General features: G+C 38.7%; 1 protein-coding gene across 1 annotated transcript; it reads right to left on the reverse strand.

Moving 5' to 3' along the window:
- Nucleotides 1–641: 641 nt before the first annotated feature.
- On the reverse strand, nucleotides 642–35,245 carry OSTM1 (osteoclastogenesis associated transmembrane protein 1). Its single transcript, XM_047734231.1, has 6 exons — nucleotides 34,753–35,245; nucleotides 29,160–29,274; nucleotides 17,780–17,877; nucleotides 9,247–9,414; nucleotides 7,094–7,259; nucleotides 642–2,683 (listed from the first exon to the last, which is right to left on the reverse strand). The coding sequence occupies exons 1-6, from the start codon at nucleotides 35,152–35,154 to the stop codon at nucleotides 2,628–2,630; spliced, it is 1,005 nt and encodes a 334-aa protein (XP_047590187.1). The 5' UTR covers nucleotides 35,155–35,245; the 3' UTR covers nucleotides 642–2,627.
- Nucleotides 35,246–72,089: the final 36,844 nt, after the last annotated feature.

Here is a 72,089-nt window from a genome sequence, read left to right on the forward strand (position 1 = left end):
GTGTTACTGATTTAGAGTTACTTTAGGATAGCTGATGCTAGTTCAACCTCTCAAATCCAACAAAAAAACAAATAATCCACAAGCACATTTTTATTTACAACAAAATTATTAGACGGTACTTTTAAGATTTTATTTATTTATTTGACAGACAGAAATCACAAGTAGGCAGAGAAGCAGGCAGAGGGGGAAGCAGGCTCCCTGGTGAGCAGAGAGCCTGATGCAGGGCTCGATCCCAGGACCCTGGGATCATGACCTCAGCTGAAGGCAGAGGCTTTAACCCACTGAGCCACCCAGGCGCCCCTAGATGGTACTTTTAAAGTAGGCACTTAAACTCAATGCCTGAAAAACTGAAATGTGATGTTCAATTACATCTGAAGTTTTAAAAATGCATTTAAAAATCAAATGTGGCTTGGGACGCCTGGGTGGGTCCATCAGTTAAGCATCTGAATCTTGATTTTTTGGCTCAGATCACGATCACGGGGTTGTGAGATCATGCCTTGCATTGGGCTCCATGCTGAGTGTGGAGCCTGCTTAGGATTCTCTCCCTCCTCCCTTCTCTTCCCCTCCCAACCCCCTTGCTCTCTCTCTCTCAAAAAAAAACAAAACAAAAAAACATAAAAAAAAACAAGTATGGCACTGCAGTTTCCTTAAATTACTTCCTTTATTTCAAAGTGTCAAAAAGCTAAAGATAATCTTATGCACACACATAAGCAATGTGTCTCAGAATTTGAAACTATGCAAAGAATTTTTCAGTATCACCTAAAAATGAAGTATCTACACACTTTAGTGTAATGCTTAATACTTACTTTTGAAATCTATTGCTGATGCTACTTCTAAAGACCAATGACTCAACCAGAAAAATAGTAAAGGTTGTTTTTTCTTTTCTAAAGTGCTTATTAGCAACCATATCCAAAAGCAATGGTTTTTAGAAACACATAACATTGAAAGGTGATCAAAGAGTCACTACTTACAGATTCAAATATGCCAGTTTGTAACTCTGCATATGTAAACTGGTTTTATCTGCATTAATGAAAGATTGCTTTCAATGGCCCTCAACTCTATGCTTCAAATCAAGACAGTGCTATTAGTATCAGCAGCATGAACAGTGACAGTGGAATAAACCCCAGCACATTTTAAGTGGATCACAGCAGACTAGAAAACCTGTAACAGCTTCTGGATATGTTATATATCCAAAGATGAGCCTTATTGCTCACTCTGCATATACAGTAAACATGAAAAAAAATTCAAAACTTTCTTACCTCATTATAGAGCAGTTATAGTATACAAAGGGATTAAAATTCTTCTACTATTTAACCTAACTCTTACTTCTATATAGAGCAGACTTCATTCTCTCAACATTTAAAACAAAGCCTATTTCACCAAGCAAGCAAGCAGGAATTAACAAATGAAATACCTAGCACTAAAAACCTGAGGAAAAAAGTTATGCCCAATTCTGAAATGAAGCTTTTTTTAAAGAAAGTTTGATTTAAACATTCCAAAATAGAATTTGCTTTCCAACAGTGAAACATCTGACTTCATTTCCATCATGTCACATTTATCTGTTTAAATAACTTAGAAAAAAGATAAACATCTTATCCTAAATGCTTTCTGTATCAGACTCTCATCTTAACTCATGCCCTCAACATGAACCATGCAACAGTTTTATGGTGAGCGTCCCCTCAGGTCCTTCCCTATCTATTTTCTGAGCCTTAAGTTTTTTTTACCCCTCCTTTCTTTCCCCTCCAAAAATCTTCATATAACCCAAGAGAAACTTGATTTTTTTAAAAAAATCACAACTTAAATATATTGTGATAATGCTACGTTTGATTTATAGTAATAAATTATAAATTGCTAAATAGCTTCATGTAATTCACAATGCAAATCCCTAGTAGAAAAAGAATCCATCTTGCCCTGAATATAATACAGCAGTCCAGTGATTTCAAATTACTTATGAAATAAAGACAAAAATAAGGTGCAAAATACTATTTATAAAAGTTAAGTAAGAAACCAGTTACCATATATCTTTTTACAAAGATTAATGTGCCTTCCTGCTTCTAAAAATTGCTAGGGAGGTTTATAATTAGTGGTTTCAAAAGTAACTTTAAGGAAACTAGAGATTGAGTCACATATTATTTATAATATATATGATATTAAATATATATGTAACAATAATACTGCAATGGTGAATTTAATCTTTGGGCCGGCTACTTTTGGCAAGTATATTTCTTTTTCCAAAGTCTTTGCTATAACTGATTAACTTTTAAATGTTAGTTTTCAAAAACTCTGCTACTTAAGTACTACATTTATAAGGAGATACTAGAAGTCTCAAAGAGTAATAACACGCCTACAAAATAAAATGAAGATTGTTCTTGCACCTTATGTTATTATAACAAATACACTTTAAAATAGATGACATTGCTAGGCCTGGATATTAAAAATACCCAAACCCTTAAAAAGGGGATGGAAAAGGAAAGAAAAATGGAAAATTCTTATTTAAAAATAAATCTGAAGTTCTTGCATTTCTTAGGAACTTGACTTGTCAAAATCAGTTTATCTTCTTTCGGACCAAGCTGTATCTTCCACCATTCATCTATGGAACGTGATGTTAATTCTCCGTTTTGTAGATTTCAGTTTGAATTTTCTTGAATGTTTGCAAAGCTGGTACTGGACTTGAGACGTTTGGCTAGATAAATCAGAAGTATTATATTTTAAGCATAAATTATCCAAACATAATTATTATTTTTGTGTACACTATAGTATTCACTTATTAACTCTATGTTTGATTCAAAATAGATGATTTTCAATAGAAAATGGAATCAATTTTCTAAGAATCAAAGCCTAAGCCTATTTTCTTCTACCAACCTCAAAAAACATAACTTTGCTTGAAGCCATATATGCTTTTGTTAGAAGCAGTACCAAATAAAACAGACATAATTTATATCATCCTGAATATTATAATCTCAAATACATAATGCAGCTAAGAGTACTCTACTTAAAAAACTGGAAGTGCTGGGGCGCCTGGGTGGCTCAGTGGGTTAAAGCCTCTGCCTTCGGCTCAGGTCATGATCCCAGGGTCCTAGGATCGAGCCCCACATTGGGCTTTCTGCTCAGCGGGAAGCCTGTTTCCCCCTCTCTCTCTGCCTGCCTCTCTGCCTACTTGTGATCTCTGTCAAATAAATAAATAAAATCTTTAAAAAAAAAAAACTGGAAGTGCTATAAGGTACAATAATATAATGATATATTTAAAAGTCTAAGTTAGAAATTCAAATCTAGATTTCTCTTAAAATAATTCTATAATGTCAAAAAAACTGTCCAAGTAGAAAAAAATTTAAATGGCTTACGAAGAAAAGTGAGTTGTATTACACACACAGACACACAATTATATATGGCTGTTAATAAAATATATACAATCAATTTTGATTACGATGCCAATGGGACTGAGTCATTAGGGTTAGTAAAGAAAATCATGCTATTTCACTTGGTAATACTCATGCTGATAGTTAAACATCGATGTTTCTCATGTTCCAGAAATGAAAAACAACCGTGCTGGAGTAAAAGTATCTTACATTGCATAAGGAGGAATCTCTCCACTTTTAGAGGTTTTTCAACATGAGAGTAGAGCCTGTGAGTTAGAAGGTCTGCAATGGGACCCAGGCACCTACTTTTTTGTTCTGCTTTAAAGCTCTGCAGACAATTCTGATATGCGCTCAAGGGTGAAAACCAGTGTTTTAGTTTCTATCACAGCCTCTGCTGGTTTTCACTCTGAGCGCAAGATGACAACATAACGTTCGGGACCAGTGTATTGCTTCAGGCTAAACTAAAGGGCAACTGAACCTAAAAAACAGCCCAAGCTAGGAGTCTACTCTTAAGCCTTCTGTGGATTTGGAAGGCAAACTAAATTAAGAGGGCTTTATTTTTATTATTATTATGCTGTTTAAAACCACTAGAAGTCATCTAGCTTCCTATTAAGTACCAAATTTTTTAAACAAACCAGGTGACAATATCAATGAGTGCATAGATCTCCAACTTCCTTGTTTCCTTATTCTCTGATAAATCCCTACATCCTTCAAAATTCTACCCCAGGGGATACTAAAAACAAAACAAAACAAACAAACAAAAAACCAGTTCTACCCAAGAGATCGTCATCTAATGATGAGTTCCAACATCCCAAATGCAGAGTTAGTCTTATTCCAACCACACTGCATGCCTCCGCTACATTTGTTGTAGTAACTGGATTACAGCAGTGTGTTCTTTGAGGGTATATATTGTGCCTTGTTCCTTTTTTTAATCTCTAATTTCTACCATAGGACTTGACAAATGGGGGCATAAAAAATTGTGGCATAAAGAAAAGTAAGTAACAAAGTCCATCAGGTAACAGCATAAGAACTGTTTGCTTACACTAGCATTTTCTTAAATTCATAAATCAATTCATAAACAATGCTTCCAGGAAACATTAATAGGTGTTATGCAAAAGTTCTATTGTCAAGTTTGGGGAATCTAATCTTAGAGCCTTTAATTTATATTCAGGTACATTATAAAGATCATAAAAAGGAATTTCACAGGATTAGCATTTTAAGGAACACACTCTAGGAAATGCTATCATTAGATACAATGTTCTTTTATTCGATGAATTTTTTTTAAGATTTTATTTATTTATTTGACAGAGATCACAAGTAGGCAGAGAGGCAGGCAGAGAGAAAGGAGGAAGCAGGCTCCCTGCTGAGCAGAGAGCCCGACACGGGGCTCTATCCTAGGATGCTGGGATCATGACCTGAGCTGAAGGCAGAGGCTTTAACCCACTGAGCCACCCAGGCGGCCCTCGATGAATATTTTTGGGCACCTACTATAGGCCTGGTACTTTCTAGATGCTGGTGATACAGTGATGAACAAGATAAACAAAATCCTTATTCTGATGGAGCTTACAATTGAGTCAACTGTAAGACATAAACTAAGTAGAAAATAAATGAACAAACAAAAATAAGGTAGAAAATAAATGAGCAAGTTCATTTAAAAAGTGATTAAGTATCATTAAAGAAAGATTATAGATATAGGAGAATTAAAAGAAGGATGTATTCTTATGAGGATCGTAAAAGGTAACTTGAAGTAAGTAATCGCGGACCTAAGATCTGGATGTCAAGGAGTCAGTCAAGGGAAGTAGGGAGGGCCAGTACAAAAGCTTTGGGAAGCAGGCAGTGTGAATGAGTCCGGTGTTTGAGAGGAGCAGAAAGAAGGCCAAGCTACCTACACAGAGCATCATGAGCAAAGAGAGAAGTGGATACAGTGAGTTTAGAAAGTTAGATGGGAAACCAGGTCACACATAGCTTAGAAGTTAAATTTCAATTTTATTCTAGATGCAACAGAAACACATGAAGGGTTTTAAGTGAGAGAAAAGCATAGTATGACTTGTGTTTAAAAAATTACTCTAGCCACTATACGAAGAATGGATTGTAGTGGGTCAAAAAAATGGAAGCAGGGATACCAGTTAGGGGACTCCCGCATGGGTGGTTAAGAGATGGGATGACTTGGGGTAGGGTATTATCATGGAGGTACAGGAAAGATAATTTAAGAAACATTTTTGGAAGTAGGGCTATTGGTATTTGTTGATGGTAGTGAAAAGGTGGGAAAGAGAATATGGGAATAGGGAAATAAAAAAAGAAAATAATTAAGAAATTAAAGATAACAAGGTTTGTGGCTTGTACAAACAGATGGATGATAGTGCTTTAGAAAACAAACATACAAAAACCCTCATACCCTCATATTAAAGACTCTTCCCTCTATTAGCTAGCTTCTCAAGGAAACAAAACATTACAAATTCAGTTAAAACTGATCTGTAAGTAACCTTTTTTTAGTTAGATATATTAGAAGTGAGGTTAAATAAACTATGAAGAACTAAGAAAGGCTAGAAAGAAATTTATTGGGGGGAGGTGCCTGGGTGGCTCAGTCAGTTAAGGATCCCAACTCTTGATTCCAGCTAAGGCTATGATCTCACGATCTCCATGCTCAGTGCAGTCTGCTTGAGGTTCTCTCTCCCTCTGCCCCTCCCCCTGCTCGTGCCCTCTCTCTAAAACAGGTAAAGCTGGAAGGAAGGGAGGAAGAAAGGAAGGAAGGAAGAAAAGAAAGAGTAAGAGAGAAAGAGAAAGAAAGAAAGAAAAAAATATTTATAAGGGAAAGAATTTTTATTTCATAGGTTCCTAGACTAGAATAATTTTTAAGAGAAAAAAAGCCTAACTTTTTTCTACAAAAGGCATTCTCTATTTAAAAAGTTAAAATTACTGGGGCGCCTTGGTGGCTCAGTGGGTTAAAGCCTCTGCCTTTGGCTCAGGTCATGATCTCGGGGTCCTGGGATAGAGCCCCACATCAGGCTCTCTGTTCAGTGGGGAGCCTGCTTCCCTTCCTCTCTCTCTGCCTGCCTCTCTGCCTGCTTGTGATCTCTGTCTAATAAATAAATAAATAATCTTTAAAAAAATAAATAAATAAAAATTAAGATTAAAATTACTAAGGGATAAGCCCATATCTTCATCCTGGTAATAAATAAGAAACCATGACACTTAGAAGCCACTCTTCTTCAGCTAGATGGGATTTTCTAGTTAGTGCTTTTTCTGCTCTGCCCTATTTGATGGGGAGTATGTGTTGATCACATGCTGTATGTCAAGTAATGATCTTGCAACTAGGATTCTAATTTGTTCATAAATCATCTGTGTTTTCACCATAGTTTCTACGTGCCTTTTTAGATGGCTTTCTAGGTGGCTCTGCCATGGCTTCAATGCGCCTAACAGCTGTCTATCTCCCTACTATGGCCATTTCAAGTCTGCAAAACCTTTGTTGCTATTTTTCTGTTGCTGCCAGCTTTATTCCATGCTTTCTCAATTAAAACATCCGAAAGATCCTGTACTGTTGACTTTGATTATCTGTAATTATAAACTTCTTACATATCTCTTCTATTAGTAAGTGTGACTAAAATTTGAAGTAAAAAGCTTTTTTAGCTTAATACAGTTTGAGTTTGCAGAGCATATACATCATTTCTAAAACAGGCCTCAATGTTTAAAATACAAGTGTTAGCTAAATAAATAAACAGTTGTAAAAAGGAACTTACGTAGAATGAGTTTGCGTTTCTTTTGCTCCGAATGAAGAAAGCTACTGAGGTAAAAGACAACAGGTAGAAAGAGAATAAACACAGAAACAGCGATGACAGGCACTGTGTCACTGCAAGGGACTGAACAATTGAAAGTTCGACTCCAAAGTTTTCGGGTAATATTCATCTGGAACAGTAACAAATAAAATTATTTTATTTTACATTTAATTTGTCTTCAATTCATATAATTGTTTTATTAATAACATAACAGGCATCCAGAATTTAAATATATATCCCTAAAAAATCTACTGATAGTTGAAGACAATTTCTTCTGCCAGGGAAGTTCACAGTCATTATGTAAGTTTATATCCATATAGAAATTTCATATTCTAAATTCACAGCACCATCCAAAGAATGCCAACCTTCACAGATCGCAAACAGAGAATCCGTAACAATACGAATATGGTTAGACCATGCTTCATTCATTAAAAAAGACTGAAAAGGGTAATTATGTGAGGTGATGGGTGTGTTAATTAACTCGACTGTGTAAACCCTTTCACAATGTGCATATATCAAATTATCACACTGTACACATTAAATATATTACAATTTTATTTGTCAATTATACCTCAATAAAACTAGGGGGGAAGGCTTACAAAAAACAGAAAACAAAAAACTTTTTTCTTATGTTACATATAATCTCACTAAGCTTGCCACATTATTTTTAGACTGGAAGTAAAAATATCAACTAAATATAGCTGCTCTTCAAGAGATGATTTCTATGAAATGTTTAGCATATTACCCAAGATATTATGAAAGATTCATATGGCAAGCAATTTAAGTACATAATATCTAATGAGTCATGGAAACTGTATTAGATAATATGTTATTTAGCCGCATACAGTAAAAACCGACATTTAGGGTCAGCAATACCTCATTTTCACTGAGCCCATGGTTTCTGTCAAACATGCTAAGTGATATATGGAAACTCTCAAATTTAATGTTGAAAATAAATTTAATAATGTTCTTGCCTGAATTTTGTCTGAGATTCGATTTGCAATTGGTGCTTTGTATGTTTACTGCTAAGTTTTGCTTATTATGAGAAGGATGTTCTAAAACAGGGGGTCATGTTGATGTCCTGTGTAAACCAACTTATGTCAGAGAATCGATAATCATTTTTCTTTATTTTAAAAATTATGAACTAGGCTATTATTCTTAAAACATACATTTAGTGTTTATAGAGAGCCTTTTGGAAGCCAGGTACTAATCCAGACATTAGAGCAGTAAAAAAACCAAAAATCCCCATGATACACCCATTTTAAGTTTGATATTAAGTGCTTTTTACCATCTCGAATATTATTGATGGACTATAGTTCACTCTGAGCTGTTGTTATTCACATTCATCATTCTCAACCATTAAGTTTATCAATTTGGACCTTAAGCTCTCTTTGAGCCAGTAATTTCTCTTTCCTTGGATGCCTCAAAGCTCAGGCACCACAGTCCCATAAAAAGGCAGGAACGCCATCTAGTGGTGCCCCATGTGAAGGCAGCCTACACCATGGAGGAAAAGGCTCTTCTTGCCAAACAATACACATTACTAATGGGCCCACTACATGCTAGGCACTGGGCTAAATACTGAATAGCAAACAAAAAAGGACATGAGGTCCTTGTCCTCATGTGGCTAATTTTTTAGTGAGGGGTGACAGGCTATAAATAAGAAAACAAATTAAAATTTTCCGATGATAATGAAAAATAAAAGCAGTGGGATATAAATGGTTGCAGAAACACAATGATAGCAAACCAAAGACTTCTTTAATCAGCAACAAGCACACAAGAAACTGAAATGTAAACTTATAACACCAATGCCTCTGGCAAATGAAACATATCATCAAACTTGAAAGACCAAAAAAAAAAAAAAAAAAAACGAACAAACAAACAAAAACCCTTGAAAGACCAAATATACCAAATTCTCAACTCATTTATGAAGTACTTGATTAGTGTCCATTTTAGTTTGACAGATCAGGATATTCTAAAATTTTACTACTTATAACCAATAATTCCTAGTTGAAGACAGCATATACAGATTCCAACCTACCTCTAAAGGGGATAATGATACTAAAGGCACAATCAACAATACCGCAAAATACACATCATATCAGAAGTGAATTACTTACTGCATCTTCCACATCAATGCATAAATGTGTTCCAGATTCATCCTTATTCTCAAGTTCATTCATTTTCTGCATTTCGTTGTACAAACTACTCAGAGTTTTGTATGCTTCACGACAGTTTTTGCAAACTTCTGAATAATTCCTTAACTGCTGAAGACTGTGAATGCTCCCCTAAAACATCAAAGGCACATATACATAACATCTCTTTAACATAAGCTATTTGGCCTCCTAGAGTACAAGTACAGGAAAAATATAGCACATTGAAGTACAGAGCTGTGATGCTAGACAGATTAGTAAATCACTGTTGAGCCTCAGTTTTATCATCTATAATATATTGCTACCACTACCTGTATTATAGATCTCAAGGACTAGAGAGACCTGGTATGAAAGGCAAGCATATAGCAAAAACAGGGGCGCCTGGGTGGCACAGTCAGTTAAGCATCGGAATTTTGGCTTTGACTCAGGTCATGATCACAGGGTCCTGGGATCAAGCCTGCAGTGGGCTCCGTGCTCAGTGTGGGGTCTGCTTGAGATTTTCTCTCTCCCTCTTGCCCTCCCACTCATGTTGTCTTTCTTTCTCTCTAAAATAAATAAAATCAGGGGCGCCTGGGTGGCTCAGTGGGTTAAAATAAATAAAATCTAAAAGAAGGAAAGAAGGAAGGAAGGAAGAAAACCACTGTACTAGCCACTGGTAACAGAGAACAACAGCTCAGATGCCAAATTACTAATGCCTAAATACCAAAAATTTCCTAAATCATCTGGTCATTATCTAGCTTACTCTCACAGAATAAATAAAATATGTCCTTGCCTGAGCTGACTTAACACTGAAGTCTGCCTTACTGAAACAGAGGGGACTTTATTAATGGGGAAGGAAAAGGCACCAAAACTACATCCCCACTCCACTCTCTTATCCCAAGGCTTGTAATCCAGGCCTCTCTAGTCAACAAAAAGGGACTAATGCCAAAGAATTATATAACCTAACGTGAAGGTAGTGGATATAACATATAAGATATTATATTACTGAATCTCAACCTTTTCTACTTCCCGAACCGAAATTTGTCTTTTCAAGAACAAGTCTGCTTAACCAGTCAGTTCACATTCCTGCTTTCTCTTCCCCCTTATTCTTTACCTTAGAGCCTAAAGGAAAATGCTGGAATGAAAGAGAAGAAGAAAAATTAAAGGAATTAAACTGATGTAGCCCCCACAATGCTACCCTCACCATGTATCTGACAGAGAAACAGTCTCCTTAGTTTTGCCACAAGAAAAAGCATATGACCTATTTTTCACAGAACCCTGGTGCATTTAACTAAATGTGTTAGGTCAAACATAGAGCACAGAACCTTGAAGGGGGAATGTAATTTAGCCACTGATATGAAAATGTAAAACGCACATACCTTTTGAAGAATAATTTCACTTCTAGGAATCCACCAGACAGTGAAAGTCAGAGAAATACTCCAAGTTATATGGGAAAAAAAGACATGTTTGTAATCGTAAAATACTGAACCAGATAAAAATCTCCATCAACATGGGGACTGACTGAATAAACGATGGCAGAGCCTAACGAAAAAAGCTTTGCAGTGCTTGAAAGGAATGAGGAAGTAGCGTTCTGGGAAGAGGATGACAGAGCCCAGTGCCTTGTGTCCTAACTTCCTTACTGAAGAGATTCAAGAAAAGAAAGGTAAATCCAGGCACTTGAGTAACACCTAAAATAGAAAGAGGTGACATGCAATTCTCCTCACAGGAAGGTTATACTGTAAGACAAGCTACAATTCCTGCCCCAGAGGGACTCACCAGAACCAGTCCCTTGTGAACCTTGATCCTCTGCGCCCACCCACTGTCCTCTAGAGATTCAACAGGTGAGCACAGTAGCCCTAACCTGCCAGCAAATCCATCCACAAAAAACAGTCTTTCCACAGCCACCAAGACAGTACAGGTTTCCAGAGAAGCCATCTACAAACACTTAACTACCCCCAGATGGATCTGGTTTGGAATTTAAACCCACATCCCAGCCCAGTCACCGAGCTTGGAGCCACTGCCACAGCCCACATCACCAGTTTCATTGCTACCCGTGAAAGAGGACTTCGTGTGTGTAAACCTGGCGATTCGCAGACCTGTACCCCTGGGGATAAAAATATATTATATGTTTACAAAAAATAAAATTAAAAAAAAAAAAAAAAGAAAGAAAGAAAGAGGACTTCGTTACTTCCCTTTTGACTCAAACTTTTTAGTAGGGTTTTTCTTTCCCATTGGTCTCTTGACTCAAGTGGAGGACCCTGAGGGCAGAGCATCCCCTAAAGGGAGCCAGCAGTACCCCCTGAAGCTGCAAGAACTGCCCTAGCCTGTAAGACCGCACCCGGAATGATTCCATGACAATGATCCGTTCGACCTTCAAAGACCGCCTGCAGGTACCCGCCCACCTTTGCCCCACATTTTCCTTATATAAACCTGCAAGGAGTTTTGGCAGGCACTTTGGTGACAGTTTTTCAGAGGCTAGCTCAGCCCCCACCCCCCACCCCCGCCCCACTTCCCAGTGTAGGCCTCACGGAAATTCCTTTCTGGTTTCAACACCATCACCATTCATTTCTCTGCCTTTGGATTTAGTCAGCAGTGAGCGGCCAAACCTGGCGTGCTTGGGACCCCCGGAGCCAGGTGCTCTCACACTGCCTCGTCCCAGTGCACCACTGTCTCTTTAGCTGGTTCCCTTACACACGCAAACATACATACACACACACACACACACACACACACACACACACACACACACTACCTTTAATATCCCCAGAATTCAGTCTTTGGGGCTTCTTTATATCATACAGCTTCACTCACTCACATCTAGTCTCACAGCTTTAAATGTCATCTGTACCTGATCTGACGATTCTCAAATCTCTATCTCCAGCTCACGCATCTCCCCTGCACTCCAATTTCATTTATAACACTATTCGATATTTCAACTTAGATACTTAACAGCTATTTCATCTTAACTTGTTCAAGACAGAATCCCAATCCCTTACAACCAGTCTTTCCTGAGGCTCCATCATCCTCTCAGCTACTCAGAGCCAAAAGCCTAGGAGAACCCTGGTTCTTCTTCCTTTTCCATCAGCCTCCACCATTCTCAGGAAACCCAATCTACCAGCAAGTCCTCTTAGATACACTTCCAAAATATATCCTGAACTGATCTACATTTCTGCAACACTGCAGCCAGTACCCCAGTCCACACCATCTCTCTCCTGTGACAGCCTCTTAATTAGGTTTCTTCTTTCCATTCTTGCCTAGGTTCAACTGAGTTTCTCCACAGGGCAGCCAGACTGCTGTATTAACATGCAATTCATATCATGTCACATTCCTGATTTAAATGGCTTCCCATTGTGCTTAAAATTCAATCCATATTTCTTCCTTTGTTCTGCACAGTTCTACATGATTTGGCCTCTGCCTATCTCCCCATATCACATTCACATATGCCCACTGTGCTCCAGCCAAATGGGCCTTCTTCCTATTCCTGGCACATACCAAGCTTATTCTCTTCCCCAAGGCCTTTATCCTTGCTTCTAAGGAAAACATTGTTCCTGTGGCTGACTCTATCTTAAACTTTAGATCATCTCAAAATTCACCTGCTTGGAGAGGTACTCCCTGCCCACCTAATGTAGTACACTACACTCCTTTTCTGAGACTCATTACTCTTAATTACCTCATTTCTTTGTTATTAATCTTACCCCTACTAGGACATAGTTTATAAAAACAGAAATCTTACCTGTCTTGGTTACTGCTCTATCCTCAGTGCCCAAAACACTGCCTCCTGACACATAATCAGTGCCCAATAAATATTTGTTGAAGTGAGTGCATAGAGCCTGCTTGAGGTAACTTTTGAAAGCCAAGCTACAGAAACCAAACTCTACATGGAGAGAGAGAGAGAGAGATTTCTTCCAGCCCTCCCAATCTGGTACAACCATCCTATTACATTACCACATAAGCACATAAGAAAGTAAGATGAGCCTAACAATGGATAGAAAAAGAAAACAAAATAAAATAAATTTTTAAAAAACAAGCAAATAAAATTATTCAAAGGGAAAATAGGTTACTATGCAGGAGAGCCAATGCCTCAATGAAAAAGAATTCATTCAACAAATAGGAGGGAACTTTTATTTATTTTTTTAAAGATTTTATTTATTTATTTATTTGACACAGAGAAAAAGAGAGAGAGCACAAGCAAGGGGAACAGCAGGCAGAGGAAGGAGGAGAGGCAGGCTCCCTGCTCAGCAGGGAGCCCCACTTGGGACTTGATCCCAGGACCCTGGGATCATGACCTGAGACGAAGGCAGCCACTTAACTGACCGAAGCCACCCAGGCGCCTCAGGAGAAAAACTTTTAAAAATTAATTACAACCCAATGTATGAAATAAATGTCCCTGAGCCCATATTGATATAAATAAATAAATGTGGACGAAGTGGCAAATCCTCCTTACAGAAAGATTGCTAAATAATTTAGGTAAATGCTCCCCCCTCCAAGACTTAAAGCTTAATTTCTCCACCCCCATTCCTATTACTTCATAACTTGGTTCCAAAGAATAGAATACGGAAAGAGGAAGAAAAAGGTAACTTTCCATTGAAGAGACCCGCAAGCACTACCCTGTCCAGGTGATGAGGATAACACCGTCAGGGGTAAACCAGGTCATTTTTGTGTATCTCTGACAGGATGTGGTGAGAAGGACACTTCACTTCTGCAGTGCTCTTCCCCAAAACCCACAGTCCCAATGTAACCAGGGGAAAAACATTAGACAAACTCAAATTGAGGGACATTCTATAAAATATTTGACCAGTATTCCTCAAAATTATCAGTCACGAGAAACAGGAAAGACTGAAAAATTGTCACAGATCCCAGGAGGCTTAAGTGGTAATAATGGGAAATAGATATTTGGTCTTTGTCCTGGTTCCTGGCACACAGCTCCTAAAAACCTTTGGAGTATGCAGATAAAAAGAGTGCCTCTCGCCTGGGTGGCTCAGTGGGTTAAGCCTCTGCCTTCGGCTCAGGTCATGATCTCAGGGTCCTGGGATCGAGCCCCGAATCGGGCTCTCCGCTCAGTGGGGAGCCTGCTTCCCCTTCTCTCTCTACTTGTGATCTCTCTCTGTCAACTACATAAATAAAATCTTTAAAAAAAAAAAAAAAAGGGCGCCTGGGTGGCTCAGTGGGTTAAGCCGCTGCCTTCGGCTCAGGTCATGATCTTAGGGTCCTGGGATCGAGTCCCGCATCGGGCTCTCTGCTCAGCAGGGAGCCTGCTTCCCTTCCTCTCTCTCTGCCTGCCTCTCTACCTACTTGTGATCTCTGTCTGTCAAATAAATAAATAAAATCTTTAAAAAAAAAAAAAAGAGAGTGCCTCTGTATGCTAATCAGATGGCTGGTGGCTGGGAGTCCCCTTCAGCTTCGGGATGCAGGCTGTTCACCAGAAAGCATGAATGGAGGTTGGAACTTTCAGCCCTACCTCTGACCTCTAAGGAGGGATGAGGAGCTGGAGACAGAGTTAATCACCAGTTAACCAATCATGCTTACGTAATGAAACCTTCAGGGGTGCCTGGGCAGCTTAGTTGGTTAAGCATCCAGCTTCTGGTCTTGGCTCAGGTCCTGATCTCAGCTCAGGTCCTGATCTCAGGGCACTGGGATCAAGCCCCATATCAGGCTCTGCCCTCAGTGCGGAGTCTCCTTGAGATTCTCTCTCCCTCTCCCTCTGCCCCTCCTGCTTGTGCTCTCTAAAATAAATAAATCTTTAAAAAAATTTTTAAAAACATTTTTAATAATTATTAAGTCACAAAGATATCTCAATAAATTCCAAAATATAGATAGGCTACATTTACTGGTCACAATTTCAATAAAACTTGAGATGTACTAATGCAAATAAAAGAAATCATGTCACTCCTATTAAAAAACAATCTTCCAAAGAATTCTTAAGTCAAAGAACAAATCAAAATTAAAATTAGAAATTTAGAAATAAATGCAATGTAATCCCTTTATATCAGAATCTATTTTCAGAAAGGCCAAAGTTATAAACTTTACAACCTGAAAATTATTTTATTGTTGAGCAAGAAAAGCTGGAACAAAATTAACCAGTCAACTCAAAGAACTAGAAAAAAGACAAAATTAGGGGTGCCTGGGTGGTTCAGTGGGTTAAAGCCTCTGCCTATGGCTCAGGTCATGATCCCAGGGTCCTGGGATCGAGCCCTGCATCGGGCTCTCTGCTCAGCAGAGAGCCTGCTTCCCCCTCTCTCTCTGCCTGCCTCTCTGTCTACTTGTGATCTCTGCCTGTCAAATAAATAAATAAAATCTTAAAAAAAAAAAAAAGACAAAATTAACCGAAAGATTCTAGGAGGAATAAATGCAAAAGAATAAACACATTAAGAGGAAAAAATAAACCACTCAGGACATAATAAATAAAACCAAACACAAGTTTTTGGAAAGATCAATAAAAACAAACGTACCCTTAAACCTAAAGAAAACTCAAGGGAAGAAAGAACTCACAAAAAAATAGCATTTGGAATAAGAAAGGGAATGTAGCTATATATACGATAGAAATTTTAAGGAGTGACCAGTTACTTGTTATCCTGAAATGGATCCTTAAACAGAAAAAGGACATTAGTGGGAAAAGTAGTAAAATCAGAATAAAGTCTGGCATTTAGTTAACAGCTCTGTTCCAATGTTCATTTCTTAGTTTTGACAAATAGACCATGGTACCACAGGCTGACATCTGGGGAAACTGGGTCAGCAATATACAGGAATTCTCTGCGTTACCCATGCAACTTTTCTGTAAATCTAAAATTATTTCAAAATAAAACATTTTAAAAGAAAGTAACCAGTGAAAATCTGTGGCGGGGGAAGAAAAGATGTCATTCACAATGGCACCAAAAGCAATAGAATACCTTGGAATAAGCATTGGAAATGTATAAAACCTATACGAAACTAAATAAATCAGTAAGACTGTGTTAGAGGACATTTAAAAAATAGAGAAAAATGGTGGTTGCTGGGAGCTAGAGGAGGAGGACATGCGGAATCACTGCTTAATGGATACAGAGCCTGAGTTTGAAAAACTTCTGGAGATGGATGCTGGTGATAGTTGCACAATGACATGAATATACTTAATGCCACTGAACTGTAAGTCTTATATTCTATTTTACAGCAATAAAAAGAGAATATACCATATTCCTAAACAGGAAAGCTCAGCTCATAAACATGTCAATTATTTCCAAATGATGGATCTAAGTGTAATGTAATTGTAATAAAATCTTAAAATGATTGATTTTTTTTTAACTTGGTTCTACGATTCATTTCATCAGGAAAAAAGGCTTGGAGCTATGCCTCACATCGTACGCCAAAATATATTTCAGATAGAGAAAAGATGTTTAAATGCAGAAAAACCATTAAATTACTAAAAGAAATCAAAAGAGAGGGTGCCTCTTGGGACCTGCTTATCTAACAGTTCTTCTTATTCTCCGGGAAATTCGTAATCCCGTGTCATCACATTGATTAAAGATGAAATCATATATATCTTATACTAAACATTTTTACATCTATTTGCAGGGATTACTTGCTTGTTAAGCAAATTCCAAATCTAGGATTTTATCAGAGTTCCAATCTCACCCCTCAAAACCACCAGGAAAGTTCCAAGACCATTCAAGGGTCAGAGGTAGAGAAAACAAAAACCAGAAAGAGGTTTCTTTCTTTTTTTTTTTTTAAGATTCTATTTTTTTTTTAATATTTTATTTATTTATTTGACAGAAAGAGATCACAAGTAGGCAGAGAGGCAGGCAGAGAGAGAGGTGGAGGCAGGCTCCCTGCGGAGAAGAGAGCCCGATGCGGGGCTCGATCCCAGGACCCTGGGATCATGACCTGAGCTGAAGGCAGCAGCTTAACCCACTGAGCCACCCAGGCACCCCAAGATTCTATTTTTTTAAGTAATCTCTACAACCAACATGGGGCTTGAATTCACATTCCCGAGATCAAGAGTCACATGCTCTACCGACCTAGCCAGGCACCCCAACGGTAGGTTTCTTAAAGGCTACCTTTTATATTATAATTCAGCTACCTTACTAAGCAGTGCCTTTTAAAACAGGTAAAATACAATCAAGCAAATACTAAGGCAAAGAATTAGTTGCCTGTAGACAGAATCATATACTGCATTACATAATACCTTATTGCATAAACAGAGCCAAGGTAAATTACTGTCAGAACAACATTGTGTTTTTAATTAAACAATCATATGCCTAAGTTACTGTGTTCATACTCAGTATCTCATCGGATCCTCGCTGCGAAATACTTGAAGGTAGGCAGGATAGATTTTACTGTTCCCACCTTACAAATAAGAAAACTAAAGTTTTGATGATTTTCCTAAAGGCCAGTAATATTAAGAACTTAGCAAAAATCCAGGTCCACTTACTCTTCTACATTGTGTGGACAGGTAAATATCAACAGTTAATGCTAAAAAGAAATTGTTGAATTATTCATTAAGCATTTGTACAAGGCAGCGTTTTAATTTCAAGTATCATACAAAAAATACCTGGAGGTTATGCTCAAAGCAGGTCAAGGTTTGATTAAATAGACTGAGGAAGTATTGTGTGCTATTTGATAATTCTTCACTTTTGTTCGTTAAACAATCTGTCAAAAAAACAGAAACGTATGTTAATGTATCTCCAGCAAAAATTATAAAATGTCATTTATCTCTCAAGCAATCATCTTCTGTTTCAAACTATAGTTAATTCTTTATTCAAACAAGCATTGTGTGTTGCACATAAGAGAATTTTTCAGGGTGCCTGGGTGGCTCAGTTGCTTAAGCAACTGCCTTCGGCTCAGGTCATGATCCCGGAATCCCAGGATCCGGTCCCATATCGGGCTTCCACCTCCATGGGGAGTGTGCTTCTCCCTCTGACCTTCTCCTCTCTCATGCTCTCTCTCAAATAAATAAATAAATCATTTTTTTTAAGAAAAGGGAGAATTTTTCAAATACATGAAGCTTAATTACCCCTTTTAGTTTCTAAAAGGTTTTTTTTTAATATCATAACCATTTTCACAAAAACCTTAAAATAATCGCATACTCTCTTTATGAAAACAATACACCAAATAAAATTTAAATTGATTTTTCATATGGGGTAGTCTTTTTTTTTTTTTAAGATTTTATTTTTATTTATTTGACAGAGAGGGAGATCACAAGTAGGCAGAGAGAGGGGGGAAGCAGGCTCCCCGCTGAGCAGAGAGCCTGATGCAGGGCTCGATCCCAGGACCCTGAGATCACAACCTAAGCCGAAGGCAGTGGCCCAACCCACTGAGCCACCCACATGCCCCTCATATGCTGTAGTCTTAATCATGAACATCAGCTATCAAATGCTGACTTAATAATGGTACTCTTAGTGCTGTTTGGGCATCAGACTATTTATCCTACACTAATTTAACCTAAATTCATATGCTTTTTGATCCTTTTTTGTGTCAAATTTAGTAGTTGTGTGTGTCCCTTCCATTTTCACTTCTGTTGCATCTAACCTTTTTTAATTTGCTCTTTTAAATCTATTGAGTTGTGAGACCAGAGAAACAAACTGGTAAGAATCTGGCCTAAAATACTGATAAAGGGGCTTTAAGTAAAGTCTGGAAATAAAACAATTATTTTACATGTTTTTTTAGAATCTGAAATAAATGCTATTCCTCTGCAACTTGATATTCTTGCTTAACATTAGCTCAAGTTCAGTCCTCTTGCTTTCTATTTATCTAGGATGTAGGTGCAAGTGCCTGGCTTCATATCCTGAAACTTGGGGTCAGCCATTTCAGTCTCACTCTTCTGGAGTCCTTGCCCTCCTTACATTCCACATACTCAGAAACATCTCTAATGCTGGACAACCTCCGGGTACTTTCTCTACTCCCAATTCTGTTTGCAGCACACTATTAGAGAAAATTCTAAGGTTATAATTAAGGGACTCAATTCCAATGCTAATCTCAGGGCCACAAAACAATCCTTGTAGATACCCTACCAATTATTCCACAAGGAAGTTCCAAATATTTTCTATGCCTTAGTACCTACTCCACTCTACTCTTTTTTTTTTTTTAAGAGTTTATTTGACAGACAGAGATCACAAGTAGGCAGCGAGGCAGGCAGAGAGAGAGGAAGGGAAGCAGGCTCTCTGCTGAGCAGAGAGCCCGATGAGGGGCTTGATCCCAGGACCCTGGAGTCATGACCTGGGCCGAAGGCAGATGCTTTAACCCACTGAGCCACCCAGGCGCCCCTACTCCACTCTACTCTTGTCCTCAATTTCAACTGATGGCTGTGTATTATACCCACTCAGGGCTGTCTAATATGATCTCTCCCAACTGGGAGTGGAGAGGCAGGATAGGAAGCTCTTACAATTATCTGGGAGAAAGGTGGCAGTGCAAACAGAAAGAATTCAATGGGTAAGAGACAGACAGAGTAGGTAGTGAAAGGTACTAGAATATGGCCCCCTCAAAATATGCATATAGACTATCTGAGAGAGAGAGAGCAAGTGTGGGGATGGGGGGAGGGGACAGAGGTAGAGGAGAGAGTCTCAAGAAGACTCCACGCTGGGCTCAGGACCAGTCTCACGACCCTGACATCATGACCTGGAACAAAATCAAGAGTTGGCTGCTTAAGCGAATGAGCCACCCAGGTGCCCCTGGCGTATCAACCACTGGGAACCAACAGAAGCAGGAAAAAAGCTCTAAATCAGGGAACACCATTATGTTTCCTAAGGTAAATTTACTTTTTTTGAAAGATTTTATTTATTTATTTGACAGAGAGGGATCACAAGTAGGCAGAGAGGCAGGCAGGTGGGGGGGGGGAAGCAGGCTTCCTGCTGAGCAGAGAGCCCGATGCAGGGCTTGATCCCAGAACCCCGAGATCATGACCGGAGCAGAAGGCAAAGAGGCTTACCTCACTGAGCCACCCAGACGCCTCCAAATTTTACATTTATAAAGGAAATTTCCATTTGTAAAGATGTCTCCTCTCACGGTGAAAGGAAGTGGACTCTAACAGCTCTAACCAACAGAAAGGCTCTAACTTAAACCTGCATAACCGACCCGACTAAACAACCCTGGTTTATCCTACTTTTCCTGGGTCACCTTCCCATAACTTGCCTCCTCCACCCAGAAGTCCCAAACCCCTTTTCTTTTGATTGGCCTAAGATGATGGGTAAACCCATCATCCCTTTGGATTACTCCCGTCTGTCACTCCCATCACTGGGACATGTTAATAAACTTGTTTGTTTCTCTCAATCTGTTTTTGGCCAGTCTAATTTAGAGTTCCAGCCAGAGAACCTAAAACGGGTAGAGAAAAGAGGTTTTCTTTTTCCCTCCCCTACAGGAGACACTAGGCTATGACACACTGTGACATATGCATATGTTCTCATAATATTAAGAGGCAGGCATGATCATTATCCCCATTCTCTAAATAAGGAACAGAGGCTTAGAGCATTAAGGAAGTTGCCTATGGTCACAAAGCTGTTAAGTAAAAAACCTGGAATTCCTATTCTGTCTGATTCCTGAGCCTGCATTTCCAAACACTGTGAAATTAATAAAATATTCACATTTATATATTTTTTTTTAAGATTTTATTTTTAAGCAATCCCTACAACCAAAGTGGGGCTCAAACTCACCACCCCGAGATCAAGAGTTGCAGGCTCTTCCAGCTGAGCCAGCCAGGCGCCCCTCACATCTATATTCTAAACCATTAAAGTTCAATCCTGGGAATCAATAACTATATGCCACTTCTCCTTCCTCCACTACCTATAGATATCTTACCCGACACAGGGATTCAAACAGTCACTACCAACTGATCAGTATTGGCAACTGACATGAGCCTTAAACTTGGTGAGCAGGAGGGCAGCAACCAGCACATTAAAACTCCTTTGTGCAAATTAGAAAAAGACATCCTCTCTGGGCAGAGTAATCACAAAAAGGCACTCTGCCTCCAGAAGCTGAGCTGGAATTCATCCCTATTCACCCCCTTATGCCCCAGCGCAGGGCTCGGTGTGCGCCAGGTATGCATGGGGACCCCTGATGAACCTATTCCTAGAGTCTTTCCCTCCCTGAACTCTTAGATTCTGCATTCTGCACATCTTTATCTTCTCAGGAATGTGAGTCCCATTCAGAGCAATAAAGTAATACACTGAAGATCATACATCAAGTTAGCAAGGCACTGAAATACCAAACATACTTTCAGTTAAATAGTCTCTTCCTTACACCACCTTTTCTTTACTATTGGAAAATGTTACTCCATCTGTCAGCTTTCGAAGAGTTCACACACTAAATTCTTTTTAAAAAAAAGATAACATAAACCCCTCTTAATCCTGGTTTAATGTCACTACAAAGTAGCCTTGAATCCTTTCACGCAAGGAGCAGTACATAATATATAAAAACAAACACAACTACAAATATGCAGAATATTAGTATATTGGCTGAAAAGATTAAATAGGTTTTCTGGTTTTGTAGCTGACATTTTGTAGGGAGTAGTGGGAATACAATTTCATCCATAGCAATTGAACATCCATGTTAATGAGCCATGTCATGGCAACTGACACACAGTATGTGGACAGAGGAGTGGGTCCCTGTACTCTTACAACCAGCCAGTATAAAAAACATGAATGTGAGAGAGCAGTGGCAATTTCTTCTCTACACGGTATGTAATTGAAATAATTTCTTTATAAAAAAGTAATTTATAGGATAATTATGGAAAATAAAAACAAATGAAAAAAATCATTTATAAAGGAAGCTTCCTCTGAACAAAAGAACTTAATCTCTTCTCCTTTACTGACAACCATTCCTTTTTATTTAAATTAATTTGAAAATTAATCCAAAAGCTAATATAGACTGGTCATCTTGTTAAGTACCATATTAATGCAGTACCATCAAAATTTTTTCAATGATCATTACGAGTGGTATTATAAAGCACAAAGGAGGTCATTTATACAATAGGATTTTAAATGTCTTCATTATTAAAGAGCCCTAACTTTCTGATTTAAAATAAAGTAACTCCAGTAAAATTCCTCTTTTACGCTTTTGTAGGAATTGGGAGCATAATGTTATAAGCAGTGAGAAGCTATATATTTTAGAAATTAGTAAGTTAAGGAATATTAGTAATAATAAAGCTTCCTATAAGCACTAAGTGAAGTGGTTATTATGAATTTTCCACATCTCAGATAATCAATGCAGCCTCATCAAGGACAGATTAGCATAGCTTCTTTCTCAGTGAGGGCTCGAGCATCAGCTCAAGAGGCATTCTTAAAGGTGTGGAGGATTCAAGTTAAGATACATAGACCTAAATTATCATGACGGAAATTATTAGCATCTTCAGATAAAGTATTTGGCATCCATTAGGAGTTTGTATAAAGATCTCTGCTGTTTTGTAAAACTAGTTTTATAGAAAACAACAGAGACAATCACCAATTTTTGAAAAATAGGGCAAGCTTCAGAAAATATAGTATAAACTCTGAGAACTTTGTACCTGAAGAACATAATTAGATTTAATGAGTATGAAAACAGAGACTTCTTAAATTAGAAGATACAAATAAGTGAGTCTAATGCTTAGTAAATTACCATGTAGATAAAATGAGAAAGAGGGGTTCTGCTTAACTGAACTTTCGGTTAACCATGTAGTTTTATTATTCACTTTTTTTTTTTAAAGATTTCATGTATTTATTTGAGAGAATGTGAGAGAGAGAGAGAGAGAGAGAACGAGCAGGAGGAGGGGCAGAGGGAGAAGCAGACTCCCTGCTGATGGGGGAGCCCGATTGGGGCTCAATCCCGAGACTTTGGGATCATGACCTGAGCTGGCTTAACCGACTGAGCCACTTATTATTGACTTTTAAAGAAGACAGACACAGTAAGTGCTAAAAGTATGCCCCTTTCCTTAAAGATTATTTTGAGCTATTTTCACTTGAAAAACAGTAAACGCAGAAAGCTTTCTGTGAATTGCCCTTATCTACCTAAAAACAGATCTTCCAAAAGAAACTCAATTATCATAAATCCCTTTCCTGGAAATTCCATCAACTAGGTAAGACTGACTCTTATCACAGGAAAGGAGACCAATGGAATAGAACTGAGAGTCCAGGAATAAACCCCAGCTGAATTCATAGAAAGAGAAGGATGATGATTGCCATGGGGCTCAAGAAAATGGGGAAATGTTGGTCAAAGGATACAAACCTCCAGTTTAAAGATCAGTCAGTCCCAGGAATCTAATGTACAGCATGGTGATTATAGTTAGTAATACTGTCTTATATACTTCTATATTTGAATATTGCTAAGAGAGTAAATCTTAAACTTTCTCACCACAAAAAAGAAATGGTAATTATGTGACACATTACACCTCACACCATGATGGTAATCATTTTGCAATATAGATCAAATCAATACACTGTATACCTTTTTAAACTCATATTATATGTCCATTATATTTCAATATAGTTCAAAAAAGAAAAAACAGAGAACCAAAACACTTTACCATAAAACAATCCATGGTCTCATCAAAGCTGGTGAGCCTGCTAATTATTCAACTGTCAAATGCACAGGATAACAAAGAAGTACGTCAACAAGAAGACTATCCCTATGTCAACAATACACTTTTGATAACAGCTTTAAAATTCTGTACAGGAGAAATATTAATATATTTTCTTTACTACTTAGCAGTCTCCACAAGAACTAGTTTCTGTGTTATTTGTAACGTGAATTGTAAGAGCTGAGCTATTAACATTTTTTTAAGTCTCCATCAATTTCCAGAAGCTTCTTTCCTACCAAGACTAATATCATTCAAAGACACAGGAATTCTAAAGATAAAAGAGATAGGAGTTGTACATGGATCACAATCTCCTTTCTATTGGGTTTCTAGCCTTCATTTCATCAACTAATAACAGCAGAGACAAGATGTCAACCCACAGCTAGATCAAGTAGAAAGGAAAGGTGGTTTATGGCAGTGTATTAATTTTAATAATAATCTTTTAAACAGTATTTTAGCTTTTATATTTTTACATTTTTAATAATCCTTTTTAAGCTTTTATTTATTTATTTATTTTTAAAAGGGGGGGCAGACGGGAACAGAGAGGGACAAGTAGACTCCACACTGAGACTGGTTTCAATCTTACAACCCTGAGATCATGACCCGAGCTAAAACCAAGAGTCGGGACCTCAACCAAATGAACCACCCAGGTGTCCTTTTAATAATCTTTTAAATTTTTTTGTATTTTTATATTTTAAGTAATATTCTTTTTAAAAAATAGTCTCAGGGTGCCTGGGTGGCTCAGTGGGTTAAAGCCTCTGCCTTCAGCTTGGGTCATGATCCCAGGGTCCTGGGATTGAGCCCTGCTTCAGGCTCTCTGCTCAGTGGGGAGCCTGCTTCCCTTCCTCTCTCTCTGCCTGCTTCTCTGCCTACTTGTGATCTCTGTCTGTCAAATAAATAAAATCTTTTGGGGCGCCTGGGTGGCTCAGTGGGTTAAAGCCTCTGCCTTCGGCTCAGGTCATGGTCTCAGGGTCCTGGGATCGAGCCCCACATCGGGCTCTCTGCTCAGCGGGGAGCCTGCGTCCCCCTCTCTCTCTGCCTGCCTCTCTGCCTGCTTGTGATCTCTGTCTGTCAAATAAATAAATGAAATGTTTAAAAAAAAAAGTGCTTTCTTTAAATGAATAAATAAATAAATAAATAAAATCTTTTTAAAAAATAGTCTCTTAAATTCACTTAAAAATATTTTTACCAGTATAATTATAGTTCTGCATTTGCTAGCAGAGAAGATGAAAAAAATAGTCATTGTATATCAAAAGATACATTCTTACAAAATGGATACCATATTGGTTTAACTCTCCATTAAAAACAATTTTTTAGGGGCACCTAGGTGGCTCAGTGGGTTAAAGCCTCTGCCTTCGGCTCAGGTCATGATCTTAGGGTTCTGGGATGGAGCCCCACATCAGGCTCTCTGCTCAGTGGGGAGCCTGCTTCCCCCCCACCCCGCCTAACTCTCTGTCTACTTGTGATCTCTGTCGTCAAATAAAAACAATTTTTTATGAAAACAAAACAAAACAAAAACCCAAAAACAAAAACAAACAACAACAAAAACCCAATTTTTTAAACATATCAGTAGTTTTTGTTCATACTTTGTCATTTTTTCCCTTCCTATTTTATCTTTTAGGTGCTAGAATGAATGGATTCCATAGTATTCATCATTAAAGATCCTTATTGTTGGCCTCACCCATCGGGGTGTATTTGCAAATTTAATTAACTAGATCATCGCAAAAAGGTAATGGAGGCAAATGGGTCAGTGGCTTGAGTTTAATAATTTCACACAAATTCTGAGAAAAATGTTTTTCTTTGTATTTATATAAAAAGGCAAATAATCCAGGAAAATTTTAAATTTATATCGTGATTTTCATGTATATATTGTAGAGGAAAAATAATTTTCCCTCTATTTTTCTAAGTTCTCAACTAGGGCTCCTGTAATAAGACAGGTAACAAGAGAAAGACAAACAGAAGTTTGTTAACTTGTATTATATATATGTGGCAGATGCACAAGAAAAATGAGTAACTCAAAGAGATGGCTTAGAATTCAGGCTTAAATGTCACCTTCAGCTAAAAACAAAGAAAGAGTATGAGGGAGGCTGGTTATGAAGAACTGACCAGGAGAAACACGGTAAACAAATGTAAGGTTAGTTATGTAGATATATGTCCTTGCCTTTTCCATTTTTAAGATTCATTTGTGATTTAGAGTCATCTGTTTCTTGGTAACAGAGAAAGAAATACTCTTACAAATGGAGATTTTCTTTATAAATACAAATTTCCCTTATAAAATGGTTACTTCTACTCTGTCTTCACAGCTTCTCCTGTGTCTGATGTTTATCAAAGTAATCAGCTCAAAATTATCCTCATAACAAAGAGGAACTTTTTGGGGTAGCATATTCTGGTGTTCTATAGTCATATTTTGGAGTAGTAGTTACTAGTTTCCTACAGTACAAAATTACAACATCCAAACAAACTTCTCACCAGGCATAATTCCTTTAAAATTGTAACATAATATGACTGTTGTCTTCCATTTATTAAAAGAGTAAATATCCCTTGTGTTCTTCTACATATTTCTAAAGGTCAATGATTTAAAAAACAATGAATAGGTAGGAAATAGATTTTCTTCTAAGTGCACAAGTAAATGGAAACCTTTATCATCATTCATTAAGAAAATTAAGAAAAAGTCAGGGCACCTGGGTGGCTCAATTGGTTAAGCATCCAACTCTTGGTTTCTACTCAGTTTGTAATCTCAGGGTCCTGAGTTCAAGCCCTGCATCTGGCTCTGTACTCAGCATGGAGAGAATTAAGATTCTCTCTCCCTCTCCTTTTGCCCCACCTCATCTCAAATAAATAAATCTTTAAAAAAAGAAAAAAAGAGTAAGGATCCCATGAAATAAGTGTTTAATAGATCTGGTTGCTAGAGATGCAATTTAATGAGAACCTGATGCCAGATCATTGCTGAGCATTTACATTTTCCTAGAAAATGCACAACTCTATTAAAAATTTTTTTCACATTTAATTTTATGTACTATTAATTGCTCTTTAGAAAAAGAGAGTATTTTACATTTATATTTTTAGTAAAAGATTAGGCTTTCCATAATATCAAGCATGTAAATAGCATAAATGCACCTGGCTTCTTTTACCTGACCACATGTCTTGACCAAGTTAATTTTAATTAGAAGTAAGCATTTCATTTGTTCTTCAAAAGAAGTTCAATCAAGGAATATTTTCAAGATAGGATGGCTCACAGAAAAACAAAGTTAACCTAAGAATTCATTCTAAAGAGTTTTATAACTATCATATTAAGTAAATATGCAGCAAAATGTTTTCTTTCTTTTTGAACTAACTTGAAAAGAAAGCTACTTTGAATTAGTGAAGTCTTTGTCACAAAACATCTTTTAAAGAAAAGATGTTTTACCTCTCAAATATAAAAATTAAATCACACAAGTCAAAAGAAGTGAACCCCAATATATATCCATTTATTCTAACTAATTTTAAATTGTTTATAATTAACATATTTTTCTATATCAATGGAAATAAGGGTTTAAGAATACTTAAAAATAGCTCTCCCATACAGGTTAAGCAAACTGTTCCATTGTATTTTATTAGAAACTTTCTTTTTAAAGATTTTATTTATTTGACAGACAGAGATCACAAGTAGGCAGAGAGGCAGGCAGAGAGAGAGGGGGAGAAGCAGACTCCCCACTGAGCAGAGAGCCTGACGTGGGGCTCGATCCCAGGACCCCGAGACCATGGCCCGAGCCGAAGGCAGAGGCTTAACCCACTGAGCCACCCAGGCGCCCCTACTAGAAACTTTTACACCAAAGGAGTAAAACTTTTGCTCTTACAAAAAAAAAAAAGTAACTGTCAGCCAAGCCTCTGTTCAAATTACCAGAAAATCTCAATTAATAGAGACAAAACTAAAAAGAGTCAATAATCGATATACCGCAATGTACTACAAAGAAAAGAAACTTAGCAGGGGTCTTTTTGCCATTTAGTTTTTCTCATATGAACTAAACAAAAAGACAAGTCCTTGGAAAAGTTAAACTCATTAACGACTTACAGGCACACATATTTTTTTTAATCCTGTCGATTTCTCCTGCCCATGCCTTACTTTGTTTTCTTTGCATCTTGCCTAAACTATTTTGTAATAACTTCCTCACTGGTCTCTCTCTTCCTCTTCCAATGGGATTCCATAAAAAGAAAAAATGCAGGGTCTTCGTAGCAAAAAAGAAAAAAAAAGAGCTACAGATGGTGACTATAGTTACTGTGGTAAGCACTGAGTAATGTATAGAATTGTCGAATTGCTAAGCTGCACCCCCGAAACTAATGTAACACTGTAGGTCAACTATACTTCAATTGTTTTTTAATGAAATACATTTTTAAAAAAGCTTGGAAAGTGCTAGCTTAAATGTTGAAAAAGATTTTTTTAACCTGTAGTACTTCTTACTGCCTTTAACATTCCATGTGTTTTGTAAATGTCCAAAATACTATTGTGATAAACTACTGTATCAGTCAAGGTCCTACTTTCCTTTTCCAACTTTACCTCCCACTGGGCTTCCAGACCCTAAAACACCTAGTACTCTTTTACACCTCTGTGCCTCTCTCCATGATGCCTAGCTCTCAGCAGTGTCCTTCCTCTCATCTCTACTTCCCCCCAGGATTCTCTGACTTTATTAAAGCATTTATTTGTCTGCCTTAGGTTCTCCTATAAACATAAATTTCTCCCCCACTAAATTATAAGGCATGGAAAATAAGACCTGCTTAGTACACAGCTGGTAGTCAAAACACAAATTGAAACAGTGGTTTTAATTTTTCCAAAGAGTGCCTGAAAACAGATCTCATTCTGTTATACAAATACATATAAAACTTGTAAAACTGGTAGAACAGATGTTACCACCTTCCATCACTACCATTTGACAGATTATAAACATCATAATTATTATTAAACAGTTAACATTTCTTCAACATTATGTGCCAGCTACTCAGAGAAGTTCTTTACACAATATTTTTCATTTAATACTAAAAACAATCTTATAAGGTAAGTTCCATTATTATCTCCAATTCATCCCCAAATCAGATGAGGAAACTAAAGGTCCAAGAGGAGAGTTTACAAGCCCAAGGTTTGACTGCTAGTGAGTCAGGGTTAAGAAGTGGCAGAGCTTAGAATCAAGGCCAGATCTGCTGACTGCAAAGTTCATTCTGTTAACTACTACACTTTTCTGCCTTTCAATATTTGCCCAAGTAATTCCCACTAATAAACCATGATGCTAATCGTAGTTCATTTAAACTGAGTGGTAAAAAGTATTATCTAGCTTCAAAGATCTCAAAATTCACTAAAATCAAATCTGACATCTATACTATTGAACCATAACTGCAACATGAAAATGAAAGAATTACTTACTTGCACAATTTGCCTTCTGCCAGGTGGAATTAAAAAACTCAGACAGAATCACAACTATCTGCATTCTATCTGCCATTAAGAGACTTTTGGCACAACTATGACTCTCTGAGGTATTCTGTAACAAAAAGATAGAAAAATACAATCTGAGTATTTTTAGACTTCCCAAACAATGGCTTTAGGCAAAAAAAACAAACAATAATGACAAAAAAAAACCCTTATCAAAATAATTGAAGTATTTATTAAAAGCATTTTTTAACATTTTGTTTGATATAATCAAATAATTATGTCATTAATAACCATAATAAAACAAAAACAACTAAATATTTATTGATACCAGGTTCACCATCAAGGGAAGAAAATCTTTGCTTCTTAAATAAATACTTGCTTCTGTTGAACAATGTCAACCACTTAGGCCAAATTGCGTGCATCATATTTCTTACTTTTTATACATAGGAAAAATTCTGGAAAGCTTTCATCAAAATGTAGCACTGGTTATCTCTGAATACTGGAAATATGGTCACTTTCATTTTCATTTTCTTTTTTGCCTCTTTTATAGTAAATTCTTCTACAATGAACATATACTACTTAATAATTTATCTGGTGAGTAAATGATTACAAAATATTTAAGTATCATCTTCTGGGAAATTTTTGGTTCAAAACCTTATAAATCACAAGAAAATGGGACACACCAATTTTGCACCCAAATAGTTCATATCCACATAGAATATGCTTTCCACAGATCATTTTAATGAAAACTCACACTACGCAAAAAAGTAAATCCAAGTTCCTAAATTATTTGATCCTTATTGATTTCTTTTCCCTTTTGCCCCAAGCAAGGAATTAGGTCGTGCTGACACTTCATTCTTTCGAAGTTATTTAACTCATATTACTTACTTACCAGGCACTCTAAGAATCCTGGGTTTTGAGGATACAGAAAGTATAAGGAATGGCATAAACACTGGGACTTCAAGAACCCTCCCTGAGGTTAACTACCAAATCCTGTCAATTCTACCTCCTACATATCTCTGAAATCTGTCCATTCCTCCCTCCCATCAAAATGGTCCCCATGTAGCCTAACAACCATTTCTCACATTCCTGCAAGAGTCTCTTAATTTACCTCCCACACCTACTCTTCCCCTTCCATCCCCATCTTCTGTTCCCTCCACTTTTCCTCAAGTAACTAGAATCTGGTCACGTCATTCTACAGAATTAACATCTCAATAACATCTCACTGCTTCAGCATGAAAGTCTAAAACCCGAGAAGGCCCACATGACCTGGTACCTGCCTACTTCTTCAGGCTCAGATCACTAGTCTCTTCCTGGCTCATAATACTTTGAGCTCTTTCTACTGCTCAAACACACCAGACTCAGTCTTCACACCTGCTACTTTTTACATGTATTCCTTCTCACCCTTGCCCCATACCCTCTCAGATTTTAAATATCAGCTTTAACCACTGACCACGCTACCTACTACTAGCCCTAGTCAAGATCAGCTCCCTTATTATATGCTTTGGAAGCATCTGGCATTTTTTACTCTGCAATACTTATCACACCTGGATTAAATAATTACTTGTATTATTACATGCTTAGTATCTGTTTTCCCTACCAGACTACAAGTTCTGCTTATTCACAGCTATATCCTTAGTAACTACTAGCCTGCACATACTAGGTTCCCAATGATCTTGAATTAAATGCATAAGAAGCATTATGTTCTGATCACTAATGAAAGACTGTTATATTATTCTATGTTCTGAGTTTCTCCGTATATTTCTAAGACTTTGTCTATAGCCAAAAAAAGTATGTTGAAGGTTGTAGGTACATACCCCCTCATCACTAGCACCTTCATAAATATATATACATATCTTTATATATCTATACCAACCTATATAAATTTTAAACAAACAAAGTAGAATGAGAGAGAGCTAAGCAATTCAGAGTTTGGGGGTCAAAGCATCCTGGCAACTTCTCTGAGGATGCTGAACAGCTCAGTGAAATCATTATCAGTTCATAATAAAAGAAGAAAGCATGACTCCAAGGAAGAGGAAATCAGTTACTCATACCACTCAAGTTTCACTGTATTCTTTACAGTATTCTTTACCTTTAGATAATAAAACTATACGTGGTCCTTGTTTCAGTAATTCCAAGAGGAAGTGACAAGAGAGAATTCTCACCAGACAATTCTGTTAGATTAAATGAATGAGCTTGCTGTAACAGAGAAATAGCTTGCAAATTTCTACCTTTGATTCTTTTTCCCCTTGTTATACTTCCCTCCTCTCTCAATCAATCCATGGATATGGATTCACCCTGAAGAGATGATAAAGGATATCTTATTCAAAATTCAGCTTATAGGTTTTCTTTTGATTAACCCCACCTGGCTCTGTTCCCGCCTTTAATTCAGCATCTCCCTTAACCTTTTTGCTGTAAATTGCTATTGTTCAAAATATAACATTCACATTGATGATTTTTTCCTTTTTTCTTCTTCTCAAAATAGGTTTATTTCCCCCAACTATGCTGATAGTTTGAAGCTTGGGCCTTATCCTTCTTTTCCTACTGTATCGTTTTACCAGCCCAATATTTAAGAATAACATGTGCTGGGGCACCTGCATGGCTCAGTGGGTTAGGCCTCTGCCTTCAGCTCAGGTCATGGTCTCAGGGTCCTGGGATCGAGCCCCTGCATCAGGCTCTCTGCTTGGTGGGGAGCCTGCCTCCCCCTCTCTCTCTGCCTGCCTCTCTGCCTACTTGTGATCTCTCTGTCAAATAAATAAATAAAATCTTTAAAAAAAAATAATAACATGTGCTTGCTGATTAAACTGATTTAAGGGGGGATGCCTGGGTGGCTCAGTTGGTTGGACGACTGCCTTCAGCTCAGGTCATGATCCTGGAGTCCCAGGATCGAGTCCTGCATCGGGCTCCCGGCTCCGCAGGGAGTCTGCTTCTCTCTCTGACCTTCTCCTCGCTTATGCTCTCTCTCACTGTCTCTCTCTCAAATAAATAAATAAAATCTTTAAACTGATTTAAGGGAAAGATTGAGTCTATGTAGGACAAATACATTACTCCCTAGAAATAACCTCCCCCTCGCCACACACAAAGAACAACAGATTCCTTTAAATTCACTTCTAAGAAACTCAGAACACTTTTTTTCCATAAGTTCATTATTACACATTATGATTCAATTCCCAAACCAATCCAAGAAAGCCTATTAAATCCATGAAGAACCACAGAACCTTGGAAATAATGCTTTTGAGCTAGCAAAGCACATCCACCTCTACTGAGGAAAGGAAGGGAAAGATGTCAAGGTCTAAGATGAATTGGAGAGGAAATCCAGTTTGAGTAAAGGTTTTTCTTTTTCTTTTCTTTTTCTTTTTTTTTTTTTTTAAACTCTTGACTCTTCCTTCCATACAAGGGTAAAGTGAGCCTGATGCTCAGATCACTGGGAGAATTTAACAGGCACAAATGAGAGGAAGGAAGAAAGTTTCTGCACCCCTCCCCCAGGCCCTCACCATGCCTCTCTTGGGCAATGAGGAATTCATGTGGAAATTCAAACACAGATTGGGTGATGACCATAATACTGCACCACTAGAGTCTGGGATAGTTTTTCATTTTATTTTTTTTATTTTGGGGGGGGTAGTTTTTAACCTCTTCTTAATTCCACAGTATCTACACAAATGAGGAAAGCATTTGCTCCCTCAAAAGATCCACACTGTATCATTATTTAATCACCTTGGCCACAAAACAACTCATGAAATTGCTCAAAACAGAACATGATGTCATATCAAACCTTGCTATATACTGACAGGGACAAGTCTTGGGTACTTTATTTTTAACTCATCGGAAGACAGATAGATAGGGATATATGTTATATCTAATAGAAGTATGTCTGGAAAATATTGCAGGTAACCCTAAATTTATTTAAACTATGTTAAAATCAAATACAAATGGAGACCAGACTTGAACATTCCCTGATCAGACAAAACCAGTTTAGTCATACAAACAAAAGCTTAATTTAGCTTATCTTGGAAGACAAGTGAGGTTAACCTGACCTGGGCCACTTCTCTCTTTGGAAAATCATAAACCAGACTTATACTGTTCCCCAAAATTGATATGAGGTAATTGCTAAGCCATTCTCTTTTAAGAAAATTCCTATGAAAAATAAAAAGAAAGTTCCTATATTGTAACCAACTCTGTGAAGAACTAATGCACTCTTCCATACTATGTACATTGCTTTATAACAATGCATCTCTAAGCCTCATTCCAGGTTTTGGTTTGAGGTCTCCCAGGTTACAAACTGTCTTTTTTGGTGTGTGCACAATGAACTTTTACTAACTGCTATTTCAGTGATTCATTGGTTTGTTTTTTTCCAAACTTGAAAACTAGCTCTTTACAGAGAGATTGACTATATAACTTATTTAATGCAAGTAAATTTCCATTTATGTAAAAAAAAATCTTTTTTTAAAACTAGATCTGTTAAGTAATATCAGGCTCACTTAAAGCAGGATACAACTCTATGCAAGGTCATATTTTGTCACACCAACTATGATTTATGCAATAATTCCAATCACATTTTTGTGAGACTACTTGTCCTCTCAATACAAGAGGAACTTTCTCTCTCCACAATCCCAATGTCATTCTTCATGTTTTTCCTTTACAAGGCATATCCAGCCCACACCTCATGACTCCTACCAGGCCTGACACTCTTACCCTTTAGGACTCTAGACCCTGTAAGTTTCTTATTACCAGGAACATGTATTCTCTTCCTTTCTCCCTCTCTTTTTCATTAAAACCCTCACAGGCCTACCACATGACCAGAAAAGGGCTAAGAGTACCAAAAATGGAGGACAGATATCCCACTTCCCAAAATTTTAGCTCCCATTAACTGATAACTACTACTATGTGCTTGTTTTCTAAGAGCTCTTTTTATCTTAATCAATAAGAAAACAGGCATAGAGAATGTAAGTCACTTGCCCAGAATATGCCGGCTAATACGAACTGGATTCCTGGCTGACTGGCTGCAGACTGTCTTAATCACTAAAATAAGCTCTCATATGTTATCTCGTTTAATCTTTGTAACAGTCACATCAGACAGCTGTTTTTCTCCATTTTGCAGAGGAGTAAACTAAGACTATAAGATAACTAATCCAAAACCAAGCTGCTATAAAGTGGCGGATCTGATATTATCTGGCTACAAAGCTCAAGCCTCCTAACCACACTACAGTTGCCCCACTCGGAGTTTCAGGAAAAGGTCCTTCCTGGGAACAACAGGTAGAGATGGGAAGAAGCTGTGTCAGAGTGGGGTGAAGAGAGTAAAGGAGGAGAGGGAAAGGAAAGGTAGGGTTAAGGTTGCAGGACCCCCACGAAAAACAGCCATACCTATCTGCAAACATGTATCAAGAAGATGCCCAAAAGCAGCCATGGAGGCGAAACTCCAAACTCCAAGACCTATAATACCACCCACTCTTCTGATGTCCCAAACTACAATCCCTTTTCCTTACAGAGAAACTGAGCCACCCCCGCCCCCCGCCCCGAGTAAACCATCATCACATCCTCCTTTCCCAACCCTCCACGCCGGAGGTCCTGGGTGTGCTCCTCTACCCACCCCCACGGCTCGACTGATGTTGTCCATCCTGTTGGCGACCTGTTGGAAGAGGGGGTAGCAGGTCTGACAGAGGCGCACCGGCCGGGCGCTGCGCACTAGGCACCCGGTCAGCTCTGCGCTGCTGTTGGCGAAGTCCAGTAACAGCTCCCGACACTCGGGATCCAGATCCGGCAGGTCCGGCGGTAGTGACAGCGGCCCCAGCCTTCCGCCTTGCAGCAGCGCCAGGGACAAGTCCTCCACCTCCAGCAACTGCTGCTCCGACAGGAGGTCGTGAAGGACCCTGTAGGGTCTGCTGACCACGCCGAGAGCGCCCAGAGCCAGCCCCGACCACAGCAGCGGCAGGAGCAGCAGCCGCGGCAGAAGCAACGACCTCCGCCGCGCGACTGTCGCGCCCGGACCCATTGCTGGGTTCACAAACCCCAAGGGACTCCCCGCCGCCTCTCCACCCCCAGCGGGTGCTGCAGACCGCCGCCGCTTCCGGCTTCCTCGGGCGCAGGCCTCGAGCGGGGTCACGAGGCGCGCGCGTCACGGCCCCGCCTCCGGCGCGCGGCGCCCCGCCCCATTGGCTGCCGTGAGCCTCTCGCGGCCCTCGGGCCGGCGCGCGTGCAGAAGCGCGCACACACAGGCGGGCTCGCGCTCCCGGCCAGCTCCAAACACCTGAGTGAGAGGATGCGAGACCCAGAGCGGCATCGTGCTGTGGACCACCGAGCCGAGGCTCGCCCACTCTGTGACTACACGCGTCCACCACGTCGAACAATTGAATCTCGGGGATCTCGGCCCTCGGTCGCCCACCGATTTAGGAGTTCCCTGCGTTCTAGAAGTCTGGGGAGTTACTCCACACCGCAGAAAGCCGGACGGCCTGCGCCGTGGGAGTTACGAGTGAGTTCCTTGAGAAAGCCTGCTGGCAGGTGCCTGTGCAGGTTTTTGCTTGGTGGTTTCTTAGCATAATTTCCTCCCTCGTCCTATCTGGAAAAAGTAATAACATCTGTTTATTTGGGGTAGGGAAACCTAGTGGCTTCTGAGCTTTTTTTTTTTTTTTTCTCCTTTTAACTTGAAACTGTTAACGTCCGCGTTGTCTAATAGTCGTTGTGCAATCATGGAAGAATTCTAGATCTGCATTTTCGAATACGGTAGCCACTAGCCACTTGTAGCTGTAGAGCAGTTGTAACTTAGCTACTGCGACCGAGGAACTTATGTTTAATTGTTCTTGATTAAATTGTAAGCAGCCCCATCTGGCTCGCGGTGCTGTGTTGGACAGCGCAGGTTCTCTCACTGTGTCGCCCTGGTCCTCGGGTGGCTTATGTCCAGGTTTGCTTGGGACTGAAATGGTTCTCGGGGTGCAGCACAAACCTGCATCCAGGGCAAAACCCTGGAAAGACCTGGGCAAACCGCCTAACTGCAAACTCCCAATTGCTGACAGGCCCAAGCACTGTCAGCAACTGCTGACAATGCTGACTGCTGGAGGGGACACGCTAACCAGTGCTGGATACCATTGCTGGGCTGTAAGATGTAAGCTAATGACCTGCAAAACGGTTTTCTGACAAGTATCTGTCGAACAAATTTGGTAGAAAAAATACTCCCTGGCTGTTTTGTGTGCTCCTGTCTTCATTTTTCCTTGTAAATTGCAGAGTTACTGTAGTAACTCCCATTTAGCTTATGGTACTGATTTATGTTTCTGAGGGTTCTTAAAGTTACTTCTTACCCAATCTGTTTAGTTATTGTTTTGTATTTCTAAATTTGCTTGCGATGGCTAAATTTTGTTTCATTTTCTTTACCAAGAAACTGAACTAATGGGAAACTTGATTTAGGGGTGCCTGTGTGGCTCAGTGGTTGGGTGTCTGCCTTCGGCTCAGGTCATGATCCCAGTCCTAGGACCGAGTCCTGCATTGGGCTCCTTGCTCAGTGGGGAGTCTGCTTCTCCCTCTCCCTCTGCCTGCTGCTCTGCCTACTTGTGCTCTCTTGTCAAGTAAATACATTAACAACAACAAAAAAAGAAACTTGATTTATATAACAATAAATGTATTTCCAGAGAAGAGAAAATAAGTTGTCTTAATTTTTCTCAAATGTTATCCTGTAACTTTAAGGTCTTTCCTATGCATTAGAATTACCATTCTTAAGAGTTATTTCAGGCATCATCAGTAAATTGTTCAAACTCTGAAAAGTAGTGTGGCACAGTCAACAACATTACAAATGCCCATACTCTCTGACCCAGCAAGTCCACTTCTAGGAATTTACTTTAAACATATACTAACCTTGTATAGACATGATTATTAATTGCAGTATTGTTTGTAAGAGTAAAAGAATGGGTGAAAAGAGAATGTTAAAGAAATCATGGGCCCTTTTCCCCCTCCCTTCCCTTCCTGGAACAAAGGGTGTCAGAGCACAGGTAAGAAGACGACACTGGAAGGTGAGGAGAAAGCATCAGCCTGATGCAGAGTACTGGATGGTGGGTAGAGTGAAAAAGAGTTTCTATGCAGGGAAGGAGGCAGCACTGAGTGGGAGTTTGCTTACATTCAGAAGGATTGATCAAATAAGAAAATATATTAAGGATAATGGGAGTCCAGTTTCTCACTGTCAGAGAAGGGAATTCCAAATATGAAAACAGAAAAGTCAGGGTGTCTGGGTGGCTCAGTTAAGCATCTGACTCTTGATTTCAGCTCAGGTCATGATCTCAAGGTTATGCGATTGAGCCCCACCTTGGGCTCCTCCCCCGGTGTGGAACCTGCTTAAGATTCTCTCTCTCTCTCTCTCCCTTACTCCCTCTCCCTCTCTGCCTCCTCCTACCCTAAAAAAAAAAAAAGAAAGAAAGAAAAACAGAGAAAAGTAGAATGAACTCTGTAGTGTTGGATTAGAATGAGCAATATCAGTGACTGGAAATACATATAAATATAGATGTTAAATGTATATGTCTGTATATTTATATATATGTGCATGCAAGCACTGTGTGTGTGTTTTTCCTGGCTTTATCCACTGAGAAGGCCTAGTAGCGGAGGTACCCTATTAATAATAATGAGTATATATAGGACCCAGATGGTGGCTTCTAAATATTTTTCTCCACTAAAGGGAACCAAGAATCCTTGGAGAAATAACTACCACTAGGGCTGGGAAAGCTTAAGTTTAGCCTGGATCATCTTGTTGTAGCAGAAAGTAAGAAAGTGCTCAAAGAATTAATGGGGCATGTCGAGAACATACAGAAGCCAGCTTGAATAGGCTCCCACTGGCCAAATGTGGGACAGTTGGAGCATCAAAATAATTATGTTAACATGTCATAATCCATTGAATAAAATGGGAAATCATGAGCCTATATTGATATATTTAAATAAATTAATAAATTGAATGTTTCATCAGAAATAAGATATTTACATATTTTCAAAGTTATCCCCCCCCAAAATACTTACTAATTACAAATGGAAAAAAACGAGTAAATTTACAGTGGAGAAATCTATCAGACTCCATGTTAATCAAATGGTCAACATGAATATCATCACAATGGGATAAATAGAAATTGTATGCCAGTTAGAAGGTCACAGCATCACTTTCTTTACATTCCTGCCAAAGATGCATAATATGATGCTAATACGAGAAAGCATCAGATAAAGCAAATTAAGGTTCATTCTGAAAAATAGCTAGCGTGGGCCTCCTAGGTGGCTCAATTAGTTGAGTGTCTGCCTTCCACTCTGGTCATGGTCCCAGGGTCCTGGGATCAATCCCACATCTGGCTCTCTGCTCAGAAGGAGCCTGCTTCTCCCTCTCCCTGACACTCCCCCTTCTTGTACTCTATCAAATAAATAAATAAAATTTTTTTTAAACTTTAAAAAATAGCTAGCCTGTAATCTTCAAAAATGTTATAGCTATAAAAATCAGAAAGATTGAGGAACTGCACCTAACGTGAAGGACATTATTGGGATAACTAGTGAAATCTGAACAGGATCTGAGAATTAGATGGTAGTAATGCATAATGTTAATTTCCTGATTTTGATAATTATATTGTGGTCAATGTAAGTGAATATTTTTATTTGTAGGAAATATATACAAAAGCCTTCAAGGGTGATAAGATATCAAGTTAACAACTTACTCTCACATGGTTCTGGAAAAAATTATTTGTACTATGCTTACAACTTTTTTATAAGCTTGAAATATATTATAAAAGCAGTTAGGATACAGCAATGCAGTAGAATTCCATGCATTTGAAATCTTATATGTTGATGTGGGAGAATTGCCAAAATAAATGCAAAAAAAGTGTCAGAAGAAAAGAATTTTTTTTTTAAAGATTTTATTTACTTATTTAACAGACAGAGATCACAAGTAGGCAAAGAGGCAGGCAGAGAGAGAGGAAGGGAAGCAGGCTCCCTGCTGAGCAGAGAGCCTGATGTGGGGCTCGATCCCAGGACCCCGGGATAACGACCTGAACTGAAGGCAGAAGCATTAACCCACTGAGCCACCCAGGTGCCCCAGAAGAAAAGAATTTTTAATGCTTGTGCCTGTGTATGCACAGACTGTCTCCAGAAGGTTACACAAAAACTGGTCACTTTGATAAAAGATGAATTGAGGTGAGGAGTGTGGGAACAGGGCTAGAAGAGAGACCATTGATTGTAAATTTTAGTACTTAAAAATTTTGTTCCATAAGAGTATACTTCTTACTGAAATAAATTAATAAAAAGTAAAAGAGTTCAATTTGGGGATGCCTGGGTGGCTCAGTTGGTTGGACGGCTGCCTTCGGCTCAGGTCATGATCCTGGGAGTCCCGGGATCGAGTCCCGCATCGGGCTCCCAGCTCCATGGGGAGTCTGCTTCTCTTTCTGACCTTCTCCTTGCTCATGCTCTCTCTCCCTGTCTCTCTCTCAAATAAATAAAATCTTTAAAAAAAAAAAAAAGAGTTCAATTTGTCAGCCATCAGTGGGCTCAGGGCATTTCTGAATCCCACAAAACTTGTTTGCAGAATTTTGTATGTATGTATATTTTTCTTAGAAGAAAGTCATAGCTTTAATCATAGGGGTCTATAATCCAAAAAGTTAACAACCATTGATTTAAAATAAACCTCAGTAAACCTAGATGTGCATCAACAGATGAATGGATAAAGAAGATGTGGTATATATAGGAATACTATGCAGCCATCAAAAAAACACAAAATCTTGCCATTCGCAACAACATGGATGGAACTAGAGCGTGTTAAGTGAAATAAAACAATCAGAGAATGATGGTTATCATATGATCTCTCTGATTTGAGGAATTTGAGAGTCAGTGTGGGGAGGTCATGGGGGGAAGGGAGGGAAAAATGAAACAAGATGGGACCGGGGAGGGAGACAAACTGTAAGACTCTTAATATCAGGAAACAAACTGAGGGCTGCTGGGGGGGGTGGGAGGAGAAGGGATAGGGTGCCTGGATTATGGACATTAGAGAGGGTATATGCTATGGTGAGTGCTGTGAATTGTGTAAGACTGATGATGCACAGACCTGTACCTCTGAAACAAATAATACATATTATATTAATAAAATTTTTTTAAAAACTCAATAAATTTTCTTTCTTCAAGTTTGAATTATATTAAGTTTGCCTTTTATATCGGCTATCTTAGAATATGTGACACAAACAACAAAGAGAACAAAAAGCAGTAATTCATTGTGGTAGGTACTACAGTAAACAAAGATAATTAGAATACAATTGTGCTCTCAAAGAATAAGACATAAATTCAAATGTGTACAATAAAATTAAATATTAAAGGAGATAATGCATAAGTGTTTTAGAAACATTAAAGATGGAACCAGTTCCATCTAGGAGTTTGGAGAAGAGTCAGAAATGTCTCCAAAGGGAAACTGATTTTTGAGTGGTATCGTATAGAGTGAGTAGGAATTCACCCAGTAGCAGCTTCAGAATGTCTCTGTAGGGAGGAGTGAGGGGCAGCAGTCTAGATAGAAGCAAGGACAGGAGAATTTGTCTTAAAGTTTCATCAGTAGGGCAAACACACAGTATTGTGGAGGGTTTTTAATGTATTTTAGAGACAGGGGGAAAGCATGGAGAGGGGCAGAATGAGAGGGAGAGAGAGAATCTCAAGCAGACTCCCCACTAGTCTGAGTGCAGAGCTGGGCAGCTGGATCTTAGGACCCTGAGATCGTAGCCCAAGCTGAAATAGACATTCAACCAACTGAGTGACCCAGCAGCCCCACACTATTTTGTCTTCTTGGGGTTACTGGTGGAAATTATGGGGATGGTGATCAAGCCAATCTGACCACTTACTTTCTGTGCTAAAAAACAAACAAACAAAAAAACCTTAATTTTTATCCTGTAAGAAATGGGGATTCATTTGAAGATTTAAGTAGGACAATAATAGAATCATATGGGCATTTTAGGAATGGAACTCTCACAACAGTGTGGAGAAGTTTTTTTGCGGTACTGAGACTAATGCATAATAAAGGAAAAGATGATAAAGGGCTAAAGGAGGCTGAGGTGGGAGTGGGAGAGAAAAGGGATTAGATTGAAGAGATATTTATGATACAGAAGGAACAAGAATTGATGATTATGTAGTTCTGGAATGTGAACTAGTGATGGTTCCAAGGTTACAAATTTGGGCAACTGGGTGAATGGTAGTGCCATGGATAGAAATAGAGAATACAGGAAGAATGGATACATTTGGACTGTTATAGAAACAGTGAATTTAACTGGGATTTTTAGCTTAGGATGCTTTTGATAGAGACACCCAGGGAGCATTTTAAATTACACATCTGGTAAATGGGAGAGTGGCCCAGGCTAGAGACTTAGAGTTGGGAGTCACTAAGGTTGATATGGTAGTTGAGCCCTTGAAGGTAAAGGAGTCATCCAGAGACTGAGACACTAGGATTAATTAATGCTTGTTTAAGAAGATTATGGATTATCTTCATGGAAGATATACACAGTAGCCCCCAAATTTAAGAATCAGATAAAGTACCTAAATTCAGGTCCCTTGCAAGTTTTGCCTACATTATTGAAATAGCATAGGACAGAGATCAAAGGAAAATGTAAGAAACCCAGAGAAGAGGAAGAGAAATTGACCTGTAGTGCGACCCCAAATTCCTCAAGTTAACTAAAAACATGAATCAATTTTCATGGAAAATTATTAAGAAAATTTACTCATGTCAGGGCGTCTGGGTAGCTCAGTCATTAAGCAGTTGCCTTTGGTTCAGGTCATGATTCCATGATCCCAGGTGCTGGGATCAAGCCCCACATCACATCAGGCTCCCTGCTCAGTGGGGAGCCTGCTTCTCTCTCTCCCACTCTCCCTGCTTGTGTTCCCTCTCTGCCTCTTTCTCTGTCGAATAAAATAAATAAAATCTTAAAAAAATTTTTTTTAAAGAAAAGAAAATTTACCCATGTCAAATCACTGTTGAATACCTGAAACTAATGTAACATCATATGTCAACTATACTTCAATAAAAAAAGAAGAAAAAGGGTGCCTGGGTGGCTCAGTGGGTTAAGCCGCTGCCTTCGGCTCAGGTCATGATCTCAGGGTCCTGGGATCGAGTCCCGCATCGGGCTCTCTGCTCCGCGGGGAGCCTGTTTCCCTCTCTCTGCCTGCCTCTCTGCCTACTTGTGATCTCTCTCTCTGTCAAATAGATAAATAAAATCTTTAAAAAAAGAAAAAGAAAAATATATGCCAATTTTTAAAAAAGTTTTTTAATTTACCCAAAATTTGGAAGTAAAAGAAAGTCAGTATGCTAGAACATTGTTCAACAGGTTCAAGCAAGGATTATTTAATTTTCAAGTCTAGGAGAATAAATGTATGTGGCTCTTTACTATTTAATTAGAGCTCAAACACTATGAAGTTATGTGTTAATTGTAGATTTCTCTCTGCTAGGAAAGATAACCCTGCAGGTTATGGATTGATTACCCTGAGGATCATTAACAAGTTTTGTATCTAACATGGCAATTTGATCCTAATATTCTTTCCTTTTTTCAATGTCTATATCCAGTTTGAGAGACATTAATGAATTCACAAATATTTGACAATTTTTATGTTGTATTTGTATAAGAGTCATGTTTTTAAGTTTTTGAAAATGATACTTTAATAGTTACTTCCTTTAGAACATGTGGAATTGGGGGAAAGTAAGGATGTAAGCCAAGAAGATAATCAAAGATGATCAGACAAGGCCCAGAGACCCAGGCCAATAACCAGTCTACCTGCTAACACCTTTTCTCCCCTATGGTCTATATTCTCACCATTACAGACAAAGTGATCCTTTCAAAACCTAAATTGGATCATATCACTCTTTATGCTCTGACTCTACCCGTGGCTACACATCTCACTCAAAATTAAAAGCAAAGTCTTTACTATGTCCTAGAAGGATCTACATGATCTGCTACTCCCACCAGCCTTCCCTTTCCCCCTAACCTGCTATATTTTTCTCCCTGGCACTTAATACCATATTTAATCCTATACTGTTATTTATTTCGTGTCTCCTCCCACTGAAATTTAAGCTCCTTAAGAGCAAAGACTGACAGTTTTGTCCACTGCTCTATCTATAGTATATAGATATCTATATCTATAGTACTATGTAGTACTATAGATATAGTATATACTATAGTACTATGTAGTAGTATAGTATAGTATAGTACTATGTATATATAGCATAGTATATAGTATATATATGTATATACTATATATATAGTATAGTATAGTACTATGTAGTACTATAGTATATACTATATCTATAGTACTTAGAACAATGTTTGGCACTTAATAGATGTTCCATAAATATTTATTGAAAGATGATTTCATTTAGAGAGGTATAGAGTATAAAAAGTTTGAGACTTGAAAAGAAGGTGAAATAATTATTTTGGATAGTGAAACAGTGAATGTAATAGTGCAATAAGTTTGCCAGGCATTATTGAATACCTATTTGAGATTTGTGGCCATAATTTTAAGGTCTGCCCAGTCAGCCTAATGATGTGTTTTCTTCAGCAACGATCAGTTGTTCAAGTAAAAGCATAGAACAGGATAAAAGTTGAGCTTAAAATTGTTGGGACATTGCCTAGGCCAGTGGGTAGGTGGAGATCAGACAGCTTTCCAATTCCCAAGCAGAGTGGTTTACTTTGATCAGTTTTACACATTGGTATTGGACGTGAGATTTTTTAAAAATTCCACTAGGGGAAGAATAATTTGTACATTTTTTTGCAGTGGGCTGCTGTCTGCTATGTATCTGTAATCATCCCATTTTGAAATTATCCTGATTCTGTCCCATCATCATCTTTTGGTTTCTGAGGAGGGATAACGTGGCTTTTTAGTTAGATTTGGACCAAGATGAGCCACATTTGAATCTGTTGTAGATACTACAATATATCACTCAAAGATTCTAGACATTGAGCTCTGTGCTATAATAAGATGGGACTTTTAGGCTATCTCACTTGGAACAGGTTGGGGGATAAATGTATTTTGTCCACAGGAAGGATAGTCAATCACATATTTAGGTGAGCTATAGTAGTCATTAATCATTCATTAACCATTTCCAGTTTTTCTCCTTCCAGCACTTAGTAGGATAACACTTTGCTAGGCCCTTAGGTTAGCCATTTGACTTAATTTGGACAGTGAAATGTAAGCAAAAATGGCAGGTTGAAGCTTTAGAAATCAGTGTATGGTTCACCAGGTTTCCCCTCCTCCGCAGTTCCTCTCACCTTTCTAGATGATGGAAGTTCCATCAACCTGTGTGAGAAAGTATGGAACAAAACCTCCCAGCCGACCTGTGACAGACAGGCAACTTGAGAAAGAAATAAGCCTTTGTTGGTTTTTTTGGTTTTTTTTTGTTGTTGTTTTTTAGATTTATTTATTTATTTTAGAGAGAGAGTGTACACAGGGGAAGTAAGCAGAGGGGGGAGGGAAAGAGAGAACCTGAAGCAGACTCCATGCTGAGCACCGAGCCCACCATGGGGCTCAATCCCACAACCCTGAGATCATGACTGAGCCAAAATCAAGAGTCATTTAGGAGTCCTTAACTGACTGAGCCACCCAGGTGCCCCAAACCTTTGTTTTTATAAGCTATTAAGATTTAGGGGTTGTTTGTTACCACAGCAAAACTTAGTCACATGTTTCTTTGTGGATTCTCTCCCCACTATTTTCTCTGGTTCTCTCTTTGGATCTCCTTTTATATGTTAGACCTTATAGTGAAGATAGTGCTCCACTTCCTCCAATATCCATCCTCTCCTCCCTTTTTTTTTTAATCCTCTCCTTCCTTTTAATAATAGAACTCTTGTGTTTTAGCAGAACTTATGACCACATGGGCAAGACTACATTCCCCAGTCTTCCTTGCAGCTTTTGTTTTTTTCCTTGCTTCCTTGTTTTTTGAAAATTCTAATGTATAACTACTGTATCAGAAGAAACACTTCAACACAATTTTTTGGAAAGTAACAGTCCTAACCATCACCTGATGACTTTCTTAACCCATTCATCTAAAAATAATTAAAATTTTATGTTTATTTTAGATTCAAAGTATTTGGCAGAGTCACATGTTAAGGATGACTGAAATAATTCCAGAGGAGTTGTGTTGGAGCAGTTGTAGAGAAATGTATTTGAGCTAGTGTGCTAGAAGACTACAATAAAATGGAAATTGTGAACAGAAGATGTGAACAGAATGTGAACAGATGTGAACAGATGTGAACAGAAGTTTTATATATACCTTATGAGTCATTACATTTGTGGTTCTTACTGACCTCCCTTCTGCTAGTTAGAAAATGTTAACTGAAACAGCAGCCCTGACTTCAGGGACAGATATGGAGCAAAATGTTTACCAAGACAGTGCCAAGTGGTCATAATGCAGAGCCCTCTATCCTATGCCCCAGAGAAATAAACTTCTATGCTATTTAAATCACTGTATTTTGGAGTCTTTTTTTACATCAACTTAAGCTTTTTCCTCATACAGTCCTCCTAGACTATTACTTCACTTTTCTTATCTCTGTGTCCTCTCCTATTTTTCCATCTCTTTGTCTTTCTACCTTACATCCTGGAGATTTCATTAACTTTGTTCTCCAGAGCCTCTATTAAGTTTTTCATTTCTATCATATTCTTAGTGTCTAAGAGTTCTTGTTTCATAGATACTGTACCTTTTTTAAAAATCTTCTTTTTCATAACCTGTTTCCTTCAAGTTTTTTTCTCATTTTTTCTTGAATCTTCTTCAGTTTCCTTGAACTTTGGCTCTGTGCTCATAAGAGAGAGGCACTGAAAAGCTAAATGGAAGTTCATAGATAGAAGTATTTGATGATAGCCATCACTGTAGACCAGTGGTTCTCCACTGAGAGCAATCTACTCCCCTTCCCCAGGGACACTGACAATGTCTGGAGACATTTTTTGTTGTCAGAACTGGGGGAGCAGTGCTACAGATATCTATCTACTGGATAGAGATCAGGAATGCTGCTAAAAATCTTATAATGCACAGAATGGTCACCCAAAACAAAGAATTGAAAGTAGAAAAAGACTGGCAGAGTCTGCATTCAGTTAGTAAATGTTTATTTAATTCCCCTATTCTCAGTAAAATGCCCCTGCCCTCAAATGTATTTATGCCTCTTGGACCAGACACTTTCTGCTTTACTCTCCAGAGATTAGAAAACTTTGGGAGTATTCTGCTGGGTGGGACAGAGTTGTAGGGAGTTTATTGTAAAGAGACTTTCAGACTTTTAGCTCCTCCTTACCTACATTTTCAAAAGTACCTCAGGTCCTGTATTTTCCAGGTTACTCAAGAAGTCTATAATGTAATTCACTTGCTTTTTTCCACTGTAGGCTTAGGATTCAATTTTTCTGGTTCCACTAAGTCATTTGTCACTAGCGCATATGCTTTCCAGATCCCAGTATTCTTATTTTGTTTTCTCATCTCCTGTTCTCTTTCTTGGTGTGTCTTTTTTTTTTTTTAAGATTTTTATTTATTTATTTGACAGAGAGAGATCACAAGTAGACAGAGAGGCAGGCAGAGAGAGAAAGGGAAGCAGCTTCTTGCTGAGCAGAGAGCCCGATGTGGGACTCGATCCCAGGACCCTGAGATCATGACCTGAGTTGAAGGCAGCGGCTTAACCCACTGAGCCACCCAGGCGCCCCTCTTGGTGTGTCTTTTAAAAAATCGTTTTAGGGGTGCCTGGGTGGCTTAGTCAGTTAAGCGCCTGCCTTCAACTCAGGTCATGATCTCAGGGTACTGGGATTGAGCCCCTCATCAGGCTCCCTGCTTGACCTGTTCTACTTCTCCCTCTGCCTGCCGCTCTGCCTACTTGTGCTCTCTCTCTCTCTCTCTCTCTCTCTCTCTCTCTCTCTCTCTCTCATGTGTGTGTCAAATAATAAATCTTTAAAAAATAAAAAATATCCTTTTACTGTCATCTTGGTGGGATTTCAGGAAGAACCAGATCTAATCCTGCATTCAACTTGCTATCTTAAATAGCAATTTCTTCTGTTTTACTTCACTCTTCATTAACTAGAATGTATCTCTTAGCTCCCAACCCCCAACCATTCAATGATAACCTCATGGAGAATGTGAACTGTGTCCTGTTTATATTTTTATACCAAAGAACTTGGCCTTAGTAGGTACTCAATACATTTGTTACACTGAGTTTATGTAATACAAATGTACATCTGCTTAAAATGCTTTTTCCATTGAGAGATCAGTAGAACTTACACATTTTATTTTCCAAATTCTCTATTATGCAAAAAAACCCACAATAAATTAAAAAAAAAACACAGTAAGTTAACTCCTAATGCCCATGAAGTTTGCACTTCTGACTAGAATGACCTGAGTACATGGAACATATAAATCATATTGTTCTTTCATTACACTTTGAAAAACATCTCATGTATTCACTCTGGTGGCCAATCTCATTTCCAAATCTTCCACCATAAAATATTTTATGGTATCTGCATTAGAGGAGATTTTTAAAACAAATTTAATCACATTTCTATGATAGATTATCTGATTATAAATATATACTTACATGAATTTTATTAGAACTTCAAGTTTGTATCAGTATATTTTTAAATAAATATTTCCTCAAAAAAGAATAGAAATTCACATGAATATGTGTGCTCCAGCATTTGTATATTAGCAGCCACCAAATTCTAATCACTGAACCCATTTCCTCACATAACAGGAAAATCTGGTGTTTAATTAGATACCTAATATATGGTGCTATTTCTCCCATAGCCAGAAGTCAAGGGTCCAGGAATCAAGGGGTAGAAATGGGAGTGGTAGCACTCAATTAGTACCCCTAGTAATCCACTAGCAAAATTTTTGCTTTCTGTTCCCATGGCCTTATGTTCTGCTGGCCTAGGGATCTTTGCTCCAAAAGGAAGAATTATTTCTACCAGACTATATAGCAATGATTCCATTGAACTAAAAGTTAAGACTGCTGCCTGGCCACTTTGGGCTCCTCATGAGGCTGAATCAATAGGTAAAGAAAGGAGTTACTGTGCTGGCTGGGGCCACCAACAGGAAATTGAACTACTCATCCACTGTAGAGGGAAAGAAGAATATGTCTGAAATATAGGGGATCCCTCAATATTACCATGCCCTGTGATTAAGGCCAGTGGAAAACTACAACCCAATCCAGACAGAACTATTAATAGCTCACACATCTTTAAGAATGAAGATTTGGGTCACCCCACCAGACAAAGAATCATGGCCAGTTGAGGTGCTTGCTAAAGACAAAGGGAATGCAGAATAGATAGTGGAAGAAGGTAGTTATAAATACTAGTGATGACCATGTGACTAGTTATAGAAATGAAGACTATAATTGTCATGAGTACTTCTCCTTATTTTGTTATGCATGTATGTATGTGTGTGTGTATCACAAATATCTTTGTTTTCTTCCCTCTTATTTCCTTATCATATAATGTAAGATATACTGAATTTATGTCATAATATTTAAGTATTATTAATTTTACATTATAGAGTTTGGATTATGGAATATCAAGAAGAGTGAACATCACTCAATGATATTACCTCCTGGGGAAACGGTTAGTATATATTTTTTTAGGATTTTATTTATTTATTTGACAGACAGAGATCATAAGTAGGCAGAGAGGCAGACAGAGAGAGTGGGGGAGGCAGACTCCCTGCTGAGCAGAGAGCCCGATGTAGGGCTCGATCCAAGGACCCCGGGACCATGACCCGAGCCAAAGGCAGAGGCTTAAACCCACTGAGCCACCCAGGCGCCACATGGGTTCATATATTTTTTGTTGTATGTAGGATAACTATCCTACATCATGTTAGGTAGAATTATGACCTTGTTATTGTCATTATTTAGATATTAAATTTGGTTTAAGGAGTTGCATATATGGGGTCCAAGTTGACAAGGGGTGGACTTCTGATGGCTGATTTTATATATGAATTTGACTGGGCCATGGAGTGCCCAACATTTGGTCAAACATTATTCTGGGTTTGTCTCTAAGGGTGTTTCTGGATAAACTAATATTTGTATAAGTACACTGAATAAAGCAAGTTGCCTTCCCTAATATGGGCAAGATTCATTCAGTCAATTGATGACCTAAATGGAACAAAAAGACTGAGTAAGAGGAAGGTCCTCCAGCCTGACTGCTTTGAGCTGGGACATTGATTTTTTTTTTTTTTCCTGCCTTCAGACTTGAACTGATGTATCTGTTCTTCTTGGGTCTTGAGTCTGCCAGCTTTGGACTAGCACTTAAATTGTTGGCTCTCCAGGTTCTCACCCTTCAGACTCTGAATATAACTACACATCAGCTCTCCTAGGTCTCCAGCTTGCTAACTGCAGATCTTGGGTCTTCTCAGCCTCCATAATCTTGTTAGGCAATTCCTTGTAATTACTCAATCTCTCCCTCTATCTAGCCAGCTAGCTAGCTACTGTTCCCTCTCTCTCCCTCACTCTCTTTCTCTCTCTCTCCCTTTCATTCCATATATATATATCCTATTCGTTCTATTCTCTGTAGAACTCCAACCAACACACATATCTTAATTATAAATAGAAAAATGATTGTACTATTTTAAAAATCTTAATTTTTCAGTGCTTATTAATAACCATATATGAATTTTATGTATCTCTTGATAGTTTCAGAGTATGTTTTGTTATTTATTGTTTGTTATCCATTTAATTTGTTGGGATATATAGATTGCTAAAAGAAATGCACAAGATGCTATAGAAATAGTATGCTTTTTTAAATGTCAAATTTTAAGTATTGTTTATAAGTAAGTCATACTCACTGTGTATATAACAACAGAAGCAGAAGGAAGAAAATGTTACAAATAAGGTAAAATGTATGAATGTCCATGTCTCAGGAAGTACATGTTCTCCAGTTCACCTATGGCAACATTTGGAGCAAGAACTACTTGTTATCATCCTTCTACTATACTTCTTGAAGACCTGGGCAATGTCAAATTGTTTGCTTTGTTTCTTTTGTAACCTATTTTATTTTTCTTCCAATTTTAATTCAGCCCAACTGTTCCATTCAAGTCAAGTCACTTTATCTCTCCTGTTCTGATTGAAATTTTAATTATCCAGTTTTAACCATCTGTGTCCACCCCAGTATTTTATGAAGAATGGAAAACTATCCTTTCTGTACTTGAATAATGAAACTATGGAGAGCGTAATTTTCCCCCCCAAAATTAAGAAAGAAATTACCCATGAAAAGAGACTAACCTGCAGCTCTGAGTACTGTGGGGGGAGAGAGTTGCCTATCTATTCCCTTTTATTAGTCTCTTTATATTTTAAAGACGGCGACAGCTATTTAAACTATTACCTAAGGGGTACCTGTCTGGATCATTTGGCTATAATCTTGGGGTTATGAATTCAAGCCCCACACTGGGTGTAGGGATTACTAAAGAAAAAATTATGTGATGGTAAAATAGTTAAAAAAATAATTACTTGATTTTATAGTAAGAAAAATATATATGTGTGTATATATATATATATATATATACATTTATTTGCGCATATAAATCTCAGACTTATCGGATCTTATTTTGACTCTTCTGGGGTACCTTGATTGTATTCCTAGATCTTAAGAGACTGGATTCTTTGGGCATTTGACAATAACTACTGGTTGATGTGACAGAAGCAATAATGTGACTGTAGGACTAACCAATAAGTTTCAATCAAGACAGTCTATCTCTTGGATCACTTTTGGCTTCAAGAATCAGAAACCAATTCAAGTTAACTTAAGCAAAAAGTGAAAACATAAGGATGAAACCCAGGCCATTTCTCAGGGTTGGACTGTAATTATGCATGAGACACTTTCTTTGTTCCACTCTATGTATCTCTTTAACAACCTAGTCTTCATGGTAGAAAATATGGCTGCATAAACCATTTTTTTATCTCCTGCACTGAAAATTGCAATTTAAACACAGATGAGATCTCTTACTCCCAATTCCAGATTTTCCAAGGCTGAGTCTCTGCCAGCCCAAACTGTATTTAACATGAAAGTCAGGGGACATAATTTATAACCAAGGCTGCTTGAAGGCTATCCCATGACCATGTAAATAAAGGAGAAAGGGAAGAATCTGCAGAGAGGGGAGGCTGGATGTCAAACTTAATAGGTCTTCTTTGCAAGACCCTTCACTTCCCTCCTAATGAAAATTTTATATTAAACAGTAGCTTATTGGTTGGTCTCTGGGTAGCTCAGTTGGTTAAGTGTCTTCCTTTGGCTCAGGTCATGATCCTGAGGTCCTGGGATTGAGTCCAGGATCAGGCTCCCAACTCAGCAGGAGAGCCTACTTCTCCCTCTTCCTCTGCCATCCCCCTGCTTGTGCTCTCTCTTTCGAATAAATAAATAAAATCTTAAAAACAAACAAACAAACAAATAAAAAAACAGAAAACAGTAGCTTACTGGAGTCCATGCTGGAGAAAATGAAGTGGATAGTATTAAAGGTGGATTGGGTTAAAGGAGAAATTTTGAGGCAACTGGGTTTTTAGTGACTCCCTTCAATTCATACCCTAAGTATTGTTTCTTAAAATACAGCTCATTGGGTTATGGACACTGGGGAGGGTATGTGATATGGTGAGTGCTGTGAAGTGTGTAAGCCTGATGATTCACAGACCTGTATCCCTGGGGCAAATAACACATTATATGTTAATAAAAATAATTAATAAAATAAATACAGCTCATTCTCACACAAAGCCAGTCTCACACAAAGAGCTTTAATTGACTATGGCAAATCTATTGCTAAATTTTGAGCCATCTTCAAATTTAAATATATACTAATTATCCAGATCAGCTTTGCAAGAGATTCAGTTATCACAGTTCCTGAAATGACCAGAATGGACAAATAGTCACTCAGTTGTTTCTATCCTATAAACCAGTGGGTTCCAGCCTGAGATCTCTAGACAACTAAGAGTACATAAGAAAGAATTAAAGGTCCATAAGCTATTTCCAATATTTCATAAAGTCTAAAAGAAATCAAACTTAACCGACACTTCAAAAACTTGACGCCTAAAAAGCATCAAATTTTCTGTTTTAGAATGTAATTGTATCAAGGCAGACAGTAAATCTATTATCACATGCTAATTTTAAGCTCTGGATGGATACACACACACACACACACACACACACATACACACACACAATGGGTCATTAAATAGATTCTGGATAAATGACATCCTGAGAGAAATGTGACTTTAATAAATTTATGTGTGGCCACTATTATTCTGTTTATATTCTAAGGACTATAGAAAGAAAGACAAAATTCAAGATTACCAAAGTCAACTCTCCTAGAAATCTATAAACTTGAGATAACTAGGCATCTCTAAAATAATGTCTAAAATAATGACCTCTGGAAAATCCTTCTGCTTTCCTCTTAAAATATATTAAAATATCATCCAGCCCATTATTAGAAGTTATATTAATTAGGATAATATAATGCCTTAATGACAGAGATCTGTGGGTGATAAGTCGTTTTCAGAAATGTTCTGCCTTTAGAGCATGAATTTTGGATCCTGTGAATGTCAAGACCTTGGATGTTTAGGATTTTCTGCAAGTCCTCACCTCCATAATGATCACAAGCCCTTGGTTATTTCTCTGCTTCATTCCGTGATTAGGCCCTCTGGACCCAGATGGAAAGAACAAGATGGATAAGAAAGGTTTCTAAGATACTTATTCTCTACTTGTAGTCCAAATTGTTAGAAATCTTTGATGCCCTAAGCATCTGTACACATAATTGCCTGAAATCCACTTTGCAGCAAAGCCACTCGTCTTCCTATCACGATATGTCAGTGGGTCATTTTAAACAGCTTAAACACTTTTCTCAACTCGCCAAGGCTCAAACCTCTGCACCAAGTTGCTGTTCCATTATTCCATTCTGCCTTTCAGAAAAATATTTACAGTAGATCCTTGAACATCTCGGGTTTAAACTGTACAGGTCCAATTATACATGGATTTTTTTCAATAAAGACAATACAATTGTGTAAATGTATTTCTTCTTACAACTGTCTTAATAACATTTTCTTTTTCTTTAGCTTTATTGCAATAATACAGTATATAATATATATAATATACAAAATATGTATTAACCAACTGTTTATATTATTGGTAAGGTTTCCAGTTAATAGTAGGCTATTAGTAGTTAAACTCCGGGGGAGTCAAAAGTTATACACAGATTTTCCACTGCACAAGGGTCGGACCTTGCTGTGTATAAGTCCCACATTGTTCGAGTTCAAATCCAAGTTCAAATAAGAAAGCCCACAACTGCAATTTCATCTTTAAATGTACCCTCTAGAGACAAACCATAAGCGACTCTTAATCATAGGAAACAAACTGAGCATTGCTGGAGGGGAGGGGGTAGGATTGGGGTAGCTGGGTGATGGATGTTAAGGAGGGCACAGGATGTAATGAGCACTAGGTGTTAATATAAGACTGACAAGTCACTCACTGAACTCTACCTCTGAAACTAATAATACATTGTATATTAATTAATTGAATTTAAATTCGAAAAACAGAAAAATAAATGTACCCTCTACTTACTTCAGTCTTGGAAATGATATATCTAAGTTGGAAAAAAAAATTAAATTTAGAAGTAATAATGAAGTCACAAATTCTAATAGGAAGTATTAGTTTTATAATCATTGTTTTAAATATAAAGCTACACAGAAACAAACCAATAAATGTGGAGAACAAACTGATGATTATGGGGGGATGGGCAAAATAGATGAAGGGGAGTGGGAGATACAGGCTTCCAGTTATGGAATGAATAAGTCACAGGGTTAAAAGGTAACAGCATGGGGAATAAAGTCAATGATATTGTAATAGCATTTTATGGTGACAGGTGGTAGCTACACTTGCAGTAAGCATAGCATAAGGTATAGACTTACTGAATCATGATGTACATCTGAAACTAAAGTAATGTATATGAACTATATTTCTATAATAAATTATAAAGCTACATATTCAGAATTGATTCATATTTTGTGATGGACTAATCACTTCTCAAATGTGCTTCTTTGTAAGGCTATGAAAAGGGAAGAGTAAGTAGGACATGCATTAATGACTAAGATTTTCTAACCCTTAAATACTTGGACAGCGTGTTCTTTGTAAAGGAAATGTGAAAACTCCCGTTTTCTTTCTTTTTTTTTTTTTAAATTTTTTTATTTTTTTCAGCATAACAGTATTCATTATTTTTGCACCACACCCAGTGCTCCATGCAATCCGTGCCCTCTACAATACCCACCACCTGGTGCCCCCAACCTCCCACCCCCCACCCCTTCAAAATTCTCAGATCGTTTTTCAGAGTCCATAGTCTCTCATGGTTCACCTCCCCTTCCAATTTCCCTCAACTCCCTTCTCCTCTCCATCTCCCCTTGTCCTCCATGCTATTTGTTATGCTCCACAAATAAGTGAAACCATATGATAATTGACTCTCTCTGCTTGACTTATTTCACTCAGCATAATCTCTTCCAGTCCCATCCATGTTGCTACAAAACTTGGGGATTCATCCTTTCTTCCTTTCTTTTTTTTTTTTTTTTTTACAGCTTTATAAACATATATTTTTATCCCCAGGGGTACAGGTCTGCGAATCGCCAGGTTTACACACTTCACAACACTCACCATAGCACATACCCTCCCCGATATCCATAACCCCATCCCCTCTCCCAACCCCCTCCCCCCATCAACCCTCAGTTTGTTTTGTGAGATTAAGAGTCACTTATGGTTTGTCTCCCTCCCAATCCCATCTTGTTTCATTTACTCTTCTCCTACCCCCTCAACCCCCCATGTTGCATCTCCTCTCCCTCATATCAGGGAGATCATATGATAGTTGTCTTTCTCCGATTGACTTATTTCGCTAAGCATGATACCCTCTAGTTCCATCCACGTCGTCGCAAATGGCAAGATTTCATTTCTTTTGATGGCTGCATAGTATTCCATTGTGTATATATGCCACATCTTCTTTATCCATTCGTCTGTAGATGGACATCTAGGTTCTTTCCATAGTTTGGCTATTGTAGACATTGCTGCTATAAACATTCGGGTGCATGTGCCCCTTCGGATCACTATGTTTGTATCTTTAGGGTAAATACCCAGCAGTGCAATTGCAGGGTCATAGGGTAGTTCTATTTTCAACATTTTGAGGAACCTCCATGCTGTTTTCCAGAGTGGTTGCACCAGCTTGCATTCCCACCAACAGTGTAGGAGGGTTCCCCTTTCTCCGCATCCTCGCCAGCATCTGTCATTTCCTGACTTGTTAATTTTAGCCATTCTGACTGGTGTGAGGTGATATCTCATGGTGGTTTTGATTTGTATTTCCCTGATGCCGAGTGATATGGAGCACTTTTTCATGTGTCTGTTGGCCATCTGGATGTCTTCTTTGCAGAAATGTCTGTTCATGTCCTCTGCCCATTTCTTGATTGGATTATTTGTTCTTTGGGTGTTGAGTTTGCTAAGTTCTTTATAGATTTTGGACACTAGCCCTTTATCTGATATGTCATTTGCAAATATCTTCTCCCATTCTGTCAGTTGTCTTTTGGTTTTTTTAACTGTTTCCTTTGCTGTGCAGAAGCTTTTGATCTTGATAAAATCCCAAAAGTTCATTTTTGCCCTTGCTTCCCTTGCCTTTGGTGATGTTCCTAGGAAGATGTTGCTGCGGCTGACGTCGAAGAGGTTGCTGCCTGTGTTCTCCTCAAGGATTTTGATGGATTCCTTTCTCACATTGAGATCCTTCATCCATTTTGAGTCTATTTTCGTGTGTGGTGTAAGGAAATGATCCAATTTCATTTTTCTGCATGTGGCTGTCCAATTTTCCCAACACCATTTATTGAAGAGGCTGTCTTTGTTCCATTGGACATTCTTTCCTGCTTTGTCGAAGATGAGTTGACCATAGAGTTGAGGGTCCATTTCTGGGCTCTCTATTCTGTTCCATTGATCTATGTGTCTGTTTTTGTGCCAGTACCATGCTGTCTTGATGATGACAGCTTTGTAATAGAGCTTGAAGTCCAGAATTGTGATGCCACCAACTTTGGCTTTCTTTTTCAATGTTGCTTTGGCTATTCGAGGTCTTTTCTGGTTCCATATAAATTTTAGGATTATTTGTTCCATTTCTTTGAAAAAAATGGATGGTACTTTGATAGGAATTGCATTAAATGTGTAGATTGCTTTAGGTAGCATAGACATTTTCACAATATTTATTCTTCCAATCCAGGAGCATGGAACATTTTTCCATTTCTTTGTGTCTTCCTCAATTCCTTTCATGAGTACTTTATAGTTTTCTGAGTATAGATTCTTAGTCTCTTTGGTTAGGTTTATTCCTAGGTATCTTATAGTTTTGGGTGCAATTGTAAATGGGATGGACTCCTTAATTTCTCTTTCTTCTGTCTTGTTGTTGGTGTAGAGAAATGCAACTGATTTCTGTGCATTGATTTTATATCCTGACACGTTACTGAATTCCTGTACAAGTTCTAGCAGTTTTGGAGTGGAGTCTTTTGGGTTTTCCACATAGAGTATCATATCATCTGCGAAGAGTGATAGTTTGACTTCTTCTTTGCCGATTTGGATGCCTTTAATTTCCTTTTGTTGTCTGATTGCTGAGGCTAGGACTTCTAGTACTATGTTGAATAGCAGTGGTGATAACGGACATCCCTGCCGTGTTCCTGACCTTAGCGGAAAAGCTTTCAGTTTTTCTCCATTGAGAATGATATTTGCGGTGGGTTTTTCATAGATGGCTTTGATAATATTGAGGTATGTGCCGTCTATCCCTACACTTTGAAGAGTTTTGATCAGGAAGGGATGCTGTACTTTGTCAAATGCTTTTTCAGCATCTATGGAGAGTATCATATGGTTCTTGTTCTTTCTTTTATTAATGTGTTGTATCACATTGATTGATTTGCGGATGTTGAACCAGCCTTGCAGCCCTGGAATAAATCCCACTTGGTCGTGGTGAATAATCCTTTTAACGTACTGTTGAATCCTATTGGCTAGTATTTTGGCGAGAATTTTTGCATCTGTGTTCATCAAGGATATTGGTCTGTAGTTCTCTTTTTTGTTGGGATCCTTGTCTGGTTTTGGGATCAAGGTGATGCTGGCCTCATAAAATGAGTTTGGAAGTTTTCCTTCTATTGCTATTTTTTGGAACAGTTTCAGGAGAATAGGAATTAGTTCTTCTTTAAATGTTTGGTAGAATTCCCCCGGGAAGCCGTCTGGCCCTGGGCTTTTGTTTGTTTGGAGATTTTTGATGACTGTTTCAATCTCCTTACTGGTTATGGGTCTGTTCAGGCTTTCTATTTCTTCCTGGTTCAGTTGTGGTAGTTTATATGTCTCTAGGAATGCATCCATTTCTTCCATATTGTCAAATTTGTTGGCGTAGAGTTGCTCATAGTATGTTCTTATAATTGTCTGTATTTCTTTGGTGTTCGTTGTGATCTCTCCTCTTTCATTCATGATTTTATTTATTTGGGTCCTCTCTCTTTTCTTTTTGATAAGTCTGGCCAGGGGTTTATCAATCTTATTAATTCTTTCAAAGAACCAGCTCCTAGTTTCGTTGATTTGTTCTTTTGTTTTTTTGGTTTCTATTTCATTGATTTCTGCTGTGATCTTTATGATTTCTCTTCTCCTGCTGGGTTTAGGGTTTCTTTCTTGTTCTTTCTCCAGCTCCTTTAGGTGTAGGGTTAGGTTGTGTACCTGAGACCTTTCTTGTTTCTTGAGAAAGGCTTGTACCGCTATATATTTTCCTCTCAGGACTGCCTTTGTTGTGTCCCACAGATTCGGAACTGTTGTGTTTTCATTATCATTTGTTTCCATAAATTTTTTCAATTCTTCTTTGATTTCCTGGTTGACCCATTCATTCTTTAGAAGGATGCTGTTTAGTCTCCATGTATTTGGGTTCTTTCCAAATTTCCTCTTGTGATTGAGTTCTAGCTTCAGAGCATTGTGGTCTGAAAATATGCAGGGAATGATCCCAATCTTTTGATACCGGTTGAGACTTGATTTAGGACCAAGAATGTGATCTATTCTGGAGAATGTTCCATGTGCACTAGAGAAGAATGTGTATTCTGTTGCTTTGGGATGAAATGTTCTGAATATATCTGTGATGTCCATCTGGTCCAGTGTGTCATTTAAGGCCTTGATTTCCTTGTTGATCTTTTGCTTGGATGATCTGTCCATTTCAGTGAGGGGAGTGTTAAAATCCCCTACTATGATTGTATTCTTGTCGATGTGTTTCTTTGATTTTGTTATTAATTGGTTTATATAGTTGGCTGCTCCCACGTTAGGGGCATAGATATTTAAAATTGTTAGATCTTCTTGTTGGACAGTTCCTTTGAGTATGATATAGTGTCCTTCCTCATCTTTTATTATAATCTTTGGCTTAAAATCTAATTGATCTAAGGATTGCCACTCCTGCTTTCTTCTGATGTCCATTAGCATGGTAAATTCTTTTCCACCCCCTCACTTTAAACCTGGAGGTGTCTTCGGGTGTAAGATGAGTTTCTTGTAGGCAACATATAGATGGTTTTTGTTTTTTTATCCATTCTGATACCCTGTGTCTTTTGATTGGGGCATTTAGCCCATTAACATTCAGGGTAAGCATTGAGAGATATGAATTTAGTGCCATTGTATTGCCTGTAAGGTGACTGTTATTGTATATTGTCTCTGTTTCTTTCTGATCTACTACTTTGAGGGTCTCTCTTTGCTTAGAGGACCCCTTTCAATATTTCCTGTAGAGCTGGTTTGGTATTTGCAAATTCTTTCAGTTTTTGTTTGTCCTGGAAGCTTTTAATCTCTCCGTCTATTTTCAATGATAGCCTAGCTGGATATAGTATTCTTGGCTGCATGTTTTTCTCATTTAGTACTCTGAATATATCATGCCAGCTCTTTCTGGCCTGCCAGGTCTCTGTGGATAAGTCTGCTGCCAATCTAATATTTTTACCATTGTACGTTACAGACTTCTTTTCCCGGGCTGCTTTCAGGATCTTTTCTTTGTCACTAAGACTTGTCAATTTTACTATTAGGTGACGGGGTGTAGACCTATTCTTATTGATTTTGAGGGGGGTCCTCTGAACCTCCTGGATTTTGATGCTTGTTCCCTTTGCCATATTGGGGAAATTCTCTCCAATAATTCTCTCCAATATACCTTCTGCTCCCCTCTCCGTTTCCTCTTCTTCTAGAATCCCAATTATTCTAATGTTGTTTCGTCTTATGGTGTCACTTATCTCTCGAATTCTCCCCTCGTGGTCCAGTAGCTGTTTGTCCCTCTTTTGCTCAGCTTCTTTATTCTCTGTCATTTGGTCTTCTATATCGCTAATTCTTTCTTCTGCTTCATTTATCCTAGCAGTGAGAGCCTCCATTTTTGATTGCACCTCATTAATAGCTTTTTTGATTTCAACTTGGTTAGATTTTAGTTCTTTTATTTCTCCAGAAAGGGCTTTTATATCTCCCGAGAGGGTTGCTTTAATATCTTCCATGCCTTTTTCAAGCCCGGCTAGAACCTTGAAAATCATCATTCTGAACTCTATATCTGACATATTACCAATGTCTGTATTGATTAGGTCCCTAGCCTTTGGTATTGCCTCTTGTTCTTTTTTTTGTTGTGAATTTTTCCGCCTTGTCATTTTGTCCAGATAAGAGTTTATGAAGGAGCAAGTAAAATACTAAAAGGGTGGCAACAACCCCAGGAAAATATGCTTTAGCCAAATCAGAAGAGATCCTGAATTGTGAGGGGGGAGAAAGGGGATAAAAAGGGGTTCAGAAAGAAAGAAAAAAAAACTATTAAAAAAAAGAAAGCCGATAAAGAAAAAATATAAAAAGAGGAAAAAATATATATATATTAGATAAACTATTTAAAAAACGTTAAAAAAAGAAAACGGTAAAAGTTAAAAAAAAATTTAGCAGAAGAAGAGAAAAAGAAAAAAAAATTGAAAAAGAAAAAAAATTAACTGCAAGGCTAAAAAATCATGGGGAGAAAGCCATGAGTTCCGTGCTTTGCTTTCTTCTCCTCTGGAATTCCGCCGTTCACCTTGGTAGGTGAACTTGGTCCTGGCTGGGTTTCCCGTAGATCTTCTGGGGGAGGGGCCCGTTGTAGTGATTCTCAAGCGTCTTTGCCCCAGGCGGAGTTGCACCGCCCTTACCCGGGGCCGCGCTGAGTCATCCGCTCGGGTTCGCTTTCGGGAGCTTTTGTTCCCTGAGCGCTTTCCGTAGAGTCCGAAGGACGGGAATAAAGATGGCGGCCTCCCGGTCTCCAGCCCGGAGGAGCCGAGAGCCCGGGGCCCCACTCCTCAGTGCGCCCTCAGAGAACAGCGCCAAATGACTCCCGTCACCCTGGCCTCCGGCCACGCTCCGAGCTGACCGAGCCTGCGACCGGTTCAAGGCAACCCTGAGCTGAGAGTCACTCCTCGGCTCTGTCTCTGCAGCCGGCTTCCCCGTTCCAATACCGGTAAGCTCTGCGACACTGAGACACCCCCGATCCTTCTGCGACCCTGCGGGACCTGAGGCCGCGCTTACCCCGCCTGGGCTTCACCCCAGTTAAGCCTCTGGAGCGATGTCCCTCAGCAGAACAGACTTTTAAAAGTCCTGATTTTGCTCCGTTGCTCTGCCGCTCGCCGGGAGCCGGCCCCTCCCCCCGCGGTCTATCTTCCCGTCGCTTTGGATTCACTTCTCCGCCAGTCCTACCTTGCAGAAAGTGGTTGATTTTCTGTTTCTGGAATTGCTGTTCTTCTTCTCTTCAATCTCCCGTTGGATTTGTAGGTGTTTGCAATCTTTAGATAAGCTATTTAGCTGATCTCCCGCTACCCGAAGTAGTCTCAGCCTGCTACTTCTCCGCCATCTTGACTCCCAGAGCTCCCGTTTTCTTTCTTAAAGCTTCTGTGAGTTTTTCTTCTTTAGATAAAATGAGCTTTTTTGAACACATGACAAGGGAGGAATTCAATGTAACAGGCAATCATGGATTTTTTTTTAAGATTTTATTTATTTATTTGTCAGATTGAGAGAGAGAGAACTAGCACAAGCAGGGGGACCAGCAGGCAGAGAGAGAAGCAGGATCCCTGCTGAGCAAGGACCCTGATGCAGGACTGGGATTACTACCTGAGCTGAAGGCAGATGGTTTAACCAACTGAGCCACCCAGGCATCCCAGCAATCAGGCTGTTTTAAAGAGCTCCATCTCTCCTTCTCTAAGTTTACAGGAGGCAGCTTTTTATTTTTTTTTTTAAAGATTTTATTTATTTATTTGAGAGAGAGAGAGAGACCATGAGAGGGGAAAGGTCAGGGGAAAGATCAGAGGGAGAAGCAGACTCCCCGCTGAGCAGGGAGCCCGATGTGGGACTTGATCCTGGGACTCCAGGATCATGACCTGAGCCGAAGGCAGCTGCTCAACCAACTGAGCCACCCAGGTGCCCCTGGGAGGCAGCTTTTTAGAGTTAGGTTGCACCTGAGCAACCTGAGCAATTAAAAGTGTAACATTTCATTTATAGGTTCAGAGTAACTTTCAGTACCCTGTGTGTGTGTATGTATACTTCCTTTCCCCCCGCCCCAGGGATTTATTTTTATATATTTTAGGGAGGGGGAGGGGCAAAGGAAGAGGGAGAGAGAATTTTAAGCAGACACCACCACCACCACGCTTCACCCCCGCCCATGAACATGGAGCCTGACACAGGGCATCGATCCAACCACCCAACCATGCTGATATCATGACCTGACAGGAGTCCACACTCAACTGACTGCACCACCTGGGGACCCCTCCTAGTGTGCTTCTAATTAAATCTTAATTGTACCATTCATTATGAAATGAAAGAAACACCGATATACTGGATTTTATGTAAGAGGAGGTCAAGATGGCCTTCATAAAATGGCTGGCTAATCCAAAGAAAAGGAATAAAATGTGGAAATGAACCTTAAAAATAAAGTCTAACATTTGAGGTTTCATAATTATTAAATTATAATAAGTGATATTTTTGATAGATCCAAATGATTTAAATGTATATGGTTAGTTAAGTAGGTCATCAGAATGTATTCTGGTGAATTCTAAATTCAAAAGCACCAGATTTTAGGAATGATGACTCTGGAAGAGGAACTAATTTGTTTTCAAAAATTATATCACATTAAGTTGAAAATATAAATTACCCCAGCGCATACCAAAAAGGAGTAATGAGACAAGTGTAACAATTATCCCCTAATTCAGCAAAAGTCCTGAAAGTACCATTGGGCTACTTACATTTTTTTGGTCCTTCCTTCTTTTGACTTTATGATAAAATCAACTTCAAAAATGTTTATTTCAGGGATGCCTGGGTGGCTCAGTTGGTTAAGCGGCTGCCTTCGGCTCAGGTCATGATCCCAGTGTCCTGGGATCGAGTCCCACGTCGGGCTCCTTGTTCGGCAGGGAACCTGCTTCTCCCTCTGCCTCTGCCTGCCTCTCTGTCTGCCTGTGCTCGCTCGCTCTCTCTCCCTCTGTCCCTGACAAATAAATAAATAAAATCTTTAAAAAAAAAATGTTTATTTCAGGGGCGCCTGGGTGGCTCAGTTGGTTAAGCAACTGCCTTCAGCTCGGGTCATGATCCTGGAGTCATGGGATTGAGTCCCACATCAGGCTCCCTGCTTGGAGGGGAGTCTGCTTCTCCCTCTGACCTCTCCCCTCTCATGCTCTCTCTCTCTCTCTCTCAAATAAAGAAAGAAAATCTTTATTTTTTTTTTTATTTATTTATTTGAGAGAGAGAGAGACAGTGAGAGAGAGCATGAGCGAGGAGAAGGTCAGAGGGAGAAGCAGACTCCCCGTGGAGCTGGGAGCCCAATGCGGGACTCGATCCTGGGACTCCAGGATCATGACCTGAGCCGAAGGCAGTCGCTTAACCAACTGAGCCACCCAGGCGCCCAAGAAAATCTTTAATAAAAAAGCAAACAAACAAGTAAAATGTATATTTCAGGATATATTTTAAAATTGGCATATGATAAAGTAGCAACTTAAATTATTGGATATATCATTTTTATTACATTTGCTACCTACTCACTACTTCTCATACATTTGGTTAAAATTCACTTTTAGGGGCGCCTGGGTGGCTCAGTGGGTTAAAGCCTCTGCCTTCGGCTTAGGTCATGATCCCAGGGTCCTGGGATTGAGCCCCGAATTGGGCTCTCTGCTCAGCAGGGAGCCTGCTTCCCTTCCTCTCTCTTTCTGCCTGCCTCTCTGCCTACTTGTGATATCTGTCAAATAAATAAAATCTTTAAAAAAAAACAAAAAAATAAAATTCGCTTTTAACTAGTTCTATAGAGAACAAATGAAATCATAACTTGAAGAGTATACCAAGAAAGTCTCCAACTACATGAAACTGAAAACAAAAGATGTATTTCTCATATCTAGAGGGCTAGAAGATAAGATCTCAGTCCTAGGTTTTTCTCATAGTCTGGAATTGGGAATTTATTCTCTCTTTTTGAAAAATAAAATGTGGAAAAGCATATATGATAATATACCAAATAAATACCCATGTTCCCAGAACCCAGATTTTAACAATTATTAACATTTTGTCATGTTTTTTGAAAGTCATTTTTTTTATTCACATATAATGTATTATTTGCCCCAGGGGTAAAGGTCTGTGAATCATCAGGCTTACACATTTCACAGCACTCACCGTAGCACATAGCCTCCCCAGTGTCCGTAAGCCAACCACCCTATCCCTACTCCCTCACTCCCCAGCAACCCTAGTTTTTTATGTGAGATTAAGAGTCTCTTCTGGTTTGTCTCCCTCCCGATCCCTCATTAGCAACCCCAAAACAAACAAAAAAGGAAACAAATGTCCATTAATAGGAAAATGAATGAAAAGCATTTTAGGTAAATATGGTAATCCATAGATTGAGTACTGAATAGTGGTTAAAAGGTACTAAATAGACTCTAAACAGAACAACATGTATTAATGTCAAAAATACAATAGTGAAGGGTGCCTGGGTGGATCATTCGTTAAGCGTCTGCCTTCGGCTCAGGTCATGATCCCAGAGTCCTGGGATGGAGCCCTGCATCATGCTTCCTGCTCAGTGGGGAGCCTGCTTCTCCCTCTCCCTCTGCTGCTCCCCCTGCTTGTTCTCTCTCTCTCTCTTTCTCTGTCAAATAAATAAAATCTTTAAAAAAAAAAGTTTAAAAAAAATGAAGTGACAATCAACAACTTTGCACATGTCTCTTTGAGTACATATACAGGAGTTTCTATAAGCCTAGAAGTTATTTAAATATTATAACATACTTCCAGACTGTTTTCGTGAGAGATTATACCTGCTTACATTTATGCCAGTAGTTTAAGAGATTTACCTTTCCCCAACTTGCTTGCCAACCCTTAATTGGTGATACACCATATCTTGTCATTGTTTTACTTGGTTTTTTCCTAATTACCTGGAAGGTTGAACATCTTTTCACATGTTGATAAATCATTTGGGTTTCCTAATCTTCCTTCAATTTCTGTTCACATTCTGCAGCCATCTTTTTATTGAGTTGTTTGTGCTTTTCATTGCACTGATTATATGTTTTCATTACTTCGGTTATATGTTTTTTGTCATACAAAAAACTTATGTAGTCAAATACCAGTTCTTTGCCATTATGATTTGTACTTTTTGTACAAGAAGTACAAGGCGCCTGAGTGACTCGGTTAAACATCCGATTCTTGATTTCGGTTCAGGTCATGATCTCAGGGTTTTGAGATCGAGCCTTGGCTCCAGGCTCCAGGCCCTGGGCTCTGAGAGGAGCATGGAGCCTGCCTAAAATTCTTTCACTCTCCCTCTGCCCCTCCCCACTCTCCCTCTTTCTTAAAAAACAAACAAACAAAACAAAACAACTTTTTTTAATCCTAAAGATATTCCCTGTATTTTCTTCAAATGGTTTTAAAGTTTTGTTTTTTTAATGGGGTGCCTCGTTGGCTCAGTCAGTTAAACATCTACCTTTGAGGGCGCCTGGGTGGCTCAGTGGGTTAAGCCTCTGCCTTCAGCTCAGGTCATGGTCTCAGGCTCCTGGAATCGAGCCCCGCATTGGGCTCTCCGCTCCTCGGGGAGCCTGCTTCTCCCTCTCACTCTGCCTGCCTCGCTGCCTCCTTGTGATCTCTCTGTCAAATAAAAAAAAAGAATAATAATAAAATCTTTTTAAAAAATAAAATAGTAAATAATTACTTAAAAAAAAAATCTGGGTGCCTGGGTGGCTCAGTTGGGTAAATGACTGCCTTCAGCTCAGGTCATGATCCCGGAGCCCCGGAATCGAGTGCTGCATCAGGCTCCCAGCTCCATGGGGAGTCTGCTTCTCCCTCTTACCTTCTCTCCTCTCCTGCTCTCTCTCACTCTCTCTCAAATAAGTAAATAAATAAATAATCTTAAAAATAAAATCTACCTTTGGCTCAGGTCATGATCCTGGGATCCAGCCCCACATTGGTCTTCCTGCTCAGCCTGGAGTCTGCTTCTCTCCCTCTCCTTAGGCTCTTCCCCCTGCTTGTGCTCCCTCGAGCTCTCGCACTCTCGTGTGCGCTCTGTGTGTGTGTCAAATAAATAAAATCTTTTTAAGATTTTATTTATTTATTTGACAGACATCACAAGTAGGCAGAGAAGCAGGCAGAGAGGGGAGGAAGCAGGCTCCCCGCTGAGCAGAGAGCCCGACGCAGGGCTCGATCCAAAGACGCTGGGATCATGACCTGAACTAAAGGCAGAGGCTATAACCCACTGAGCCACCCAGGCACCCCTAAATGAATAAAATATTTTTTAAAAAGTTTTGGGGTTTTTTACACTTCAAGCTTTAATCTATCTGAAATTTGCCTTTGTGTTGTCTGCAAAGTTGAGATCTTAATTTTATTTTTTTATGTAGAAAGTGAATTGTTCCAACATTATTTATTGCTCATTCTTATTTGCCAGAGAGAGAAACAAGAGAGGAACACAAGCAGGGGGAGTGGGAGAGGGAGTATCAGGCCTCCCACTGAACAGAAGGCCTGGTGAAGGACTTGATCCCAGAACTATAGGATCATGACCTGAGCCAAAGCCAGAGGTTTAAGGACTGAGCCACCCAGGTGCCCCATGTACCTCTATTTAAAAAAAAAAAAAAAAAAGTCCTTATGTTCTTCATAGTATTTTACAGTTTCCTCTTAAAGAACGTATACATTGGGACACCTGGGTAGCTCAGTGGGTTAGGGCCTCTGCCTTTGGCTCAGATCATGATCCTAGGGTCCTGGGATCGAGCCCCACATTGGACTCTGCTCAGTGGGGAGCCTGCTCCCCTCACCCCCTCTGCCTGCTTCTCTGCCTACTTGTGATCTCTCTGTCAAATAAATAAATAAAACCTTAAAAAAAAAAAGAATATATACATCTTTTGTTAGATTTATTCCCGGTACCTTATCATATATTTACTATAGTGAATGGTCTCCTTTATCAGTTAGTTTTTTAATTGTTACATAACGCTGATTTATAGAAATGCCATTGATTTTTGTGTTAGTATTTCACGAAATTAAACTTTTTCATTAATTTTACAAGTTTGACTATGAATTACCTTGGATTTTTCGTGTAGATTATTATAACATCTGCAAATAACACTTTATTTTTTCTTTTCCTGAGTGGACATTTATCCTTTGTTTTGACCACCCAGCATCTAACCTCCTTTCTGTGTTTGAGGAATTTCCCACTTTATGAGTCTGGTTGTAGGACAAAGACTGCTCCCTCTTTAGGAGCTTAAAATATTCCAAACTTCTTTCCCAGCCTTCCTTGCAACTGAGGAACAAGCAATTACTGATACTGTAGTGGTGACAGCAGTGACAGTAAGAGCAGTGATGGAGCAGAGCTGACATCAGTGTTAGGAGGGGTAACAGTTGAAGTCAGGTTGCAGGAACAGAAGTGATAATGGTCTATCCATTATGTATGGGCCTCATTGGTGGCAGCAAAGGATTCCTTGTCAGACATTCCTACAGCACGGTATAGGCACTTCTGGAAACTCTTAAGCCTAGTTTCTCAGCTATCCCAATGATTCTGTGAGCTGTCAAATATTCTGGTAATAAACTCTTTCTGCTTAGTCAACCAGAGTCAGCATCTCTTGCTCTTAATTAAGAACTCTAAGGGATATATCCGGGGTCTTTGAACTTTTATTCTTTTTTTTTTTTAATCTCAGTGGGTTGTCAAGGATCTCCAATACAGTGTTAAAAAGTATGAGTTGGGGGCACCTGGATGGCTCAGTTGGTTGAGCGTCTGCCTTTGGCTCAGGTCATAATCCCAGGGTCCTGGGATTGAGCCCCCTGTCAGGCTCCCTGCTCAGTGGGGAGTCTGCTTCTCCCTCATTCTCTGTCCCCCAGCTTGTGCTCTCTCTCGCTCTATTTCAGAAAAGTAAATAAAATATATATTTTTTTTAAAGTAGGAATGGTAGTATTTAGTATTGCCTTGCTCCTAACTTTAAAAGGAGTGTTTCCGGGAACCTGGCAAGCTTAGTCAATAGAGCATGTGACTCTTGCTTGATCTGGGAGTCATGAGTCAGAGCCCCACATTGAGTATGGAGATTACTTATTTAAAAAAAAAAAAAAAGGAATGTTTTTGAAGTTTCACCACTCAGCATGGTGTTTGTTTGTTTGTAGCAGATATCAAATAATCAGGCTAGGGAAATTCTCTTCATTACTATTTTGCTCAGAAGTTTTTAAAACTCATGAATGGATCACATTTAGGTCTTTAATCCATTTTGAATTTATTTTTGTGTATGGTGTAAGAAGGTAGTCCAATTTCATTCTTTTGCATGTTGCTGTCCAGTTTTCCCAGCACCATTTCTTTAAGAGACTCTTTTTCCCGTTGGATATTCTTTCCTGTTTTGTCGAAGATTCATTGATTTGTGGATTCATTTCTGGATTTTCTGTTCTGTTCCATTGTTCTATGTCTCTGTATTTGTGCTAATACATACTGTTTTGATCATTACAACTTTGTAAAATAACTTGAAGTCCAGAATTGTAATGCCTCCAGCTTTGCTTTGCTTTTCCAAGGTGCTTTGACTATTAGGATCTTTTGTGGTTCCATACAAATTTTAGGATTTTTGTTCTAGCTCTGTGAAAAATGCTGTTGATATTTTGATAGGTATTGCATTCAATATGTAGATTTCTTGGGTAGTATGGTCATTTTAACAATATTTGTTCTTCCAATCCATGAGCATGGAATGTCTTTCCATTTGCGTGTGTGTGTCTTCTTGAATTTCTTTCATCAGTATTTTATAGTTTTCAGAGTATAGGTCTTTCACCTCTTTGGTTAGGTTTATTTCTAGGTATCTTACTGTTCTTGGTGCAATTGTAAATGGGATTGATTCCTTGATTTCTCTTTCTGCTGTTTCATTATGGGTGTATATAAATGCAAAGATTTCTGTATGTTGATTTTGTATCCTGCAACTTTACTAAATTTGTGTATCAGTTCTAGCAATTTTTTTTTTGCTCAGTCTTTGAGGTTTTCTATATATAGTATCACGTCATCTGCAAATAGTGATAGTATTACTTCTTCCTTGCCAATTTGGATGCCTTTTATTTCCTTTTGTTGTCTGATTGCTGTGGCGAGGACTTCCAGTACTATGCTAAATAACAGTGGTGAGAGTGGACATAACTGTCTTGTTCCTAACCATAGAGGAAAAGCTCTCAAATTCAAAATAGATCAAAGACCTAGATGAGACACATGAAACCATAAAAATCGTAGAGGAGAACATAGCCAATAACCTCTTTGATATCAATCATAGCAACTTCTTTCTAGTTATGTGTTCTGAGACAAGGGAAATAGAAGCAAAAATAAACTTTTGGGGCTTCATCCAAATAAATAGCTGCTTCTGCACAGTGAAGGAAACAATCAACAAAACTAAAAGGCAACCTACGGAATGGGAGAAGATATTTCCAAATGACATATCTGATAAAAGTTTACTATCCAGGGGCACCTGGGTGGCTCAGTGGGTTAAGCCTCTGCCTTCGGCTCGGGTCATGATCTCAGGGTCCTGGGATCGAGCCCCGCATCAGGCTCTCTTCTCAGCAGGGAGCCTTCTTCCCCCTCTCTCTCTGCCTGCTACTCTGCTTACTTGTGATCTCTATCTCTGTCAAATAAATAAATAAAACCTTTAAAAAAAAAGTTTACTATCCAAAATATATAAAGAACTTATGAAACTCAACATCCAAGAAATGAACAATCCAATTAAAAAATGGGCAGAAGACATGAATATCTTTCTCAAAGAAGGCATACAGGTGGCCAATAGACACATGAAAAGATGCTCAACATCACTGATCATCGTGGAATACAAATCAAAACTACAATGAGATATATCACCTCACACCTGTCAGAATAGCTAAAATCAGCAACACAAGAAACAACAGGTATTAGTGAGGATGTGGAAAAAGAGGAACCCTCTTGCACTGTTGGTGAGAATGTAAACTGGTGCAGTCATGCTGGGAAATAGTATGGAGGTTCCTCAAAAAATTAAAAACAGAACTACCTTATGATCCTGCAATTGTGCCACTAGGTGGTTACCCAAAGAATACAAAAGTACTAATTCAAAAGGATTTATGCATCCCAATGTTTATAGCAGCATTATCTACAATAGCCAAACTATGCAAACAGCCCAAGAGTCCATTGATTGATGAGTGGATAAAGAAGATGCGCACACGTGCACGCGCACACACACACACACACACACACACACACACACCAAGGAATATTACTCAGCCATCAAAAAGAATGAAATCTTCCATTTACAACAACATAGATGGACCTAGAGTATAATGCTAAGTAAAATAAGTCAGAGAAAGATAATACCGTATGATTTCATTCATGGAATTTAAGAAACAAATGAGCAAAGGGGGGAAAAAAAAGAGAAACAAACCAAGAAATAGACTCTCAATTATAGAGAACAAACTGATGGTTACCAGAGTGGAGAGGGGAGGGAGGATGGGTTAAATAAGTGATGGGGACTAAAGAACGCACTTGCTGTGATGAGCACAGGGTGTTGTATGGAAGTGTTGAATCACTCTACTGTACACCTGAAACTAATATTACACTGTATGTTAACTAACTGAAATTTAAATAAAAACTTAAAATAATTAATTAAAAATAAGACTTTATTAATTTATTTGAGATAGAGAAAGCACAAGCAGGGAGCAGAGGGAGAAGCAGACTCCCCACTGATCAGGGAGCCCGACGTGGGGCTTGATCCCAGGACTCCAGGATCATGACCTGAGCTGAAGGCAGCTGCTTAACCAATTGAGCCACCCAGGTGCCCCTAAAAAACTTTTTTTAATCAATGAAAAATGTGGGGGAAAAAAAAAAACCATGAATGAGGATTGCATTTTACCAAATGCTTTTCAATGTATCTTTTGAGGTAATCATGATATTTCTTCTTTAATAGGTAAATATGTTGAATTGAATTAATAGTTTTCTAAAGTTATTTTGCCTTCTTATAAATCCTATTTGATCATTTTTATACAATGTTAGATTCACTTTTCTAATGTTTTATGTAATACTTTGCATTTGTGTTCATAAGTGAAATTACCTAAAATTTTTTCTTCTACTCTGCTTGGGGTGTCTGGGTTAGTCTAGCCTCAGAGAAAGAGTTTGGTAGTTTTCCCTCTTTCCTATTCTCTAGGACAATTCATAAAGATAGAATTTTTCTTTCTTCATTGGTGAAACTGACCTGGCCTGTGTATTAACCATGTTTTCTATTTTCTGTATTTTACGATGCTGAGTTATCTTGGGGCCTACAAACCTGGGGAGGGACTGCCCCTACCAGGATTAGCTAATTCCTAAAGATAACCAACAATTTGCCTTTGAAGGTGTTTTTGATAAGCAAACCAAACAATCAGGAGTCTTTAACCCCCTCCTTTTATCAGGTGCCTGCAGGGATATTAACCCCCTTCCATAAATCACTTTACTGGCGGGTACTGGACAATACAGACTACCCCTTAAAGCCCAGAGCCTGCAAAAATTATTCAAACTATGCAATCCTGAATGTGCTCAGTTTGCCTACCATGCCTCATCCATTCCTTCTGGCCCATGCTTGCTTTCCCCTTTGCTCCTTCTGCCTCTTGATTATCCCCGGTGCTTTCCTGTGTGGTCCACCTGTGTGGTGTGCCATGCTTCCTTTTTAATGAATCTGTAATTATAAAAACCTTTCTTCCTTCATGACAGTAATTTCTCTGTCTTCATGTCTTACCATATCTGATTAAGACAAATCCTGAGTACATGATTCTAAAATAGCCTAGTACCTATCATGATACCAGAGTTTTTATTAGAGTTTTACCACAGTAAGAGTTTTATTATGCCAATAAAATTTTCTTTTTTTGGGCGCCTGGGTGGTTCAGTGGGTTAAAGCCTCTGCCTTCGGCTCAGGTCATGATCCCAGGGTCCTGGGATCGAGCCCCACATCGGGCTCTCTGCTCAGCAGAGAGTCTGCTTCCTCCTATCTCTCTCTGCCTGCTTCTCTGCCTACTTGTGATCTCTGTCAAATAAATAAATAAAATCTTTTAAAAATTTTTTTCTTTTTTTAAACATAATTATTATTTTTATTTTTGATATTATTAACTACATCTTCTATAAAGTACTTTTCATCCAATGTTTATTTTCTTCCAAGATTTTATTTAAGTTCAAGTTAGCTAAAATACAGTGTAGTATTGGTTTCAAGAGTAGAATTTAGTGGTTCATCACTTACATATAATACCCAATGCTCATCACAACATGTGCCCTGCTTAATGCCCATTACCGATTTAGCCCTTCTCCACCCACCCACGTTCCTTCCAGCAACCTCAGCTTGTTCTCTATATTAAGAGTCTCTTATGGTTTGCCTCCTTCTGTTTTTATCTTATTTTATTTTTCTTCCCCTACTCCTGTGTTTGTCTGTTTTGTTCTTAAATTCCACATATGAGATCACCAGGCTGGCTCAGTTGGTTGAGCGACTGCCTTCAGCTCGGGTCATGGTCCTGGAGTCCTGGGATCCAGTCCTGCATTGGGTTCCCTGCTTGGCAAGGGGTCTG

This window comes from Lutra lutra, chromosome 6, assembly GCF_902655055.1.
Source record: "Lutra lutra chromosome 6, mLutLut1.2, whole genome shotgun sequence".
NCBI classification, from domain to species: Eukaryota; Metazoa; Chordata; class Mammalia; order Carnivora; family Mustelidae; genus Lutra; species Lutra lutra.

Bases quoted from the DNA above. Each gene is read 5' to 3' on its own strand.
- OSTM1 (XM_047734231.1), bottom strand. From the start codon at position 35,154: ATGGGTCCGGGCGCGACAGTCGCGCGGCGGAGGTCGTTGCTTCTGCCG. The intron at 29,275-34,752 runs GTGGGTAGAGGA...TTTTTGTTACAG, and splicing joins ACATCAGTCGAGCCGTGGGG to AATACCTCAGAGAGTCATAG. The intron at 9,415-17,779 runs GTATTTTTTGTA...TTGATGTTTTAG, and splicing joins GCTTTGAGCATAACCTCCAG to GGGAGCATTCACAGTCTTCA.